We start from the raw sequence: 70,570 nt of genomic DNA on the forward strand, positions 1-70,570 counted from the left end.
CCGGCCTGCAGTGTAATTATACACAGAACCAAGAATAAAGAAATGCAGATGTGAGCCCTGCTCTGAGTGAGCCCACCACCCAACGAACCTGACATTCGTCTGAACATTCTCAAAATAAACACATTTTGGTGAGAAACAACCACAAGAGGCAGATGCCACGCACCGTGCGGATGGTGGGTGAAGAGGTATTTCAGAACCGTTGTGTTCTTTAAACATTACAGCTCATTTCAATGAATACCAGTTATTCAAAATTATAGCACATGATTGAAGTCCACAGTGTACTTAATTAATACATGTGAAGGAGATCTGAAACCATCCCAAACATCATCTTGTTTTCCTAGGACGTTCTCTGGCAATGGGACATGTTATTTCCCAGACACTGGTCCTGGTACAGTTTGCATGTCTCCCCACCCTGATTCAGTTTATGAAGTTACCAGGTCAGATATGACTCAGCAATCCCACCTCTGGGGATGCACCCAAGAGACGTGAAAGCAGTGAGTCAAACAGATATTCGCACACCCACGTTCATGGCAACAGCACTTGCAACGGCCCAGAGGTGGAAGCAGCTCAAGCGTTCACGAACGGAGGAGCAGAGGAGCGGAGGGCACATCCGCGCGGGGAATATCACTCAGCCTTAACGCGGAGGAAGTGCTGACACCTGCTACCACGAGGATGAATCTTGAGGACAGTCTGCCGAGTGACAGAAGCCAGAGGCAAAGGGGGAGACCCTGTAGGCTCCCACCTCTAGGAGTCCCTGGAGTCGTCAAATGCAGACGCAGAAGAGAAGGGTGGGTGCCAGGGGTTGGGGGGCGGGAGGAATGGGTGCAGAGGTTCCCTCTGGGGAGATGAGAAAGTTGCGGAGCCCAACAGCCATGGTGGCTGCACAATGCTGTCAACGCCCTTAATGACCCAGAAGCGCACACTTACAAGTGGTTAAGAGGATCAATCTTATGTTCTATGTATTTGAAAACCATACAGATATCGGTGGGGAGACGTTACCAGGTCAGGAGAAAGGTCTGTGTTGTGCTCTCCTGATTTCTTCCCACTTCTTTTCTGTCACAAGAATAACAGCAGCAGCTCAGGCAGGAGCTTATCTGGATACCGTCATTCCTCCCGTCTGTCCGTCACCCCACCAGCCCCCTCAGTGTGGGGAAGCTGCAGTCGCCTGCTAACCGGCCCCCTGGCCACCCCCACTCTACACCCCAATGCCACATTGACCCCAAAGCACCCAAATTCCTCCATCCCCAAACCTCCACAGCTCGTTGCTGCCTAAGTGAAATCTCAAGTCCCAGGCCTGACAGTCAAGGCCGCTAGACTGCACACTCACAACCCACCCACCGCCCTGGGGTGGCAGCGGTGCGCTCCGGCTCCAGGTCCTGGCTCCATCTGACCTCTACCACACGGTGTCCTCTCTAAAGAGAAGGACTGAGGAGACGTGAAATGACACATGAACATGAAGAGCAATGAATGCCAGCAATGAGGACCTCCCATCCCCGGACACGCCCTGCACTTGTGCTCATGTGGTGTGCTCTACCGCGGATTCCGAGCCACACCCCATCCTTCCCACCACCTTTCTCGGGACGTCGGCCTTCACCTCACTCCTGACGCTTTGTCCTTGGAAGCCTTCAGCCCGCTGGCCTGGGATTGGGGGGCCTCTGCTCTCATTTCACACCGCAGGGTCACAAGGTCCCCTGAAGGCAGAGCCACCCCATCTGCCCGGTGACCTGAAGCCCGGGGCTCACAGTGCCAGGGACAACTGCTGGGTAAGCAGGCATCCCAGAAGGTACCCAATGTGGTCAGTTCCTCTCAGACTGGACACTTCAAGCCTGAGTACCTTTGATGCCAGCTGTTTTACAAATAGGGAATCTTACACAATGGAAGGTGGATGGTTTTTTGCACCGTGGGGCCCAAGGCTGGGAGGTGGCACCCAGAGGTCATGGCTCAGACTTCCATGCCATCTGGAAGCCAGAAAGAGCAAGGACACCACACAGCAAGGAGATCTGGCAAGAGTACCTCAGTGCTACTAGCTCCTTGAGAATGGGGCCTCGAGAACCAGATCCTACAGATTAAGGAGGCGAGGTCAAACTTGAGGCCACACAGCATGGCATGACCACGCATCTCCCAGCAACTACAGGGTCACCACCAAAATGGCAAATCCACCTAAACCAGATGTTTAGAAAGAGCCTTCCTGGAGCAGCCAACATGACACCTTTGCCAAGTTGGGACCACCAAACGTGAGGATCTCAGTTCAGTCACGTACCCGAGGGGGAAGGTCACCAGGGCTGAACCCAGGCTACCAGGCCTATGACAACAATCTTACGCCAGCCCCACCTTGCTGATGTCAGGGAACAGTCTCGAGATAGACTCCTACTCAAAGCATCCCTGTTACAGCACATCCTTACATCTGTGATTTATGACTTTGCGGGAACATCTGCAGCTAGTGTCCTGCCTCTGTGACTGGGACCTGAAGTATGGTCTCTGGTAGAAAACCCCTCTAACTGCTTTCCCTTCTCAGAAATACCACACGGTCGGAGAGCTTCTGCTCGCCAACGATCTGTCTGCTATGCTTTTAAAAATACAGGTGAGGCCTGATTGCAAGCGCCCTGTAGGGCGTCCTCTTGCAGTCTCAGGAATGTCTTCTTTGCTGAAGAGGACCACGGATATTCCCTGCCTTCACCTGAGAGACGTCTCTGAGGTCCACCTCTCAGAGCCCTGTACCGAGCACCTGCACCTCTAGCAGAATAACCACAAAAGCGGGAGGCAGAAGCAGATGTAACATTTACTCCATCCTCTCCTCCACTTTTCATATTAAATATCTGAAATATATTAATTTAAAAAAACAATATTAACACAGTACTCAAGGGATATAGGCAGTGGAGTAAATAGTAAGTCCAGATTGCAAAATTGTCAAGTGATTTTAAAAACCGGAGTGTGGGGATGGCTGATTCCTGGTGCGTCCAGCTGCCTCATCAACGGGAGCAATGTGGGACGGACACAAAGCCATAAAAAAATATACGTGGCAACCCATCGCCCCATCCCTGGGAGGAAGGCGGCAGTGTGGCAAGCCCTTGGTCCAGGTTTGAAGCAACAATACCACCCCAGTTTGTCGTGCTGTCTGGGTCCGTCCCCTGACGCCTTCAGTCTCTAAGCAGGTGTTCAGGCTTGGGGTAACCGAAGAGGACAAAGTCTGCCTCATAGAGTTTGTAAAGCTGCTGCCTCCAGGCCAGGGGGATGGTGGCAAACCAGTCCTCCTCCCAGCTGCTGGCAGTTCTGTTCCGGTAACTCGGGGGGAAGTGTAGGACCTTGTCTACCTTGAGGAGCCGCAGGAGCTGGGCGGCGTCCTGGTCCAGCGTCTCCAGCTTCCCCACAAAGTCGTAGTCGATCTGGCAGGGGTGGCAGAGGCGGTGCACCTGCCTCCAGTGCTCGTTGAAGGGCGCCAGCTTCTCGGTGCGCGGGTCCAGCAGGTACTGGATGAAGTTGGCGAAGGACACCTTAAGGCCAGCACTAAAGGCCTCGCTGACGGACGCAGGCAGGCCGGTGCGGTTGGCGTACATCTTGAGCATGGGCACCGCGAACTTCCGATAGAACTCCTCGTTTTCCAGCTGGAACTTGCTGCGGAAGGCCGAGATGAGGCGGACGAAGGGGTCCCGCACGAACAGGAACTTGGTGTACTTCTTCAGCTTGATTTTCATCAGGTGGCGGGAGAATTTGCCGTAGCGGCGCCAAAACTTGTTGAAAGTCAGGTGGGTGCTGGAGTTGTGCACATACTCCCGGGGGATGTCCAGGGGGTCGCGGTAGGGGGTGCCCCGGTCCAGGAGGCTCTCGCTCAGCACGATCATCACGCGCTTCCAGTTGGTGCAGGCCACCTTGGGCACGTAGCAGTAGATGACCCCGTGGCGGTCGTCCACGATGAGGTGGTTGAGCTCGTAGTTGGGAATGTCGTCGAAGGAGCGCTCCTTGGTGGGGAACACGAAGCTGGCGTTGGCGCACAGCCCCCTGAGCACACTCCTCCTCTCGGCCTGCTGCCCTCCTGGGTCCGGGCCCTGCTGGGTGTCACGGGCAGACCAGTCATAGCCCCTCACGCTCTCCTCCGCGTTGCTCAGCCCAGGCCTGCTGGATGCCGGCACAGAGGGCTGCTCCGGCCTTTTACCAGAAAGGGGGCTCTGCTTCAGGCCGCCGCCAAGCAGCTTTTGCAAGAACGCATCCACGTCCGACGTGAATTCCTTCTCTGCCCCGTGCCCGGGGGTGGGCAGCGGCTCCAGGGGGTGCGGCCTGGGGAAGGACGTCTGCAGGTAGAAGTGCGCGGTGCCCACGTTGTCCCAGTACACGATGATCAAGAGGACCATGAAGACAGACCCCAAGACCAGCCACAGGCGGAAGAGCCGGGTTTTGGTCATTCTGTCCGCGACAGGGCAGAGGCCCTTTCACCTGGATGCTCTCACGTCAGCTTCATGGAGACAGGACACTGCTCTCGGGACCCTGGAAAGGTAACACAGAGCCACGTTAAAGACCACCGTCCAGCTAGGGCGTCCTCTTGTGGTCTCAAGATTCCAACGGAAGGTGCTTGCACAGAGGTCTCGGACTCGCTTGGTGCTCAGCGTCCCCACCCTGCCCCTCACACCATCCTCCTCAATGACTTCGGCCTTGTGAGGCTGCCTGCTGAGCTTCAGCCCCTCCGTGCAATATGACTAATGCTGCTTCTAACACTGCTCGAGGGGCCCAGGAGGATGGGTGTGGCCGGCAAGGTCACTGGAGATCCTTTGTCACTGAAGTGAACTGAGGGGACAGACCCTCATGTGTAAGAGGTGCTGAGGAAGAAGGAGAGGTTGTCAGCAAAACAAAAACACAAGGTTAAAGTTGAATGCATGCTACAACTTACAAACATGCTAAAGACACCCCAGCCCTGAGAAAAATCTTTCACTGTGCACATTTAATGCAGATAAACATGTCAGTGACAGGCTGCTGTGTGTCACTGATGTGTGCTGGGCACTGTGCACCCTCGATATGGAAAGGGCAGAGCACGTGTGAGATCAGAGGGGAGAGAGGGAGGGTCCACTGGGCAGCTAAAAGTGGGTCCATGAGAGAGCTTTCCAGGCCTTAAAAGCACTGTCAGTGCCTGTGCAGAGGAGCCAGACAGTGGCAGAGCCATGGCTGAAGATGAGGAAAGGCTGCTTAATCTTCAGAACCAAAGGGCGCTAGGAGGGCAAAGGGAGGGCAGGCATGTGTGAATGTCAGCAGGTGCTGGAACCACACCTGGCGAGGTCGACCAGCCGGCCTGCTGGCTCAGAGGCAGGTGGCCACCCTTGTATGTGGGGAGATGTATGCCAGACAAGGGATTTGTGGCTCACTTATAACTTCCACTGAGGGCTGTCCTTGACCACAGTCAAGGTCAATACCAGAAATGCCAGAGGACCCCATCCTTGGGCCAGTCCTGTTTGACAGATATGCTGAGCACCAACTCTGTCCCGAGTACTTCACAGGGAAGATGAGGCAGTGTCTGATCAGGTGCTGGGACAGAGAATGCTGTTACAGTTGCAGGAAACCCAGGGCCGGGACACTAGCCTGCAGATGAGAGGACATGTAGTCATCACCTCCAGGGCCTCCTCCGGCTCTGCTTCTGGTTCCAACCCCGAGGGGGGAGCTCCATTATAGATCCGCCGACTCACTGCTAAACACCAGGCATAGGAAGGCTCAGAACGGACAGGCCAGGGACCTGGCTATTTGAGGAGCAACAGGAGGACAAGCTTGTGGGTTACTAACTGCCTGCTGCACGTCCCAGAGGGCACTGCCTCCAACCCTGAAGAGCCAACAAGCACAGGAAAGAATTTCCAAGAAGAGCCTCCGAAGAGCCCAGGCAAAGGGCAGGCAAGAGTGGCTGCGGTAAAGGGCTGAGCCCATCCAGAGAGGCCTAACCTAACTGCAGCTCCTGGGAGGGGGCTCTGGGCCCCTGGAAGGCCTGCCCAGATGCGATGGTCTCTGTTTACTGGGGACCTAAGGCCACACCACAGCATCTAACAATGTGATTGGGGGCTGGAGGAGCTCTGGGTTCCATGGTGGCAGCCCAATCTCCAGAGGGGCTGAAGATCGAGGTTAGCCATGTGGGGAGTTGACCCACTTGATGGCAAAGCCCCAGTAGAGACTGTGGACACAGAGACTTGGGGGGCGTACTCCACACACGCTGTCACATATCGATGCCAGGTGGAGCCGGCACTGTCCAGACCTCCACTGGGAGGGGACAACCCTTCCCTGCATCTCTTCCCCTGGCCTGTAATCTGAATCCTTTCCTGCGAGAAACCACAATAGTGAGTACAACACCTTCCAGTGAGCTCCATGGGTCCTTGCCATGAATTATCCAACTTGAGGGTAGTCTTGGGACCCCATCCCTATTTACCACTGGTATGAGGACTGAGAGGGGTCTTGGGAACCTCACAGTGATCGAACAACAGAAACATCTTTTTGGAAACCCTTGCTCTACTTAAGCCAAACACCAGTGGAAAAACCTCCCCTACCCTCACAGTTCTGCAGGGCCAGGCAGGAAGCCCATCTCCTCCACCTGGCACCAACAGGCAGAAGATGATGGTGCAAAGCAGGGGGGTCACACTGGGATTCCCCTTCCTTTACAACAGAAGGGCCCAGGGGGAAGCTGGGCCTCCCCTTCCACACCAGGCCATAATCACTGGGATGCACAGAGGTGCTAGCATGTAGGGTTAGGTGGCACTCTGCTTCCTGTCCCACCCCAGAATGGAAAACATTTGTCAAACATTAATCAAAAGAGGTCACCCATTGAGAGCCACCTGCCAGGGTCTGGTCCCTGCCAGATCCCCAAGCGTGTAACTACACTTACCTACCCTTTTGCTAGGCTCTCTCCCCCAGAGGGCAGTCCTCCAAGCCACCAGCACAGCTGGCCCACCCTGCTGGAATCTAGATTCAGAAAGATGAAAAAATAAGCTGGAAAGATGGGTTGAAAATCAGAGCTGGACACTGAAATTAGGATGAACATCAGGCTGTCCCCCTAGCTCAAAAAGAATCAACTATACAAGACAGGGACCTCAGAGGTGGGCACAAAGCAAAAAAAGATGAGGAAGACAAAAGAGTGAATGTAGTGCTAATTTGTGTGAACACACATGCCTGTGGGTGTAGACCCAAAACAGCTGGCCCCTGTGCCCAGTGCCATCCTGTGACAGCAGCCCTAAGGAACAATGCTGGCCATCCTCGTGGGTCCCGGAAGATGTGAATCCCTTCCAGTGAGATTACTCACCTTCACCTCTCTGTTTTGAGGTCTGTATCTTGGACATGGACTGTCTAACAACCCCTTTCAGGAGGTAGAGGGCAAAAGACAAATGATCACACCCATGTTCAGTGAGTGTGACAAAACTCAGACACAAGTCCAGCCTAAAGAGAAAATGGATGCACTACTATAAAGTGGCCCAAACCCAGAATGTCCACTTTTAAGACATACCGGGAGCTATCAGTGCAGGCATCAGAGTAGACACAGCCAGAGCATGTCTTGGGGGTGCTCCAGGGAGAGCCCCTCCATCGCACACACGGACTTCTCCCTGGCTGAACCTCTCTGCATTTGTCTGCCTTGTATGCATTCGACTACATACCTGGGACCTGATGCATTTTCACTAAATGAACCTAAGACTTCATGAGGCTGAAATTTGGAAGCAATCTCCACCCACATGTAGCTTTTGTCTATGCTCGGTTCCTTTGGATTTATTTAAGATTTATTTATTTGGGGGATGGGGAGAGCACGAGTGAGTGCATGAGCACAAGCAGAGGGAGAGGGAGAAGCAGATTCTCCACTGAGCAGGGAGCCCAGTGTGGGGCCCTGAGCTGAAGGCAGACACTTTACATACTGAGCCACACAGGCACCTCCCTTTTGTTTTTTTTTAAATTCTTTCTTTTTTTTTTTTTAAGGATTTTATTTATTTATTCATGAGAGACACACACACACACACACACAGAGGGGGGGGGGAGGGGCAGAGACACAGGCAGAGTGAGAAGCAGGCTCCATGCAGGGAGCCCGACGTGGGACTCGATCCTGGGTCTCCAGAATCCTGCCCTGAACTGAAGTCAGCGCTAAACTGCTGAGCCACCTGGGCTGTCCTCCCTTTTGTTTCTTTAATGGAGAAAGTGATACATGCTCATGATATGAAGGCCGGCATACGAAGGATAGTATGTATGAGCTTTTATGTGAAAGGTGCTGAAATATTCTGGTTGCCGTCACCGTCATTGGGCAGCCCTTCCTGAGTCCCCAGTGCTCTTAACGCACCCCTACAGAGAAGGCCACATGGCTGGGGGAGAGAGAAACCTGGTTGACCCCACCCTGCCACAGGCCAGGGCAGCATGCAGTGTTGTGTACATGTCACATGTGAAGGGAGTCACTGCGTCACAAAGCCATGCAAACCTTCAAGGTCAGAGGTGCCTGTCTCTGCCAGAGGGTCAGCAGGTTCCCTTGGAGGGCATCATGGGTGCGTGTGCAATAAAACAATAGCTCTAATGCCCTCTTAATAGTTACAATCACACAAAGTCACAGCCTGTTTGTAAAATTAGATCACAAACACCGTGAAGATGCTGCAGAGTCACCAAATCCTGTCCATGGGCGCAGGTGCCAGCCACACACCAGGGACTGTGCTGAGTATTTAGAATGCTAAGAACCACGTAAGTGAATTTTCGGTTATGATGAATAATCCATAAATACAATGCGTAACATATAAACAAATACCTCTGCTTATTTTCCAGCCAAGAAGTAGTACATGCACGTTGACAAATGCCAGGGCCCATGACATTTTTTGAAAACTGACTCTCTTTACTAATAATTTATTTATTTATTTATTTGTTTATTTATTTAAAAGACTTTTTAAAATTTATTTATTCATGAGAGACACACACACAGAGAGAGAGAGAGAGAGAGAGATATGCATAGACACAGGCAGAGGGAGAAGCAGGCTCCATGCAGGGAGCCCGATGTGGGACTTGATCCCGGGTTTCCAGGATCACACTCTGGGCTTCAGGCGGTGCTAAACCGCTGCGCCACCGGGGCTGCCCTCTTTACTAATAATTTAATATGACTTCAGTTTAATTGCAAGGAAAAGACATGGTCAATTATTTTTAAGAGCATATAATACATCAGATAATGTCTTTTTAATAGGAGCTGCCCTTTAAAGACCTCTCACCGTGTGCCAGACGCCGGGAGGAGCGTGCTACCCACATATCTTCCTTCAGGCCCTCTGCACACGACCTCAGGGCAGGGAGCAAAACCCTCCTACAGCTGAGGAGCCTATGGCCCAGAGGTGTCCCATCAACATCTGGATTCAAGCCTCACTCTGGAAGTCATGCTCCCATGGCGCTGCTACTGTTAAATGTCCTTGTTCTTCTGAACTGCTCTGTGAAATGTAAGTGATGCACAAGCAACGACATCTACTTAAAATAGTGTGATGCGCTTGGATGCATGTATGCACCCGCAACACCATCACCACGATCAGAGAGTGAACATCTCCACCAACCCCCTGAGCTCATTTGTGCCCCTTTGAACCCTTCTCCCCAGCTCATCCCTCCCCTCCAGCCACTCCTCTGTTTTCTGTCACTTTAAATTAGTTTGCATTTTCTAGAGTGTCCTAGAAACAGAATCCCACAGGACAAGCTTTGAGACTCATCCACATGGTTATATTATCAACAGTTCCTTCTTTTCTGGACCTGCGTGGTACTCCACGGTAGAGAGCATTTGTATATACTAGTCCTGGTAGGACACATGTGCCTGACACAGCCCCTCCCCACCATGTTTCCCCATCTCCCCCCAGGGACTGAAGTCACACTACAAGTTTCTTCTTGTTCTAAATTCAATCTGGTGAACAGAAGGGGCTCAGAAGGATTGTGCTTCCTTAAAAATTCAGGTGCTGACAGGTGTGTGTTTGTCACACATGGGGGTGTGTTTCCTGGCTTCTCTGACCCAACAGATGCAGAGGTGCTGGTCCTGGAGGCAGAGGTCACAGCTGAGTGAGCTGTGGTCAGCCTGGTAGCCCTCAATGCTCCACAGGTGTCTGCACCCCAACAGAGGTGGAACAGATGCATCTGATGTTTCTTTGTTAACTGTTCTGAATGTGGTTCTCTGAGTTCAAAGAAAGCTTATTTTAACCAAAGACGTTTAAAGTCGGGCTCCCTGCTCAGCAGGGAGTCTGCTTCTCCCTCTTCCTCTACCACTCCCTCTGCTTGTGCTCTCTCTCTCTCATTTCTTCCTTATTTGGTGTATAGCGCCTAACACTATAATCTTTTAGTCTTTATTATACTTAATGCTTGACGTTTTGTTCTTAGTCCATAAATAACCTACTTAAGTATGACTGGACACTCCGGCTGAAGTCCCATACTTCTCATTGTCTGGCCCTGAGCCAGCAGCAGGTCACATGGGCATTCTCCCCAGGGTGCTTTCCTCATCCACACAATGAATCTATGGCTTACATTGTAAACAGCGAGTCAACTCACTTATTCATAATGAGATTTATAGCTTACGTCATGCAGACTGGACCACTCTGTGGACCTGTGGGTCGTGGCAGGGAGAGTTCTTGTGTTAGGGGCTGGTCATCAGTAGGCATGGACTGCACTCAGGTAAAGAGGGTACCCCACCATCACCCAGCCCCAGGACAGCAGCCACAAACATCCCCAGAAGGTAGGTGGCTGGGTAATTCTGACATATTCCTTCCCGGCGTTTTTTTGTTTGTTTGTTTTAATTTTCTTTTTTTAACAGAGTCTTTTTTTTTTTAATTTATTTATGATAGGCACACAGTGAGAGAGAGAGAGAGGCAGAGACATAGGCAGAGGGAGAATAAGGCTCCATGCACTGGGAGCCCGACGTGGGATTCGATCCCGGGTCTCCAGGATCGCTCCCTGGGCCAAAGGCAGGTGCTAAACCGCTGCGCCACCCAGGGATCCCCTTCCAGGCGTTTTGTATGTAAATTTGTTTTTCTTTTTTCTTTTTTTTTTTTTAATTTGTTTTTCTTTACACTGAGCTTCGATTGGTTTTTACAATGAGAAAAGAACCATTTTTCCTTTTAGAAAAGATCCTGGTCCTGTACACAGTAATAAAAAAATAAGGCATTAACAACAAAAGAAAAAATCGACCAACTGGACTCGATGCAAATTAGAAACTTTTGTGCATCAAAAAGCACTATCCACAGGGAAGAGTCCCACAGAACGGGAGACAATGTTTGCAAATCATGTAGTCTAATGACGGCTTATTATCCAGAATGAATGCAGAACTCATAAAACTCAAAAAGAAAAAAAAACATCAAATAACCCAATTCAAGAAAAGGCAAATAACTTTAACAGACATTTCCCTGAAAACATGTAGACAGCCCATGAGCATGTGGAAAGATGCTCAACGTCACTTGTCATCAGGGAAATGCAAATCAAGATCACAGTGAGGTACCACCTCACACCCATTTGGATGGCTCCAATGAAAAACAAAACAAACAAAACAAAACAAAACAGAGGCGCCAGACTGGCTCAGTGGGTGGAACATGCAACTCCTGATCTCGGGATTATGAGTTTGAGACTCAAACTGGGTGTAGAGCTTACTTTAAAAAAAATAAAATCTGGGATGTCTAGGTGGCTTAGCAGTTGAGCATCTGCCTTTGGCTCAGGGTGTGATTCTGGGGTTGAGGATCAAGTCCCGCATCGGGCTCCCTGCTTCTCCTTCTGCCTGTGTCCCTGCCTCTCTCATGAATAAATAAAAGCTTTAAAACAACAACAACAAAATAACAAAATCTTAAACAAAACCAGAAAACAAGTGTTAGCCAGGATATGGAGAGACTGGAACTGTCTTGTCCTTTTTTTTTTTTTTTAAGATTTTATTTATTTTTTCATGAGAGACAGAGAGAGAAAGAGGCAGAGACACAGGCAGAGGGAGAAGGAGACTCCATGCAGGGAGCCTGACGTGGGACTCAATCCTGGGTCTCCAGGATCACACCCTGAGCTGAAAGTGGCGCTAAACCGCTGAGCCAACGGGGCTACCCTGTTTTGTCCTATTAATGGGAATGCAAACTGGTGCAGCCACTGCAGAAAACAGTGTGGAGGCTCCTCAAAATATTAAAAATATAAATACCATCTAAAATTATATGATTCAACAATCCCATTTCTGGGTCTATAGTCAAAAGACTGAAAGCAGGGTCTCAAAGAGGTGTTTGTACAGCCATGTTCACAGCAGCATGATTCATAAGAGTCAACAGGTAGAAGTCACCCAAGTGTGCAATGGAAGGTAAACAGATAACAAAGTGTGGCAGATGTGCACAATGGAGTATCGCTCAGCCTCAACAAGGAAGGAAATCCTGGTACCTGGTATGATGTGGAGGAAACTACAGGACATGATGCTGAGTGAAATTAGGCAGTCACAAAAGACAAATGCTGCATGATTCTGCTCATACGAGGTCCCTAGAAGAGTTAGATTCCCAGAGACAGACTGGAGGATTCCAGGGGCTGGGGAGGGAGATGGGGGAGGTCAGTGTTTAATGGGGACAGAGGATCAGTGTGGAAAGATGAAATGAATTCTAGAGACGGGAGGTGGTGATGGTTGTACACAGCGTGAATGTGTTCCACACAACATGAACTGTACACTTAAAAAGGGTTAAGATGATAAATTCTACATTCTTTTTTTTTTTTTTAATTCTACATTCTGTGTGTTTTACCACAATGGGAAAATTGGAAAAGACTGAATAAGAGCTAGAGCTTGGAGGAATTTATAAGAGGTACTGTTGAATAAATAAAGCAAAATGCAGGACAGGGTATAAAAATAAATATCTGAATAAAAGTAAATGAAATTTACAAAGACAAGGCAGGCCTTTAGTGGGGGAGTGAGCCATAAGTAACAAAGGTTATAAGCTAGAGCCACAGCTTAACCCCAAACCCTGCACAGAAGCCCAACAGGCTGACTTTACCTGCAATTCGTTTATCAAACAAATGTTAAAAATGTACAATGAGGGGATGGGTGTGTGAAAACAAGACAAGTCTTTCCTGGGACGGCCCAAATTCCATGCATCTGGTTCTTCACAGGTAAGACTGGTTCTGGTGGCCTTGTCTTGCCCTGGAGTCCTGCCCCAGAACCAGCCTGGCTTTGGGGGCAACCCCTTCCAGGCCTTTGCAAACCAAGATGATGAGCTCCTCAACACGAAGCTGACACCGCTTACCAATGAGGCTGAGGCCATGGGTCATGTTTACTATCCAGGAACAAGGGCAGTTCTGTGTGTTGTCACCTCTAATCTCAAACAAGCCACAGAAACAGCAGTTGTGGAGACAAGGCGGGTTGAGTGTATTAAAGGGTGTGCAGGGGACGCCTGGGTGGCTCAGCAGTTGGGCATCTGCCTTCGGCTCAGGGCATCGTGATCCCGGGGTCCTGGGATCGAGTTCCATATCAGGCTCCCCGCAGAGAGCCTGCTTCTCCCTCTGCCTGTGTCTCTGCCTCTCTCTGTGTGTTTCTCATTAATAAATAAATAAAATCTTTTAAAAAATAAAACATAAAGGGTGTGTGGGAGCAGTGCCTGAAAGGAAGGGACTCTGCTGCTTCAGACATGCATGATCATCAGTTCACAGCTCTTCCGGGGTGCAAAGAGCAAAGACAAGAGGACCACGTGGCATCGCCAACAGGTTTTACTTTTTTAAAGGGAGTGGGACATGTGTGTTTCTGGGCCAGGCACAGAAGCCGTAGAGCCAGGAGCTTGGGGGACACTCAGCGGCCTTCTGGGAGGAGGGTGGCACAGTTGTGGGGGAGCCAGGTGAAGACTCAAGAGCCCTCTGGATGCAGAAGAAAGTCAGGGAACACCACTGACCTTCAAGTAATATTCGTTCAAAAAATAACAGCATTATTTCCAAACATGAATCTCCCATGATGTCAAAAAGCAGTTACCAAAAAGCCTTATAGCAGAAGAAATGATTTACAGTGGCCTTGCTGCAAGGCAGTCTCAGACTTCTGTCTCCAGCAAGAGAATGGACAGCAAAGTCTCACCCAAAAGCTTTGCCCCCAGGGGGCTGGTTTTCTGCAGCTGCTTTGTCAAAGACCTTGTGAACACTCCTGATACAATTAGGCTTCAGGTTAGGTTTAACCCAAAAACAAGGGGGCTGTGCGGAAAGAGGTGTTTCTTAGCTCAGGGTGGGGCTGCTAAACATTCCTCTTCACCCATCCATCAAGGCAGGAGCCCCACCCCGGCTGCCCATGTAAGGCTGCTGGTCTGAGGGGGTCTTCACACCCATAGTGGGCAAAAATGGGGGAAGACAGGGCAGTCCGGGGCAGACAGCCGAGGGCTGAGCTCCCTCACATTCAAGTGTATATCAACCTTACCTGGGAGAGCATACCACGTGGCCAGACCCATGTGAGGACCTGTGTAAGGGCCCTTTCCACACTTCCATAACAGAACTGATGACCATGGTACAAAAGGTCAAGAGGTACGTGCTGATTGATTTTGCGTCCCTTCACCGAGCAGTGGGCGGCCCAGAGAGCTAGTCACACAGGATTCAGGGTGTTTCTGCATGAGATGGACGTTTCATGTAGTAGACTAGTCAGGCAGATGGCCTTCCCCAGAATGGGTGTGCTTCACCCAATCTGCTGAAGGCATGAATAGAACAAAAAAGGTGAAAGAGGAGAGAATTTCCTCTCTGCCTGTTTTTGAGCTGGGATTGGAAGTCTCTTGCCCTCAGGCTTGGACTGGGACTAGAATTTAACACCACCAGCCCCAGTGGGTCTGAACTTCTCAGCCTCCAGGATTGTAAGCCAATTCCTTAAAATAAAATAAATCTCTTTACAGACCCTACAGATTCTGTTTTCTGGAGAACCCTAATACGTATATTTGCTGTGTCACTTGTCCTGGGATGTATGTGTTTACTACACATTAGGGAAAGAAGTGATTGAACCAGTGAGAAATGAACAGAAAGTGTTAAGAAATGGAGGGTGCCTAGGTGGCTCAGTCCAAAGAGCTGAGCATCTGACTTGGTTTTGGATCCGGTCGTGATCTCAGTCAGGGTAATGGGATTGGCCCCACATCAGGCTCCGTACTCAGCGTGGAGTCTGCTGGAGATTCTCACCCTCTTCTTCCCCCTCCCTCCACTCATATGTATGTGCATGCTCTTTCTAAAAATAAATCAATAAATCCTAAAAAAGAAAGTGTCAAGAAATGGATATAAAGTCATTGCCATGGTGAAAAGAAATATCAAATGCAGAGAGTTTCTGCCACTATCCAACATGAATGTTCCAGAGGGAGGGGTTGAGATTAATTTTTCCCCCTATAGATATCCAGCTGTTCCAGCACCATTTGTTTAAAAGACCCTTCTTTCCTGATTAAAACACTTTGGCACCTCTGTTTTTCCTTTTCTTTTTTAATCGGGTTTATTGAGGTCTGGTTTACATACAGTAAAACTCAGTCTCTTTAACTGTAGAGTCCGATGAGTTGGCAAACATACACCACTATTAAGATACACTGCAATTAAGATCCAGAACATTTCCATCACTCTCAAAAGTGCCCTTCTCCTTCCCCAACACCCAGCTCCAGGCACCTACTAAACTGTCTTCTGTCCTTGGTTCTGCCTCTCCTATAAAGTCACCTATATGAAACCATGTAGGATGCAGGCTTTTCACTTCATAAGATGCCTCTGAGATTTGTTCCAGGTTGTTGCTTGTGCCGTTGTATGTTCCTTTTTTGTGGCTGAGCAGTATTCCATTGTATGGACATACCACTGTTTATCCATTTACCAACTGATGGGCTTTTAGGTTAGTTCCCTTTTTTGACCATTATGAATAAAGCTGATATCAACTCTTTTTGTATACAGACCAGATTCTCTTTTTATGCTAAGACTTTTTAAAAGTCAGAAAAGTTGCTATTTAAAAATATCAAGCATATTTTTCAGTTCCTAGATGGTTCTATAAGAATCATAAAAGTAGATATACTACAAAAATGCTCAGGGACTCTATTTAAAGACCAATCAAACTGATCATCAAAATATGATATACAAAGCTCAGATTACTGATGATTTTTCAATTATTCAATTTTAAGGCTCAAATGATTAGAGCAAGTTTGCAGGATACAAAGTTAATACAAGTTAACTACTTTCCCGTATATCAGCAATGAACAAGTGGAATTTGAAATTAAAGGCACAATTCCATTTATATTAGAACTCCCCAAAATAAAATATCTAGGTATAAATCTAACAAAGTATATATAATATGTATGGAGAGATATTCTGTGGGTGGGGAAAGACTCAATGTTTGTCAAGATATCAGTTCTCCCCAACTTAATCTATAGATTCAACGTGATCCCAATCAAATCCCAGGAAGTTATTTTGTTATTATCAATAGTTTCTAAACCATATATGTGAAGGAACAGACCTAGATTAGCCAACATAATCCTAAAGAAGAACCAAGTTGGAGGACTGACTCCCCAACTTCAAGAGTTATCATAAAGCCACAGTGATCAAGATAATGTGGTATTGGCAAAAGAACAGAGAAAAAGATCAATGGAAAAGAACAGAGAGCCCAGAAATAGACCCCCATAAATATAGTTAGCTCATCTGTAGCAAAGGAGCAAAGGCAACCCAATGGGGCAAAGATAGCCTGCATCAATCATGAGTGCGGGAACAGCCAGACATCCACATGCAAAGATAAACACATGTGAAAGAATCTTGACACAGACTTTTCTGCCTTCACAAAAATTAACTCAAAGTGGATCACAGACCTAAACGTACACTGCAAAACCACAAACTCCTTAGAGGATCACAGGAGAGAACCTACATGACCTTGGGTGTGGTCATCTAAAACCTTTTAGATACAGCACCAAAGACCAGATCCATGAATGAAGTAATTGTCCACACAAAGATGTGTACAGGAATGCTCACCACAGCTTTATTCAAAACAGTTACAAACTGAAAACAACCCAGAGGTCCTTCAACAAGTGAATGAACACACAAACTGTGGTGTGCTTGTTTGGTGGAAATCTACCCAGCAATAGGAGAGAACCAGCCACTGATTCATGAATCAGTACATGCAACAACATGGATTAACCTCCTGGATATTACACTGAACAAAAGAACCCAGACACGGAAAAGTACATTCCACATGATTCCACTCATAGGAATTTTTCAAAAGGCAAAAACAGTGACAGGAATCACAGGATACAAAGGGACAGTAGAAAACTGGGTGATGGAAATGTTACATTGTATTGACGGCAGTGGTAGTTACACAGGTGGACACATTTGTCCACATTTATTGAAGCACACACTTAAAATGTGTACGTTTTACTGTATGTAAATTATGCCTCGATACATCTGATTTCAAGAAAAAAAATGTCAGCAGCCTGATTAAGTCAACCTCCAGAAGTTAAACCTTTCCAACAGAACATCATGAACTAGCTCTCACCAGTTTCCGTAATACAGGATGAAAACACCAGCCATGAAGTCCTGCAGACATTCTGGGGCCCAATCCAGTTTCTGTCAAGCCCCCTGGGACATCACCTCAAGTCTGGAGTTTCAGCTCTTCGCCCACAAGACAAGACCTACCAAGGTCTTTCTGCTAACCAGAGCAGAGAACATGAACATGATAACATATAAACTATTTTGTAAAATATTAAGCCTCTCTCTTCGAACTAGGCCACTGCCTTATTTATTTTCCTATCTTTATCGGGCCCTCAAATATTTGTATTCTATAAATATGACATTATTTTGTTATTATTCATACTTCTACAAATAGTTGATTATCAGCAAAGAAGTCTCTATGCTTTCAACTGATTGTATCATAATTATAACAATGGCTAATATGTTTTCAAAAGTAATATGGTAAGGTCTTAGGTACATTACTTTATTTGAGCCTCATCCTAACCGTGATAAAACTGGGGCAAAATGTTCAGGCAACTTGCGCAAGTCTGCAGAGCTAGCACCTGTCCAAAGCTGGCATTTGAACCCAGGCAACTGATTTAGGAGCCCACCTTCCCAACCACTCCCTCCTACCAGCCTCTACAGTAAATATTCCATGCAGAATTGGTTGGGTTTTAGTAGATGCTCCATTATTTTTTACTTTATTTCTGGGAGAATTTGCTTCTTGTCCAAATAACCAATTTTTAAGCATTAAATCAAGTGACATGAACTTCATTAAGAAGTCCAAGAATATTTCCAGTTTTATTTATTTATGCAACTGGCAAAAAGACCAAAAACTACCCACTTTTTTAAAATTATTTTTTATTTTTTATTTATTCATGAGAGACACAGAGCTAGAGAGAGGCAGAGACACAGGCAGAGGGAGAAGCAGGCTCCATGCAGGGAGCCCAATGTGGGACTCAATCCCGGGTCTTCAGGATCACACCCCCGCCTGCAGGCGGCACTAAACTGCTGGGCCACCAGGGCTGCCCAAACTACCCACTTCTTTTCCAGCTTTGCAAGACGATATAAAGCAAATAATTCAGTGTAGCTCCCATCACTGTAGTCAACAGAAATTTGTAAAGCTTCTGTGAGTGGTCTCAATATTTACTCTCTGCTCTGTGTCATCCAGCCCTACAATTGCCTCTTTGGTGCTAGATTAAAATCCCCATGGTAAAACAGATTTTCACTTGATGCCATCAGCCCTGGGGTTTATTTGTTTATACAATTAGTTCCTTTGTATTCAGTTAACCCTGAGAACTACATCTGACAAAAAATCCACATAAAAATAAGTAATAAAGGGCAGCCCCAATGGCCCAGTGGTTTGGCGCCGCCTTCAGCCCGGGGTATGATACTGGAGACCTGGGATCGAGTCTCACATCGGGCTCCCTGCACGGAGCCTGCTTCTCCCTCTGCCTGTGTCTCGGCCTCCCTCTCTCTCTCTCTCTCTCTCTCTCTCTCTCTCTCTGTGTGTGTGTGTGTGTGTGTGTGTGTTTGTGTGTGTGTGTCATGACTAAATAAATAAAACCTTAAAAAAAAAGTAATTAATGGTCACATTGATGAAACAGAAGGTTGATGTGCATCCCAAAAGACCTGAATGAAAATCAAGCCCAAAGTTGGCCTTTGAAGTAAAGTAAGTTCCCTTAGGAGCTGGGTGCAGGGCATGGAGGGCAATCCACTCATACTGGTCCCCAAACCCCACTGATACCTCCCTGTAGACACGTTAAGGCATGCATACCAGTCCCATATTCCCAAACTTCAACCTCTTAGAAGAAAGGTACTGTATCTGTTGTACCTTCTACATTCCTCACAAGACTCAAGTATTGGCTGCATGGTATTTGACTCTGGAGTCCAAATGACCACTCATTTCTCAGAGTTAAATTATTTCAAATAAATTATTTCAAGGGAAAATAATGATGATAAATTTCACCACAATTAGTTTAAGAGCTTGCCTGGAGCTTTATCTCTGAAATATACCCAGACTCTAACCCTTTAATCACTGGAGCCTGATGGCTTCCCACTTCCAGTCCTTACACCGGCCAGTGACAAGCCCTACCTGATGGAATCCCACACTCATCTCTTCCTCTGCCCTCCCTGTCACCCGCACTGGCCCCAGTCCAGCCACAATGGCCTCCTTGCTGTTCATCAGCTTCTGCTGCCTGGCCCGCATCCACTGTCCTCTGCTTAGGCAGGCATGCCAGGGGAATCTGGCGGCTCAACCCTACACTTGCTTCCGATCTCTGCTCAAAGCTCACCTCATGGGCGAGGCCTCCCCTGGTCACTCCTCACGCTGTACGACCCATCATCCAGACCTGCTTTTTCTCTGTGGCATGTGTCATACCTCCACCATTTCATGTTCTCTGGCTTATTTGCTGTCTGTCTGCACTAAAATAGACACTTGAGAAGGCAGGTGGCCTCAAGGCTTAGAACAGTGCTTGGTATACAGCAGGTACTCAATAAAGAACTGTTCTGCTCACAAAAAAAAAAAAACAGATACAACTGACCCTGTTTTATGATTTCCGAAACTGGGTGACAGGGAATCAACATTTCACAATAGCGCTCTTTCTACTTCTGAATGTGCTTTAAAATCCCTTCATAGTAAGTTAAAGGAAAAGTAAAATAGCTAAAGAAAGCCCTCCACTCCGACATGTGACCACAGCCAGGAGACAGGATACAGAGAACAAAGACAATAATGAAGAGGAAATTAGGAACAAGTAAACTCTCCATGATGAGGAACAGGGCGGGTACACCAAACACAGGCGAGATTAGAGCCTCCTCATCCAGTGAAGCCGGAAGCCTGGTGCGGCTGTCTTAATTTTTATCAACGTTAGGCACACACGTTTGTGTGTTAAAGGATGAAATAGTGTTGGGGAATTTACCACAATGCACAGCAGCCCCCTGTCCCTTCCCCGTTACCTATCTCCACCCTGCTGGCTGAATCCGGGGTGTTCCCTCCCCCCTCTGAAGAACAGGCTCCGTATGGGCCTCCCCCTCGGGCAGATGGTAGTGCAGTGTCCACCCCCCCCACCCTCCCCACAGGCCCTTCACACACCCACATCCCACTCCTCCCACACTGTCTCCAGACAGGCACCTCATCATTTCAATTAGAGCAATATTCCATGTTTACATAAATTATTATCATTGTGCAAAGGCTGTTCACAGCTGAGCCTTGCAGTACACCGTAATTATTTCTCTTTTCCTGCACAACGGTTTATTTTCCCTGGAACTAATAACAGTCTGTGCTCTCATTTGCTTTGTGTTCCATGGACTCATCACGAGTCCAGCCCCAGCTCTGCCAGCTGTCCACATCTCTTTCCCAGCTGTTCCAGCACATCAGCTGCCCTGCCCATTTCACTTCCCCCAAAACTCTCCCAGGGGCCTTCTGCCCCGCTCAGGTGTGCATGCTGGCCTCCCTACCTTCTCCCAGGTAAACCCCACCTCCTCAGGCTCGGTCCTTCTGGACTCACCACCTCATTCAGGGAGAGCACGGCTGGGCTGTCACTCGCTGCCTTACAGTACATGAGATGTGAACTTCTGGAGCATGCCTGAAAATCTCTTCATTCTACTCTCCTTTGCCTGAGTACAGAGTTCGAGGCGGAAAATATTTTCCTTTGGAATTCCGAAAGCCATGCTCTCTTGCCTTCCACCTTCCAGTGCTGCTGTGGACAGGTCCCCAAAGCGTTCTGCTCTGTTCCATGGTGTCCTGCTGGTGGCCTGTTTTTATTCTTTTTCTAGAAGCTAGCACAATCTTCCTTGTCCCCGAGTTCTGAAATTTCACAACAATGTGCCTGGGAGTGGGTGTGCACATCTCTCTCCATCCGCACTCTTACTACCCAAATTCTGAAACTGACAGCCTCACATGCATTTCCAAATAAATCCCTTGTTTCCCCCAACTCTCACTCGTTACTGTGGAAACTCGGCATCCCTCACTGCGCACACCTGCTCCCCACACTACAGGGACCCACTTGGGGAGCCAGAGAGATGGGGGTGGTGGTGAAGGATACCTGCCTCTGCACCCAGAGCGACGGCCACCTGGGGGGCCCTTCCACACACAGTTCTAGTTCTAGAAAATTCTCTCGCATCATTTTGTGGACGGCCTTGTCCTCTTTTTTTCTCTTCTTTCTTACTGAAACGGGTTATTCAGCTGTCAGACTCCTGATCCTATCCTTTCTTCTCTCGCTTCCCATCTCTGCTTTTAGGCTTATCTTCCCCAGCTCCTCAACTGTCTTTCACCCACCAACCGAGCTTTTTATTTCTGCCATTGTGTTTTTTATAACCAAGAATTCTTTTTTGGTTGGGTGTTCGCCTCACTTTTTTTTTTTTTTAATAGAGCAGTGGTCGGCTTGTCCACTCCTCCTCCTGCACACCCTTCCATGGCCGGCAAGTGGGTGCTGGGGTCTTTACCTTCCAAACCATTTTCACATGTCCTTGTTTACTGCCCCTACTTAAGAGGTAGGACACCAAAAGAACTTGGGAGCTTTTGAGCCCTGGGGAGAGATTATAATTATGAGCTTCATCAGTGAGGGATCCACCTGGGCCTCCTTCCTGGGGACCCCCTTATGTCACTATTTCTCGGTCCTTTCTCTTGAGCTACTTATACTCCACAAAGAGTCTGCCACTCCTGCCTGGAGAGAAAAGTGCCAACTGGTGGAGTTCTGGGAGCCACGGACTCCACTCACTGCATCCCCTTGTGTTGGGCGTAGCAGCCACCCCTCTCGCCTACCCAACTATGTCTGGCATTTCCCTCTCCTCTCCGAAATATTTGTCAAGTTCTCTAGACAGTTACAGAAACCGCCACCTTGGTTAACTGCAGGAAGGACGGAGTTGCTGTGTCAGCTATCATGAGGCCCATCTACTGGCGAATGACTGGAGAACAAGCAGCCCTGGCCACAGCCACAAGACACACTAAGTAGGTGTGAAACCAACTGCTATCTCCTAAAGAGAAAGAGAAAATTTAAAAATCAAAAATAAGATGTAAGTTGTGGTTTTTTAAAAATGATAAACTAGGTGCATCTGTTTCAGCAGTATCATGAAACAGCCTCTCCTCCACAAGGGCTTTTGAGCCTCCAGACCTTTCTAGAAGAGAATCACCCCCCAGCAGTGATGATATGCAGTCATGGCTGTATACTGCAGGCTTGGTGTCGGCCATCCGACACACTTCTCTTCCACCACCTATCCCTTCCTGGCTCATCCTCCCCAGGCTTCTGCCCCAGACACTCTGTCTGCGAGAGGGTGTCTCATCCAAGGTGGCCCACGAACAACAGGAATTCTGCAAACCTAAAACCCAAATGCCCCTCCACGCCCGCTCCAGCACTTCTCATCACAGACACCAGCTCTGTCCTCGAAGCACCCAAAGTGAGAACCCCCAGTTCTGGTAGTGTTTCTCCTTTCCCCTTCACCACACCCCGCGGAGCACCATCACCCTGCGGGTTCTCCTGCTTGCTCCAATCTGGTGACCCGCTCCACTCTCTCGGCCTCGGTCCTGGAGCCATTCCCCATACAGCTGTACCCAGCTCAGTCTGCAGCTCCCCACACCCTGAACCCGCCCTCCCCGTTATCACCTGTCTACTTTCGTGAAACACAGCCCTATCACATCCTGCCGAAAACCTTGACCAGCCCTCACAGGAGAGCAGGATAACGGCCCAAACTCTAGAATAGCATTCGAGACCCTTCAGTAAGAAATCTCTTTCCAGCCTCAGCTTTGACCCCAATCCTCAAACCTTCTCTCCCAGTGAACACAGGGGCTTGCTGCCACCGCGCTCCCAAACACCCCACTTGCTTCCAGGTCCCTACACACTGCTGCCTCCACCTGCGATGTTCTCTCCAACCTTTACTTGGCCTTCAAGGACCGCCCCCCCCCCCGCCCCATCCAATACGTGGTCTCCACCCTGCGAAAACTCCACACCACGAAATAAACTGAACTCTTCCCCGTTTCTTCACAGTCTGCAAATAATGACCTGGATGCACCGTCACACCGTATGATAACCAGCCTAACCCTACCAGCAGCTGCTAGCCCAGTCTGGCATCTTGCAAATAAACGATCAGAGGCTGCGTGTCGGCTGAACTGGTGAAGCGCGCACACAGTAACAGCGAGCGGTGCTGCAGGCCTGCAAAATAAACCCAAAGTCCTGCAAACTAATTTGCAAGAGAACGGAGCGCCACGCACTCCCCGCAGACGCGGGCCGAGCGCGGGGCAGCGCGAGCACTGCGCTGGGCGTGTGGGCCGCGGCGGGCGCGCGCGCAGCCTGCAGCTCGGGTGCATCGAATCAGCCCCCGCCCGCCCGCCGGCCCCGACGCCCGCGCCCCGCCCGCGCCCGCGCCAGGTGCTCACCGCGGAGGGCCGCGCCCGCGCCCGCGCCCCGGCGGGACCCCCACAGGGGCGGCCGCACGCCCCCGTCCGCCGCGAGCCTCCGCGTCCCTCCGAGCCCGGGCGGAGGGTAAATAATTCAATAAATCGCGGACACACTGTGGCTCGTTGTGCTCGCGCCAGCGGCTCGCCAGGGGTGCCCGACGGCCAGGAGCCCGAGCGGGAGCTGGAGGTCCCCAGCGCGCGGCCAGGGCACCGCCTCCCCTCTCCGCAGCGCAGGGCGGGAGGCCTGGGGTCCCCCGGGGCGGGGCCGCGCGCAGGCCGGCGGGAGGTGCCCGAAGCCCCGGGGGGTGCTCGGGGGTCTCCCCCCGCCCACCCCGAGCACTGCGGCGTGGGGCCCGCTCCCCGCACCGCCGAGGTGGCGTCCACGCTCCCGCAGAGCCCCGCAAGGGGACGCCGAGCGCGCCTGCCGGGCGCCCCACCCGCCGCCGCCGCCCTCCAGCCGGGCGCTCGCGGGCTCAGAGAGGGTGCGAGCCGGGCCAAGGTCACACAGCGGCCCGCGCGGGGCTCGGCCGCGGCTCAGCGGACCCGCCTGAGGCTGCAGGAGGAGCCGGGGCCCGCCCGCCCGCCCGCGCCCCCGCCCTCGCCCTCGCCCCCCGCCCCGCGGGCTCAGCTCAGCTCAGCTCACCTCGCCGCCCGCCGCCGCCTCGCCGCCCGCCGACCCTCCCGAGGCCGCCCCTCCTCCGCCGGCCCCGCCCCCGCCGACCGGAGCCCCGCCTCCCGCCCCACGTCTCGCGAGATGTCGCGGCTCGCGGAGGGGCCACGGAGGCCGAGGGGCGCCCTCCCTCAATGCGCCTGCGCCGCCCGCTCCCCGCCCGCCCTCCCCAACCAGTGCCATGTGGCGCCGTATTTACGACCAGCAATAGGCCCCGCCCCCTGACGCCGGGAGCCCGCCCCCTTCCCCAGCAGCCAATCCGGTCCTGCGGGCTGCGGCGTTGGCTCCGCCCCCAGCGGGTCCGCGCTTGGCGAGCGCGGAGTGGTGGCGGCGTGTGGCCCTGCGGGGGGTGGGGGTGGGGGTGGGTCCGGTCCCTCTAACCTGCATTTACCGAGCGCCTGCTGTTTACCCCGCTCGTTCGCGACCCCCACAGACCGCTGGCAGAGGCGACGCTCCCGGGCCGGGGACTGGGCGGGTGACCGAACCTCCCCGAGGTTGTCCCGGGTCCGTCCAGGGGGTGGTGCCTTCAGCCCTTTGGGGTAAAATACGCGTCGGATCAGACTCGCCCCCTTCGCGGTGTTTCGTGCGCAGGCACCGCTGTGCAGCCATCTCCACCGGCCACCCCCAGCAGGCTCGCGTCCGTGATGGCTTGTGCGGTTCCTCGCGGCGACCGGACCGCCTCCGAGGGGAGGCTCTGTCCTCACTCCTGGCCCAGCGGCCAGTCACCACGGGGTCCCACCTGCTGGGTCCCGGGACACAGCAAGGCCAGGCTTCTCCTAACGGGAGGGACAGCTCACAAACACGTCCACCGACCGCTTCTCTGCGTTAACCGTGGTCAGCCTCTCCCTGCTTAGAAACAAAACCGTACCCTTTACCCTCTCTAGCTATCACCTCCTCAGCTAACACCTCAAAGCAGTGGGTGCTCTCTCCAATATCCCTAGGTCCCCTTCACTCCACTCCCCGGGAAGAGGGCCGCTCCAGCAGGCAGGCAGTGCTGCACAGGACGGGATGGCCCAGGGCAGGTGCACACAGGGTGGGGTGGCCCAGGGCAGGTGCACACAGGGTGGGGTGGCCCAGGGCAGGTGCACACAGGGTGGGGTGGCCCAGGGCAGGTGCACACAGGGTGGGGTGGCCCAGGGTAGGTGCACACAGGGTGGGGTGGCCCAGGGCAGGTGCACACAGGGTGGGGTGGCCCAGGGCAGGTGCACACAGGGTGGGTGGCACAGGGCAGCATGGCAAGGGGCAGGATGGTATAGGGCAGGATGGCACAGGGAAGGTACACACAGGGAGATGGGAAGGTAGTGGTTCCATTCTCATTCTTAAGTTGGTGGTAGGTGATGGATAAGTCATTTTACTAACAAGATCCAAAACTTAAAGATATTTATTTCACCTGTTTTGTTTTGTATGCATAATAGCTTGCTCAGGCTGTCATAACAAAGCACCACGGGCCAGGAGGCTTAAACCACAGAAAATGGATCCCTCTCAGTTCTGGAGGCTGGAAGTCGGAGGGGCTCCTTCCTTCTGAGGCTGCAAGGGGGAGTCTGCCCAGGGCTTTGCTCTTGGGCTTGTTGGCCATCATCTCTGTGTCTCTCGTTTTGCTTCTCTATGTTTCTGTGTCCATTTCCTCTTTTGTAAGGGCACAGTTACACTGGATGAGGGCCCACTCTAATGACCTCATCTTAACTTGATTTCCCTCTTCAAGATCCTATCTTCATATAAGGTCACATTTGAGGTTCTGGTGGTTAGTGCTCCAACATGCCCTTTTTTGGTGAGGACACAGTTTAGCCCATAACAGCATTTATGAAAAATCACATAATAAACTTTTGTTTCCTTTTAAATATTTATTAGAATGCTTAAAATCAAATTTTAAAACCTGACCATGGGCAGCCCGGGTGGTTTAACCACCTGGCGATTTAGCGCCGCCTTTGGCCCAGCGTGTGGTCTTGGGGTCCTGGGATGGGGTCCCATGTCGGGCTCACTGCATGGAGCCTGCTTCTCCCTCTGCCTGTGTCTCTGCCTCTGTGTGTGTGTGTCTCTCTCATTAATAAATAGGTAAAATCAAATAAATAAATAAATAAATAAATAAATAAATAAATAAATAAATAAATAAAACCTGACCGTGCCCAGCACTAATGAAGATGCAGAGCAGCTGGAACTCTCCTACATTGCTGATAGGAATGCAAAATGGCTCAGGCCCTTGGAAGACAGTTTGGCAGTTTTGTAAAAAGTGAAATGGAAATCTACCATACAAGCCAGCAAACCCACTCCTAGGTGTTTATCTAAGAGAGATGAAGACTTCCATTGCACAAAAATGTATGCATGAGTGTTTTTAGTGGCTTCTTCATAATTGTCAAAAGCCAGAAACAACCCCAAATTCCTTTGGCAAATGAACAGATAAACTGTGGGACATCCCTACACTGGGATGCTAACTCAGTGGTAGAAAACCACTTAGAAAACCATCAATACACCCAACAACACAGATGAGCCTTAGGTACTCCACGCATGCAGCCAATCTCAAAACAGCGCATACCCTGTGATTCTGTTTAGATGATGTTCTGGACGTGGCGAAACTACGGCGATGGGTGCTTTCTGGGGCTGGGGTTTAGGGGAGGGTTGACTACCCAAGGGCAGGGGAAGGTTTGGGGCTGACCGCACTATTTAGATTTTGATTGTGGTGCTGGTGGTCACATGGTTATGTTTGTCCAAACTCCTAAAACTTCACATTCAAAAGGATACACATTGTCACAGTAAGTTATATATATTCATTTAAAAAATCACTTTAAATTATCTCTAGCCAGGATTTTCCTGATTATGAAGAAATGGTGCACGATGAAGATGAAGTCATTTACCCAGGGGCCCTGTATTCAGAGGTGCTCAATTAATGTTTCCTCTAAGGCAGCAATTTCCCAACTATGCCCTGAAACAGTGGCCTGCAGAGGGGGTAATGGGCACCCTCTCGATAAGATAAAAGTGTCCCCTGGTCAAATAAGAGTGGGCCCAGGAAATAACCGTTCAAATGATTAATAACAGCCAGACTTCTCAGACAGTTTGCCAGGATAAAGCATGCTGTGGATTTTAAGGAATTTCCCAGGAGTTGCCCCATATCTGGGAGGGTTGATAAAGGTTTGTTTGGATTAAATGGAGATTCACATTCCCAGGAGCCACCATCTCACCCTGGCAAAGCCTCACTGGGACTTTAAACAAAGCTCCCAGGCCTTTTGGTGAGGGCCAGGACTCAGGCTCGGGAAGCAGGGCAAGGGTCTCAGCTGGCAGGACCTGGAGCTGGGCTGGAACTAGCCCTTCCCTGGGAGGGGGAAGGGGGTGTGCAACAGCAGAATGCAACCAGGTCCCCTTTAGAAGCAGTGAGTTGTGCCCAAACCAGATGGGGGTGGCGGCTGCCGGCCACTGTGAACGTGCTGCATGCCGCCCAAGTGTTCCCTTTAAAATGGTTGGTTTTTGTCTTATGTCAGTTTCACCTCGATTGAAAAAAAAAAAAACAAAAACCAAGCCCAAACCCAATTCTTAACCTTAGCTCTGCACCAGCATCCTTACCCCCTCTGACATAGCTACGTATTCTCTCCTCGTCCTACCCCACATGGGGTAGCAGAGTCTCAGAGAAGTGAAGCAACTACCCAGAGACACACAGTGGCGCAAGTGGCAGAGTCAGGCCCAGAAGCAGAGTCTGGGGCTGGGGAGCCGGAGCTGCACAGGCCAGCTGGAGGGCACCTGCTGGGAGGGGTCTGTGAGCAGGCCAGCTCCGCCCTGGAGCTTTCATCTCCCCCTCCTCCAGGCCCTGGGCGCCTTCAAGCTGGTGGACCCCAGCTGTCTGTCTGTCTCCACAGCAACTTGGTTGTGTGGCCCACCTTCAGGGGCCCCTGGCCCCCTGGTGCAAAGGCTGCAGCCTCCCCAGGCTGACACAGCCTGGCTCAGTCTCCGTGCTTTGGTCTGAGTTATCTTGGTGTCCTATGCCGCCTGCAACTATTTCTGGTTTCATAACCAGCATTGCCACAGGGAAGAGAAGAGGCTGTGGCTTGGGCAGGAAATGTCATCTGCGAGTGATAGAGGCCGCGGGGAGATTCTGAGTGCTCGCTGGGCTCTGGATTGGTGAGAGCATCCATGAGGAAAAAATGAGAAAACAAAGCAGAGGTGTGAGGATCGCAAAGTCCACCTATATCTTTGCAGGAGACAGGAAAAATCCCAGGGTGCAGATGCCCGAGCCCCCCTGATGCATCCTGCACGCGTGCGCCCTCTGCACCACCTCGATCTCACTGCAGTTTTGGTGTCCCATGTCTTACTGGGTGGTGTGGGCCAATCCAGAGGTGGCAAGCCCCCCCTCACCCCGCCAGGGGTGCTGGGGCGATTTCCCAGCACCTGTGCCACCTTGGCGGGCCTTCTAGCCTCTCTGGGCCCCCATGTCCTTACATGGATGATGCTGGAAATAATAACCCTCACCTCCTAAAAAAAAAAATAAATAAAATAACCCTCACCTCCTGCGCTGGTTATGCACGAGAGAGGCGATGTGTGTGGAGTGCTGACCCCTGACAGCATTTGTGCAGGGAGACCAGCCAGGAGGCACTGCAGGGTCCCCCTGCATGGGGTGGGTGTAAGAGAGGGGGTGGGAGAGGAGGACTGGGGCATGGAATGAGGAGGGCAGGCTTAGGACTGGCTGGTGGAGGGAGGGGGCAGAGGGGCCAAGGGTGTGCCTCTAAGAGAGGTCAGAAACACTAGAGAATAGTCTAGGGCCCAAACCTTGTGCCCTTGGTTCTGTGCATGCCGAGCAAGAAATGCACAGCTGTCGAGGAGACACAAGGATGCTTTCATCTTAAACTCAGGGAAAAGGGGTGCTGGCTGGAGATGGGAGCATCTGAAGTGATGTCAGTGACGGCCAGCACCCCAGAGGTCTGCCAAGCCCGATGCACCTCACCCCAAACCCAGTCCTGGCAAGCCCTCTCAGCCGCCTGCTGCTTCACCCTCCTGGTTGCTGGAATGGCCAGTAGGGGCAGATGCCACAGAGGCTACATTTCATTCAAGGGACAGCAGGAGCCCCCAAAGGGAAGGAAAGGGGGCCCCTGGAGGGCCAAGGTGAGGGCACCCTGGCTCTGGTTCACGGAGCCTGAGTTGCACTGCAAGAGTGAAACCAAGCCCTCCAATTCCACCTGGTAAAGGCTACCCTGGAGTATGGACAGGAAGCCTGGGGACCCTGGCAGGGGGAGAAGCCACTGGCTGAGTCGTAACCAAGCCCTCATGTTCCACACACAGGCTGATCTATGCAAAACCAGAAAGAACAAGCCAGCTAGGGGAATGAGCCTCCAGCCTCCTCGTTCTCAGGAGGGAGCCAGAGAGATGTTAGCCGTCCTGCCACCTGGTGGCTTCTGTCACCAGTGTGACAAGGGTCTTGTCCCTGCTTGCATGCCTGCAGGCTCACTCCTCTGGGCCACTCAGACTTTGTGTCCTCTACTGCAGGGAAACCGACCACCATTCCCCAGCAGGGTCTTCCCTGTGCATCTCTCTCCAGGCCAGATTCTTGAATCTGCTCCCCTACCTCCCTTTCCTCTTGCGGCAAAGCCTCGAAACAACACAGAGCTGAGCACAGGATGTTTCCGGCAGGGTCCCCTCGTTTGCAGGTTCAGCCTCCGCCGTCCTGTAGAGGATGCCAGGACCCCGGGTGCGGTCACTGGACAGTGTCTACCCTGCAGGCAGGCAGGCGGGGGCAATTCAGAAGTCTTCACGTGTCCTCCGTCAAAGCTCCAGTGCTCGATAGGACCTGCTGGTTCTCTGGAATGCCCACACCTCCGCCCGGACTATCTTAGTCCGTTCCTGCTGCTACAAGGTGGCACAGGCGGGAGGCTTATCAACAACACACATTTACTGCTCATGGTCCTACAGGCTGGAAGTCCAAGACCAAGGGGTCGCATGGCCACATTCTCTTCCTGGTTCGTGGCCAGCACCTTCACGTCATGTCCTCACATGATGGAGGGATCTGGGGAGCTCCCTGGAGCCTTTTCTATGAAGGCACTGGTCCCATTCATGAGAGCTCCTCCCTCATGACCCAGGCACAGTGACCCATGACCCATGACCCAGAGGCCCCACCTCCTCATACCATCATCACTGGGGGGTCAGGATTTCAAAGTATCAATTTTAGGGTGACACAGACATTGAGGCCATAGCACCTCCTGATGTAGCTCAGGGCTTCTGCTGTTTACTGCATTATGTTATCAGAGCCAACACCACAAGTCTGCCCCAGGGCCTTTGCTCTTGCTCTGCTCCCCACCTAGGCTGTGCTTCCTCTAGGAGGCCTTCCTTGACCAGCCTCTCTAAAGTAGCCCACCAAGCACTGTGGCCCTGCAGCTTGATTTCATCAGAGTGTTTACCACTCATTCTCTGCTCCCACCTCCTCTACAGTGTGGACTCTGAGACGGCCAGCATGTGTCTGCCCAGTGGCGACTGCATCCTTGGCACTTATGCCTATTGGGGCTTCACTTGGCTCCCTCCTTGGGCCTCCGGATTCCTTTTCCTCCCTAACCGACCTGGTGCCCTTGCACCACCTGGATCTTGGGCTGCAGGCAGAGGAGAAAGCTGATGCTCTGAGCATCACAGCAAACCTTCCAGGAAGGGTGCCTTCCACAAAGTCAGGGGCGGCACAGAGCTGCCTCCCCTCTTGGGAGGCGCCCCGTGGAACAGACCAGAAACTGGGGGAGAATCTGTCTGTAGAACAAAAAGAATCCATTTCCAGGGCTGAGGCTTGCTCCTTCCTCCCAGCTCCACCCTCCCTCTGATCAGTGGCTTGGGCCTCACAAACGGAGCACGGGTTTCTGTCTTTGTGTCGGGAATTCTTGGAGAAATAATTCACCACCACCACATTTGCATACGTTATATAATTGTCATATAGACATAAGAGCTTATCATACATGCTGTTCTGAACCTCTATTGGTATATTTCAGAGAGCTGCCCTCACCAGCATATAGAACTATTGTTATTTTTTAAAAATAATTCCTTTTTTTCCCCACATGAAGTTACAGGAAGACAATAAAGATCCAAATGCATAGAAAATACATGCAATGAAAAGGAGTCTCCTGCCCACCTGCCCCTGAGCCCCTCACAGTGACCCGTTCCCAGGATTTCCTTCCGTGGCTGTTCCACGTGGCATATACCGGTGAGGGTAGACACACAGGTGTGCATATGTGACATGGATGGCAACCACAGGATCTCACCAGGTTCTCAGACGGTAAAGGACTCTCTAACATGCTCATTCCTTGTCCACAAGCCTTCAGCCCACCTTCACCGAGCCGCTGTGAGCCACCCTTGTGTTTCTTGCTTGTGAACATGCTGTGACTCTCTATTGCCCAGCATATCCTGCCTGGCTTCCAAGGGTCACAAGGGAAGAGGCCACACACCCTGGGTTCAAATCCCAGCTCAGCTACCTGGGCATGAATACCCAACGTAGTGCTCCACATCCCCAGACCATAAGCTGACGACAGCCCCTAGGGGCTTGCAGTGAGGTTAGGGGCTGGATAAAGCTTTACCCTCTCGTTTCTTTGACATCTTGTTTGTTTCAATGCCTGCATTCCCTTGCCTCGATTGGAGCCCAGCACGGGCCCAGGAAAGCACCTGGATGGCTGCTGTGCATGTGTACACATATGCACATCTCCCAGTGTGCTATGCTGGCTGCAGAGGGACCAACCTCCCACCACACACAGCTGTCCCAGGTCAGGGCCTTGGCCCTGCACCTCCTGCTCTCAGCGCAGTACCTGCCCACACCTGTTCCCTCCCTCCCTTGTCCCTCCATCCCACAGCCATCCATGGGCACCTGCTTGGGCCAGGGAGGACACAGAGATGTAAGGCAGGGCTGGTCTGTTGTGCCAAAGGTACAGTGGTGGGGACAGTCATCATGTGGTGGGTGAGTGCAGTGCCAGGGGAGGCTCTGAGGTACCTGGCCCAGCAGGGAAGAAGAGGAGGCATCCTGGGAAAGGACTAGAAGGTGGCAGAGAGGGTGGGGAACGCTTCCAAGCAGAGGGAACAGTGTGAGCAACAGCAGGGTGGGAGGCGGGAGACTGGTTCATGGGGGTGTGCACACGTTTGTGCATGAGTATGTATGTAAAGGATTTTTTTGTCCCAGATGCCTCTGGCCCCCGCCTCACCTTGGCCTTAAGCTGCAGCCTGCAGACAGATCCAATGTGGCCGAAACGTAGTTTGCTCTGAGTTTTGCATCAGTTTCCATTCTCTGCCCAGGGACTCCTCTACTGCTGGGGATGGGGAGAGAATGCTTGGGCCACTTGCAAACACAGCCTAAGGCAGGCCCAGTGCCCCCAGGATCCCCTTCCCTGGTGCTTGGGGGTCGATTCCAGGCTGGTAAGCAAACTTCACCTCCCGCTGCCCACAGAGGCACCATGGTGATACCCATGGGCATGGTGGCTTTCTCCCTTCCCAGTCTCACATGGTCTGGCCTCCCTGCTCCCCTGGCATCACCTCCCAAAGAAGCCACCTGCATCCTGGTCTTGTGACAGCCTCTGCAATTGTGGGGACCTACACTGAGACACTTCTTAATGGGTTATATTGTGGGAAAACTGGGAAGAGCATGTACCCAATCATTAAGGAGGATTTACCTCCAAAAAGGCACAAGGTGGGGAAGGACGTTCTTAATGCTCCCTTTATATAATTTTCTGCCTTTCTAAAGTGGTGAGATCACAGTGTGACCTTTCTGTCACAGGTGCAAGTTCTACAGTCACATGAGCTCAATGCACCCAAATACAACCCCTGGGGATACTCAGACGCTTGTGTTATTTTTCTCAGTCATTTTGGGTTCAAACTGGGCCAAATTTAAGATCCTCCGCCCCACCCCACCTCCATCACCTGGGTTGACCCTGAGCTCAGGGGCTTCCCCAGCTGTCAACCGCTGGCCCAGAGGGGCTGTGAACCTCTCCACCCTGGCTCTTCCTGGTCCTGTGTCCCCCTACCACCCCAGGACAACAAATTTTACATGTCCATGTGGCTGAGCCATGGCACTCAGATGTGCGTCAAACATTATTCTGGATGTTCCCATGTGGGTGTTTGGGGGTGAGATTAACATGTGAATCAGCAGAGGGCCCTCCACAACGTGGGTGGGCCTCATCTCACCATCTGAAGGCTGGACTAGAACAAAAGCCTGAGCTTCACCGAGGAAAAGGGATTTCTGCGGCACTTCCCTGGGCCTCTGGCCTGCTGGCCCACCCTGAAGATTGCCAAGCCTTCGCAATTATGAGCCAGATCCCTAGACCAAGTATCTTCACACATACACATACCCCAGTAGTTCTGTTTTGCTGGAGAACTCTAGTACACCCCCCCCCTATGAGATTGGGATACCACCCCTACTCCCCCGATGTAAGTGCCTCCTCAGCCATCTCTCAGATGCCTGGGCCAGTCCATAGCCTCCCCATCTACAGCTCTCTTTGTGGCCCACCTTTCCACCCAGCTCAAGGCAGGGTGCAGAAAGACCAGGAATTCCTTCTGTATGCTCACACCAGCCTAAGAAGAACTTGGGGGCCCTATTTGACCCCACGTCCCACCATGCTGTCATTTCTAATCTGTTGATGTCATTCCACAAAATTACCAGGGACTTCTCTGGCCACAACTTGCCAACTGCCTGGGCTTCCCCTCCCTGATCAGCTAAGACAAGGTGAGCCTCGGATACACATTTATTCCTCTCAAGTTCTCATCTGCGGGTAGGGTGTAACAATGCTGAGAGGCATCTCTGCTCCTTCCAGCTTCCCACTCCATCCTCCTGAGGGCACGGCCTTTGTCCTCAAGGCCTCTGTCCTCAAGACCTCAAAACGGTGGCTAGAGCTCCAGCCATCACATCCAAATTCCAGGCAGTATGATTGAGGAAGTGAAGAAGGAAAGAGGCATGAGGAAAATGCGTATTATCCTTTGTGGTGAAGATTCCTGGAAGCAGCTGCTTGTATCCCATCTGTCACTTGGTTACATGGCAATATGCAGCCACAAAGGAGGCTGGGAAATACAGTCCTTATTTTGTGAGCTGTTTGACTAGCTAAAAATGAGGGGTTCTATTATCCTGGAACAAAGTGAGCAGATATAGGGGGCAACCAGTAACTCTTGCCCTACCCGGGATCTGGGGCCAGGGCAGGAAAGCAGAAGTCATCCTTGCCCCCCAGGCTCAGCATTTCCCCCAGGGAAGGGGAAGTGAGCATCAGAGGGTGCCCCTGGCAGGTCTGCACCAAGCCCCCAAAGATAAGTGGGACTGACTTCCCCACCTCCACACACTCTTCCAGAAGGCCCAGCAGCTCCTCCTTGACCGCAGGTCCTACGATGAGAGGGCAGGGCATCCAGCTGTGCAGTTTGCACACTTATAGGGTGTCTGCCATGTGCCAGGCATACACAGGTCCAAGCCAACCTGCTGACTGCTCAGGCCGTGAGACAACAACACGCCTCCACCTTCCAGCCCTAATGTGCTAACAAGCTGTTTCCTAAAACCCATAGATTCCACTGGATGCTGCATCGGAGGTAGCTCTGGTCCCCATGGCCTCCAAATGGGGATGCCTCTGAGAGCCCGAGATGTAGGCAGTGGTTTGAAAGCCACAGCAAGCGCTGAAAGCACAGCTGGAGAAGGCGATGATTCAGCCCTCCACGGGTGGTGCTCAGAGTTTCCCGGACTTTCCTGTCTTGACAAAAAGTTAGGGCCTCAATTTCTGGGTTCCCAGTTAACACGGCTGGCTTCATGCTCCTTGACGATTCTGCTTCAATGTCCTCCATGCCGCGGTGTGTGGGGACGGACGTTACAACACAGTGACAGGATGGATGGGTCACGAGAATGGGGAGTGTTCTCATGCTTCCCCAATGCAGGCTTCCCCCAGAGCCTATGTGAACATGGGGACAGGGTGGTGTCACTCTACTGGCCAAGGCCCATGGGGCGTGACGGTGAATTTGAAACATCAACATGGCCAGGCCATGATACCCAGGCGTTTCATCAAACATCAGCAGTCAGTGGTGCTGTGAAGGTGTTCTTCAGATGAGATTAACATTTAAATCAGTAAGGAGAGGTGCCTTGGTGGCTCAATGGTTGAGCATCTGCCTTTGGCCCAGGTTGTGATCCCAGGGTCCTGGGATCAAGTCCTGCATCGGGCTCCCTGCTTCTCCCTCTGCCTGTGTCTCTGCCTCTCTCTGTGTCTCTCATGAACAAATAAATAAAATCTTTAAAAAATAAATACATCAGTAAGGAGATGTCGGGTTCAGCAGAGGACCTGCCACAGTGTGGGTGGGCCTCACACAATCAGGTGAAGAGTGAAACCGTTCTCCCAGAGCAGAAACTGTGGGATGGAGTGATCCTGGGAAGATCACTCACAACTGGGAATGACCCAAACGAGGCCTGAGGCTCCTCCTGAGATGTCCTTCAGAAGGGCTCTGATGTTCCATCAACGGCCTTCCCTCTGACATGGTTGGTGAGGCAGCCGCCAGCACAGAGAGCAGTGGGAAGCTGGCTGGCTGCCCCCTGAAGTGTCCTTGCCAGGGCTCCGTCTCTTGAACCCAACTCCAGGGCAGAGAGAGCCCTGTGCCTGGGGCTGGCCTCTCCGGCCTTCCCTCGCATGCCTGGCCTTCTGGCTGACATCCTCACTGTGGCCTTCTCGGCCGCTTGGCGCTGCCCCGGGGCTTGCGGGGCGTGCTGGGAGGCAGTGGGCTGTGGTGTCGGCCTCCACTATCCGTAGACCCTGCAGGATTGGGGAGACTCTAGTCTGTGGTCAAGGCCAGTAAAGCCAGGGTCCCGACGGCTGGGTCCCTAGGTGGGTGTCCTGGTCCTGGCCTCAGCTGCCAGCCAGACTTGACTCAGGACCCACGTGGGCATTCCTCCCTTTCTTAGCCCCACCTGTGCTGGGGTCCCCTGTGGGACCGCACCTCCCCAGCCTGGGGCCCCGCTCCCCTGCACTCTGCTCACACAGGCCTGTCCCCGGGACCCCCTCAGTCACTTTTTCCACCTTAGTTGACACACGCAGTTGGAGTGGGGGAGTCATTGGGAGGATTTCCCATCCCTCACACTGTTTAAACTGGCCTGGGGCAGCTCCGGTGGCTCAGCGGTTTAGCACCTGCCTTCAGCCCAGGGTGTGATCCTGGAGACCCAGGATCAAGTCCCACATCGGGCTCCCTGCATGGAGTCTGCTTCTCCCTCTGCCTGTGTTTCTGCCTCTCTCTCTCTCTCTGTGTGTCTCTCATGAATAAATAAATAAAATCTCTAAAAAAATAAAAAAATAAATAAACTGGCCTGTACCACTGGCCCCAGGGCATGGACAACAAACACTTTTGAGACCCTTTCCCCAAGAACCCTTGAAAAGAGGGGCATGGTAATGAGGAGTTCCTGACCTATTCTGAAACAGTAACAGGAGGGAATAGGGTAAAGGTACAGTAAGACAGATCCAGGTTAGATCAAAAAAAGGACTTCCCTCCCTGGTGGGCTTTAGACCTACTGCTGATTTATACTCCTCCTTCCAGATGCCGGGTTGTGTGCTGGTGTGGAGGTGAGGAGGAGGGCAGGAAGTGCTGCCAGAGGGAGTCTCCCATCCCCAGAAAGGATTCAGGCAGCACATGCCTCCCAGGCTGGGGTGAGGATTACACTGAGGAACGCAGATGCTAACACGGCTTAAACTGTCTCCGGGATTCAGCATTAGTGTCATCAAGACACAGGAGCAGAAGAGGAATAGGATGCGTCCTTTGTATTTTAAGGTTAACACTCAGGCCTGACAATGTTATGGCCAAACTGGCACTTTCATGGTGCCTCGGGCAAATGTGCATAATTAGCACAACTTCTCTGGGAGGTTGTTTTAACTCTGGATTATACGAAGCAACCAGTGTTGTTTCTGAATGAAAGCCGCGGGCTGGCGCGGTGGGTTTGCCCGTGTGCTAGACCTGTGCCATCCCGTTAAGTGGCCAGCGGGCGAGCGTGGCTACTGAGCATGTGGCAGGGGCACGTGGGGAGCGGTAGGGCCGGTTGGGGGGTGGCGGGCAGACAGGGACGCGTGAGCTGTGGGATTGCTCAGGCACTGACCTCGGATGTCCCGGGGCAGGAGTGGGGCCCTGCTTGGGCCCGGGCTGCTCTGCCACGTGGCGCTGGGGAAGGTGAAGCTGACCTCGGGCATCTGGAGCATCTTCTCCTCTACATGGTGAATGGGAGAGGAGAGGACGTTATTTTAGCGACCCCCCACCCCCCACCCCTGTGAGGCCTTAAAGGAAACACTGAACAACTGGTGCAGCGCACTTAGGACCTATAGGTGCCCAGCGGGCTCTTTGGTGAGGCTACCTCGTTTGTACCCCCCACAGCCCTGTCCTTTCTGGAACATCCTATCCCCCCCTCTCCCGTGGCTTTGGTCCCTTTCCCTCCCCCAGTAACGCTCTCCTCTCCCTCTCCTTCCCTCTCCTTCCCCTGTTTGCTGCCAGCAGCCACAGCAATGGGGAGGGTTTCCTGGTTCACCGAGCAGAGTTTAATCAGAAGAGGAAGCAGCGAGGGAGCAGGTGTCTCGCCCAGATCTCACTGGATGCCCAGGTGCAGAGGCCGCCCGACAGCCTGAGCTCCGACCCCCAGCCCTGTGGTCAGCCCTGTCCACTCTGTTCTCTTCCCAACACCTGCCTGCCCCGGGCACCTATGTGCCCTGTGTCCCCACGAGAGGGGGGCAGGCTGAGCCCGCTGCTGCTGGGAGAATCAGGGAAGGAACCGGGGGTCCAGGGGTCTGGCTGCTTCCTCTCTCTCTCCTGTCCCAGGAGAGGTGACAGCCTGAGCCCGCAGGAGCAGCACAGAGACTCAGGACTGTCTTGGGTGGGGATGCAACATGGAGCAGCCCTGATGGGAATTGGGGCAGTGGTCTCCCAGAAAATTAAACGGAGAATTGCTTTGTGACCTACAGATCCACTCTCAGGTGTTACCCCAAAGACCCGGAAACAGACGTGTAAGCAGACAGCCACACGCCGATATTCATGGAGACTGAGAGGTGGAAAACACCAACGGACCTGACACAACGTGTGTCATGCGGCTGAAGGAATAGTCCTCGGCCACTGGCCGTTCCAGGGCACCCGTGCTGCTGCTGCCACAGCCCAGAGGGGGATGCCCCGTGCAAGAAGCCAGACCCACAGCCACATGTAATGGGAGTCTGTTTGCAGGAAGGAGCTGGAACAGGCCGACCGTGTGGACCAGACGCACATCAGTGTTGCCAGGGCCTAGCCAGGCGTGGAGGGGGAGGAATGGGGCTCTGGGTCTTCTTTTGGGGTGATGAAAGGTTCTGGAACCACCCAGTTGTGTGGACCCACCACACTGTAAACATAGTAAATGCCACCGCGTTGCACACGTTATAACGCGGAGTTCTGTGTATGAGTTTTACTGCAGTTTGAAAAGAACGTGGGTCGGACTTGAACAAGGCTCCTGACCAGCACAGGGAGACGCACTCGAGCTGGTCGGGAGACGCGACGAGAGAAGGAGGCCAGAGACCCAGCGAGCCCAGTGGTCAATGTGACCGAGCCCTTGGCCTCGGTGTGGGGAGGCAGCCGTCCATCTGTCTGGCCATCCATCTGTTGTCTGTTGAGCATCTGTCATATTTACCAGGCACACAGAGCCTAACGTCCCTGCGCTCAGGGAGCCCACAGAAGAGGGTCAACAGGAGCTCGCATCCAGCAGCAGCCATGGGGCGGGGTGGAGAGAGGATGGGGCACTGTGGGCACTGTGGGCGCTGACACAGTGCAGTCAGCGAGGACAAATGTCCAGAGCGGCCACATCAGGAGCTGAAGGCGGGGATGGGGGGAGCCATCTGTGTCCAGCCCCTCCTCTCACAGGAGAAACTGGACTTCTACATTTTGTGCACGACGTGACTTTCCCATGATTTTAAACTGCGGTGCCAGTTGACCAGTCTCCTCCAAGCTCAGGGCCAGGCTTGGCCTGTCATCACTGCTTTAGGGATGAACAACCCTAGCAGTTCTGAATGTCGATTAAGTAATGCCTGATCGGGGGGCTGCAAGAGCTCCTCATCTAGAGGAATCAGATCACCTTTTAGGACAGTTTCAGGACAGGTTTCATGCTCCCCGAACTAGCTGGCAGAGAGCATGGGGAAGACAGACCCTGTGCTCGGCCCAGGACAGGGATGAGAGCAAAGTGCAGGAGCACCTGTGTGGGCTCAGGCCTGGGCCGCCATGGACGGGCACAGGAGTGGCTGGGGTGAGCTCTGCTCCTTGCCCATCATTCTGTCAAATGGGCACATACACGGTAGGGTTTCTGCAAGTGATAAATGAGGAGATACATTTACATCTCCTGGCATCCATGCCCTGTCCACTCGGTGATGGCCATTCTTCCCCCATTCACAGGCCTCCAGGACTGTGGCTCAAAGCTGCACACCCAGACGTGATTCACGGCAGGCATGAATCCAGGGCCAGTGACACCACTGCCCTGAACAGAGAACATGCAGTCACATTAAAACTGTGGGGGTCTCAGGAATCCCTGGGTGGCTCAGTGGTTTAGCACCTGCTTCCACCCCAGGGTGTGATCCTGGAGACCCGGGATCAAGTCTCACATTGGGCTCCCTGCATGGAGCCTGCCTCTTCCTCTGCCTGTCTCTGCCTTTCTCCCTCCCTCCCTCCCTCTCTCTCTCTCTCTCTCTCTCTCTCTCTCTCTCTGTATCTCTTATGAATAAATAAAATCTTAAAAAAAAAACAACTGTGAGGGTCTCTTGACCCAAGGACCCTGCCCCAGGGGAGCTGCAGCCTGTGCAGACACCATCAGTGGTGACCCACAGCTCCCTGCACAGGCCAGAGATACAGAACACCCGGGTAACCCTGGATTCCTGCAGGGCCTCCTTGGACACCAGCCAAGGACACGCGTGTTCCTCCCCCAGGCAGAGACATTCAGGCCCAGTGGCGGGACCCCGGGAGCACCAGCCCTGGCTGCACCATCGACACGCGGTGTGGGCCTGGAGACATCACTTCCACTCAGTTTACCTGTTTGGACCAGTGGCTGAGCATGCAGGAGGACCACTGATGCTAACGGGCTCTAACTCTTCCATCACAGAAACACGCAGCTGTAGAGGGGGGAGCCTCTGTGCCCCGTGGGGCTCTGCAGACATAGTCGAGAGAAGGGGTGCCCACAAAGCAGGGCTCAGCACCTCCCCCAAGCTGGGGGCTCAGGATCTGCCCCCTTCTCACCAACTGAGGGGGCCAATACAGTCCACTCTGGTTTCTTTGGAAAAGGCTGGTTTCTTTTGTACACAGACATGGGGAAACGTGCTGAACTTGTCTAGCTGTGATGCGCAACAAATACTCTGTCATCACAGAGAGAAAGCTCTTGAAAGATTCATGGGTGAAGTGGCACGCTCTGGGATTTTCTTGAAACCTCTCCAGGAAAGCAAATAACAAACGAGCAGATGGAAACGTGTTGCGGGAGCGCAGAAACAGAATCAGCAGAGGACAGCCTGCTGCTGGCGCTGGGATGGCTCCACCAGAGGTTATTGTACTCTTGTCTGTACTTCTGGGTACATTAGCAATTTCATAATAAAACAGTGGGAAAAGCAAACTCCTTTTCAAGTCACCCATAGAGCGCGCCTGGGTGGCTCAGCGGTTGAGCGTCTGCCTTCGGCTCAGGGCATGAGCCCAGGGTCCTGGGATCGAGTCCCACATCTGGCTCCCTGCATGGAGCCTCCCTCTGCCTATGTCTCTGCCTCTCTCTGTGTGTCTCTCTTATGAGTAAATAAAATCTAAAAAAAAAAAGAAGATCACCCATAGAGACAGGTTCCAAGGAGCTTTTCTCCAGGGGACAGGTGATCACAGGATCCCAGAGACTTTGGCTACATGGTTGACAACTAGGCCTCTCTGGAGATGCCCAGTGCCCCCCGCTCCCAGGCAGGGGCCGTCACCGGCCCCTCCCAGCGAGGACCTGGGGCACTGGCGTCCAGCATGCCTGGCTGCCCGACAGGAGGAGAGTGGTGGGCACACGCCCAACCTTGCACTTTGGAGTTCCCATGCCGGACGCTGCTGTGCTCTCTGGGGCAGCATTACTATTTTATGAGCACGTAAACAAGAAGATAAGTAAATAAAAGCTTTTAAAGCGTCAAATCCCATATGGCTAAAGAACGCTTTAAGTGGTGGTGGGTTGTTTTTTTTTTTTTTTAGTGTTTTTTTAAGGTTTTGAAGTGCTATTCTTGCAGGCCTGCGTTGCTGCCAGCAGTTCCAGGAGCTGAACTGAGAAATCACAGGTAAATCTGAATTCTGTCCCCAAGATCAGAGATTCCTGAGAAGGTTGAGAGTGTGGCTATGAACCAGGTTGTGCCAAGGTGCACACCCACCAGTGAGACACGGTGTGGCCGTGCACACTGCTGCCATGGTCTTCGAAATCTACAGCAAGGGCCGTAACATGCCCGCAAAGAATAAAGATAATGAAACAAGACGTGAGGGAAAGCATGTAAGTGTGGTTGAGAGTTAGGCATCAGGTCTGTCACTCTCAGCCGTGTGACCTTGGGGAAGGCCCTGAACTCCTGTGCCTCAGTTTCCTTCTCTGGACCATGGGGACAGAGCCACCATGAGGACAGATAGGCTGACACCCACCCAGTGCCTCGCACACAGTAAGCACTGTGCAATAGTGAGCTCTGATGACGTGGCCAGCGGGATAGGCCCTTCTGTGGTGAGGACTGGCCTGCTTGTCAGGTTTCTCCAGCCCATATAGGACTAATACTTTTGCAAAAATAACAATAATGAATCACTAGAAAGACTAATTGGAAAAATTTTAAAAGACAGAAGGCAGGCCATTTACCACAAGTGGTGGTACCGCCAAACTGCCACACGCCTTTCTAAAAGCTTGGCCTTCTGGGCAGCCCAGGTGCTGCCAGCGTGATCCTGGTTTAGCGCCACCTTCAGCCCAGGGCGTGATCCTGGAGACCCGGGATCGGGTCCCACATCAGGTTCCCTGCATGGAGCCTGCTTCTCCCTCTGCCTGTGTCTCTGTGTCTCTCATGAATAAATAAATAAAATCTTTAAAAAAAATAAAAATAAAAGCTTGGCCTTCTGTTTCAGGCCAGGGACAGTTTGTGGGCACCCCTGGAGGAGCACTGACACCTCCACTCTACTACGTCTACTACTGTGATATGCCAGCAACACACTGTCCCTACAACAGGCACTGGTGTTCACGCTGCTGCTCACCCAGGACAAGGCCACCTCATGGCCACTGCTTCTGGATGGTGGATCCTATGGGTGGTTTTCTTCCATTTATAATTTTATCTATATTCCAAAGTTCTCACCATGAGCATGTCCTGTACTGTAACAACCACAGGAGCTAGAATTCAAACCTAGACCAAGACAGACTGCACACAGGCAGCCTGCCGTGTTTTTTTTTAAATTAATTAATTAATTAATTTATTTATTTATGATAGTCATACAGAGAGAGAGAGAGAGGCAGAGACACAGGCAGAGGGAGAAGCAGGCTCCATGCACCGGGAGCCTGATGCGGGATTCGATCCCGGGTCTCCAGGATCGCGCCCTGGGCCAAAGGCAGGCGCCAAACCGCTGCGCCACCCAGGGATCCCAGCCTGCCGTGTTTTTAACCACCATTTCAAACTGTTGGGGTGTCAGGGTGTCAGGAAGGCCAGAAGCAAAACTGAGTGCCCCTGGGAATGTTTGTTCTCATGAAGCCAGTGGCCTTGGTCCACTCCCTGTACCGAAAACCTGAAACTAACACCAAGGAGCAGACAGCTGGTAACAGCCCAAACTGTCACACTTTCCAAAGATCTACCCTTGGCAGGAGGCAGGAGGGGCAGAGTCTTTTTTTTTTTTTTTTTTAAGATTTTATTTATTTATTCTTGAGAGACAGAGAGAGAGAGGCAGAGACACAGGCAGAGGGAGAAGCAGGCTCCATGCAGGGATCCCGATGTGGGATTTGATCCCGGAACTCCAGGATCACACCCTGGGCCAAAGGCAGGTGCTAAACCACTGAGCTACCTGGGCTGCTCAGAGTCTTAAGACACAGATGAAACCCCAGTATGCTGTTTTGTTTTTTTTAACCCTGTACCTGTGTGGGAACTGAGGCTGGGTTTTATCTTGGAGGCCACGGGGACGGGAGGGAAGAAGCTTTTTCCAGATGACTTGGTGAGCTGCAGGACTGCTGGGGACGGCTGGCTCTCAGCCCCATGCTCTGCTGCCTGCAGGGACAAGCACAGGGCAGGGAAGGAGTGACATGTCAAGGTCATGTTGAGCTGAAGCCATGCATGGATTAAATACCTACTGTGTGGCAGACTGCTGCAGGCCATGAAGGACCTCAGCGGACAGAAGCAGAATTACTGTTCATGCTCTCATCCAACCCCCAGAGAGGAATGAATGAGTGAGTGAATGAATGAATGAATGAGTGAATGAATGATCCTCTACTGGCTACTGGTTGTCTCTCCTCCCCATTTTTAACTCTCAGTAGCCCCAAAATGGAGGTTTAAATGGTTAACATTTAAATAGATCAACTATTAAAAAAATTAAAAAATAAAATAAAATAAATAGATCGACTATTGAGTAAAGCAGATGTCCCACTGCTGGGTGGATGGGCCTTGTCCAATCAGTTGAAGGCCTGGATAGAACAAAAGGGCTGACTCTCCTGAGAGTAAGGGAGCCCCCTCCTACCTGATTGCCTTGAGTGGAACTTTGTTTTTTTCCTGCCTTTGGACTTGAACTTGTCTCTAGCTTGCCAACCCCGGTTCTGGAATTTGTCAGCCTCCATAAATTATGTGAGCCAAGTGCTTATAATAAACCTTCTTCTCTGTGTATGTATGTGCATGTGTGCATGTATGTTGTGTGTGTGCCTATGAGTGTGCATGTGTATGTCTATGTGTGAGACCTGTGTGCATGTGAATGTATGTTTGAGTGTGTGAGCATCTGTGTCATGCACACACACACACATCCTTCTGGTTCCATTTGTCTGCAGAGCCCTGACTGGTATCCTCACCTTCTGACCCCTGCTACAGTCCTACTGTTAATCCTACTGAGTGATTACCAGAGCGGTTTCAGTGTGAATCAGCAAATGTCTACTGTGTGGCTGGCAGGGGTAGAATGACATCTGTCTGGTCCCTGGCCACCAGCCAGCTTGCCCAGAGAGAAAATTGCTCACTTCCTCCAGTTTATATAACCAAGTATAGGACAGAAAGAAACCTCATCAAGGGAACACCACTTCCACACAGACTGGAACCCATGCCAAACCCACCCTCTCCCCCATGTGAGTATAACTTCACACCACCATGATCATTATGGCCAGCAAGGGATCAGTGTGGCCAGGGAGCAATCAGTGTGGTGCTCTGCTGTATGCTGGATTTTGCTTAAATGTTGTTGAGAGTTCAGAGGTCAACATTGTCCAATGTCCCAAGAAGTTAACTAGACATGAAGAACACTGCCCATAGAGGAATGCTGAATTGGTCGGAAATGAAAGACGACCTCTTGGCCATGGAACAGGGAGCAGACAACCATAAGTGGCTGCGCAATGGGACTGCGCGTGGAGCTCAGCCCTGGCAGTGGGAGGCCGTGAGTGCCAGGCTGGTGCCAGGCTCTGGTCGGAGAGGGGTACCTTGTGGTGGGCAGTGCTTCACGACTCACATGGTTACTATTTAGTGACATGCACTAGAACCAAGTGATGTATCTTTTCAGGACTAAAATTCAAATATCATATAGACACTTGAGAATTTATGAAAGAATGTTAAGGGAGGAAACAGATCAAGAGCTGGTGCCTGCACTGTGACCTGCCTACAGAAACCATGCACACATGCAGCTTCCTATTAGGAAGGGGTGGTAGGGCTGGGTGTCCTCCCTCCGACTACTTTGCACCTGGGGCCCTCCTGCGTCCACTGTAACTATGGGAGCCAGTCCCGACCCCCCCCCACCGTCCCAGCTGGACCCCAGGACTGGGCGAGGTGGCCAAACAGTGTCCACCCACCGTCTGCACGCTCCAGGTGAGGGAGGGTGACCGCTTCCTCCTGGCCTTCCTCTCCGTAGAACAGTCCTTGCCCGGGCTGGCGAGGGGCCACCTCCTGTCTGCTGGGCTTGGGTCTGGGGTGACACTGGCCTTCGGGTCCCTGGAGTCCAGGGCCACCTCCTCCAGAAGGCGGATGGAGGAGCGGCCACCGCCACCCTCGCGGTCCTGTGCTTTGGAGCGCCGGGTGGCTGCGATGAGGGCAATGCTCTTGGTGCTCACGGCCATCTCCTTCAGGGCCTGAGCGCTCAGGGCCAGGCCACCAGCCTCCGCTGGCACCTGCGAGGCACCCAGGTCCCGGCCAGTGGGGGAGCACAGCTTGGAGACCAAATTCTTCACACTTAGGGAGCTCGACTGCTACAGGGAACCAGCAGCAGGAATGGTCAGACAGCACTGGGCCACTCTGGTTGGCCAGGCCCAGGCTGGGCCCCTGAAGCTGACTCATGGCTAGTGACTCAAGGCAAGTGGTTTATTCTTAGCAGCGGGGGGGTGGGTGCAGGGTGGGGGTAGGGGAGGGCCAAGGAAGGTGCCTGAAGAAGCCCACCCCTGGATCTGGGACACCCAGGAGGCACTCCCACGGGAAGAGGGCCCAGGGCCTTTACGCACCACCTGGGGTCACAGATAGGGCCTCCCCCAGGGGACCTGAGCTTTCCAGAGCTCCCGCTAGGGCAGAGGGCTCCCTGTGGGGCAAGGGTTGTCCTCAGTACAGATCCAGACTGAGCGCACTCACTCCTTATCACTAGTCATCAGGCAGCTTTCTAAAGGCAGTTCACAGGAAAGGCCCGGAATTACTGACACAGAGGTGTGAATATTCACATCCTCCCCCTACCCCCAAGCCCCTCCACCTGTTGTGCCCCCTCCCCCCCACAGCTCCCCCCACAGCTCTGCAGTGGCAGGGAGGCCTCACCAGAGCCTGAGCCCAGGCCCTGGTTAGGGCTGCACACCAACCTCGTGAGATGGAGGGGTTAGCAGGATGCGGAGGGACGGCGGAGGCAGAAGGGAATCTTGCTTTCCCAGCGTTTTTGATGGTGTGCCTTGTGACGACCTGTAGCCACTGTTGTGGGTGACACACAGAGGCAGCTGCTGAGCCAGCAGCAAGGGCCCCTCGGCCCTTTGTCCAGCTGAGGAAAGCAGAGCCTGAATCCCGGGGTGCCACAGCCTGCATCAGGCCAGGGCAAGTGGCGTCTATATGCTGCCATGGTCAGAGGTCACACTGGGCACAGGAGCTGAGTCCCTACCAAACCTGAGGGGGCTGCAGGAACCCCGAGGTTGTAGTCAGCTGGACAGAGAGGGCATCTGGCATCTGACATGGGGTCAATCTTGTAGAGAACAGAGGCCCTAACCAGTGGGTACTGTGCAACTCTGGGGGGGGCGGGGTTCGTGCCAGAACTGGGCTGCAGGGACATCTGGGTGGCTCAGCTGTTGAGCGTCTGCCTTCAGCTCAGGGCGTGATCCTGGAGTCCTGGGATCAAGTCCCACATTGGGCTCCTTGCATGGAGCCTACTTCTCCCTCTGCCTGTGCCTGTGTTTCTGCCTTTCTCTCTCTCTCGATCTCTCTCTCTCTCTCGAATAATTTTTTTTAATGTTACAAAAAAAAAAAAAAAAAGAACTGGGCTGCAGCATGTCCAACTGGTGTTAGATCAGCGGTGGTAGAAACAGAACAGGACAAAACGTCTAAGCTGAGGCCCGAAGGATGATGATGGCAGAGTTATGCTGAGTGCTGGCAGAAAAACTTGCCAGGGACAGCCCGGGCAAAGGCCCTAGGGCAGGGAGCAGCTTGGCACAGCAAGGAGAGGAGGTTGGAGCAGACACAGAGTTTGCCCAGGACCCGTGTGGAAGGAAGACTTGGGCCGTTAGAAGGGGAAGGGACCACTGACAACCTTCCAGCCAGAACTTCCCCTATCCTATGGGTCTAGTCTGTAAGAATGGGGTTTTCTAGCAGCCTCCCATCAAGACAGGTCATCAATGACTATAAGAACAAAATGTCATGCATCAGACCCAGGCTTCCTGATGAGTGTCCCCATGTCCCTGACCTCTGCTCTCCCATCTTCGAGATCGGAGTGGTAATATGCTGAGCTGCTGGGAAGACCACAAGCGAGCTCAATGACACGGGGTGTTCAAGCACTGTGCGGATCAGGGAGGCCTCAGGGATTCTATCTGCAGAGCGCAGGGCTCCCTAACACCGTGGCCAGGAGCCCAAACTAGAGACAAATGCTTGGCCTGTGTTTCCTCATGGTGAACCTCCAGCAAGCTCCTGAGCTCCTCCAATCCTATTTCCACCTGTGGAATGAGACCACCTGTGCCCTCCCTTCCTCTTTGAGGTGTGGTTATATGGAGGTACGATCTGTGGAGCAGTGGCAACCTCTTTGACCCGAAGGGGAGACACTAATTGCATGCCAAGGACACAGGCATCATCAAGTCATTTAAATAGTAGCTCCAAGTCCACTCATCCTTCAAATTCTCATCAGACAATACACCCTGTTTAGATCAAGTCATTCACATCGAAAATTCTCTTACTTGCAGCCAAAAGCATTCTGAATCGGGACCAAAAGCAACAGGAAAGTTGGAAGGGGGATCCCTGGGTGGCGCAGCGGTTTGGCGCCTGCCTTTGGCCTAGGGCGCGATCCTGGGGACCCTAGATCGAGTCCCACGTTGGGATCCCGGTGCATGGAGCCTGCTTCTCCCTCTGCCTGTGTCTCTGCCTCTCTCTCTCTCTCTGTGACTATCATAAATAAATAAAAATTAAAAAAAAAAAAAGGAAAGTTGGAAGGGGTATGGGAACAGAGGCCCAGCTCTGGCCCGGAAGTCCTGCTCACACGCGAGGACCGGCTCCCATCCCCCACCCGCTCACATTAGGCTGTCATCATCACGGCAGCTCTGTGTCATGTCCCCACTGTGTCAGGCATGCACAGCCCTGCAGGGAGGTATCATTGAACCCATCTAGACACAGGGTGCCTGAGGCTCAGGCCAGCCAGCCACTTGACCAGGATCCTGGGGCACGGATGACCAGCATCCCCGGGACTCAAGCACTGGTCAGCCTGACATAAAGCCTGGCTGCCAACTACCTGTGGGCAGGGTCCCAGGGACTCTTCCCTACTAGGGCCCCTGTGCCGGCCTTAGCTGTTGCCAAGGGAACCAGCTTGCATGCCTTAGCTGAGGCAGCAGGTGGCAGCAGCACACCCTGTCTGCCGGGTGACACAGCTCCTCTTGTGCCGTGCGGAACATGGACCAGTGTCCAGCACATGGCCTGCAGGTAGCTTGGCCTGCTATGTGGCTACCGTTCCAGCTGCTGCAGCAATAGCTCTGCAACAGGCAGGGAGAGCCCCCTCCTCTCTACACTGAGACCTGAAGGTGGGGGCTCACTTTGCAAGCAACCTACAATCAGCACTGTGTCAGAGTGGGGTCAACACTCATCTTCTCTAATCATGGGCCAAGTGCAAGTTCAGATAGGTGTGAGCCAAGAGCAGGAAGGCAGCATGGGCCCAGGAGCAGGTGGACGAGGCATCTAGTCTCGACTGGGGGGATGGGGCACTTTGTTTTCATATGCACATGCACATGTTACACACATGAAACACATGACACACACAAATACGAAACACGCAACCATGCACACACAAAGAAACATACACACAAACCACACATGTGCATATGCATACACGTGTATACACAAACAACATATGCACATGTGTGCATGCACCGAAGATGGACCCTGGTATTCTCATTCCCCCAAAGGGCATGGATCAAGCCTGGGCATTGCAGCCAAATGCAGCATCCAGGCCCTCACTGCACCCTGATTTAGACAAACCAGCTGCCAAGGTATTGGGAGTAACCCTGGAGAACTGTGACCCTAGGGAGGATAAGAGGATGTTGAAGATGTGTTGCTGATTTTGCTAGGATGCTAACTGACTGCATTGTGGTCACAAAGGGAGGAGTCCCAGCTGCAGAACCTGCATACTGACATACTGGGGGTAAATGTCACAATGTTTGTGACCCAGGTGACCACAGTGACTTGACCTGAACTGTGCCCTCCCCAAGCTCTGACACCCTGGTGACTGTATCCAGAGAGGGGTCTTCGGGAGGTCAGTGTGTGGGGCCCTGAGGACACAGGACCGTGTCCCCCAAGAGAGGAGGTGCACGGTCTCTACCACACGAGCCTGGATGCGGCCGTGTGCTCCTCGCCAGAGCGACACCCCGCCACACCTCCATTTTGGACGCCCAGCTCCACAACTGTGAGAAGTAAGTGGCCACGGTGAGCCCCCTGGTCCTGGACATTCCATCAGGTCAGGCAGCTCGAGTGGCTCAGACAAGGACACAAACTGGCCAAATGCTAACGTGAAAACCAGGGGGCAAGTCAGTGAGTGCTGTGTTTACTGGTCTGTTCTGGTGTTGGAAGAAAAGTCAACAGAAGAGAGGGGAAAAGCATTGAGGGTGGGACACAGCGGCGGAGCATGAACAAAATACACGTAAAGTGAAAATGGCCTTTCTGGCAGCCCACTCCTGGCCTCATAACCACCCTGCAGAGCTAGCACCTCCTGGGATATGTTTATTCATCTTAAGCAACGTTAGATGGACTTCCCGAGGGGAGGCTCTGCAGCCAGGATCCCCAGGGCCGGCCTCTGGTCCCTACTGCTGCACTCCGCCAGCTGAGGGCACGGCAATGCCCAGTCGGAAGAGGGGACAGTGCAGGTACCTGTCTGTCTCCAGCAGCATGGGTGGCAGCTCGAACTGGGCGCCCCATGGGAGGTCCTTCCTGTTGTCCAGCTGGTCTCGGCTGGCCTCCTCTGGCGGCGGGGGGGATGTGTTCAGAACAGAGCCATCCTGGGGCCAGAAAGAGGAGTTGAGGGAGGCGACATGGACTGTGGACACAGGCATCATGCACAGATCTGCGAGGGGCCACAGAAGTCTGCCTGGCCACTATCGCTGGAAAGAAACCACCCAGCAGGGAGGCTCACCTCTGACTGGGCCTCCCCAGCACAGAGTCAGAAAGGATGCCGTGTGCACAGGCAAGCACCAGGGAGTGTCAGGGAATAGCCTTGACCCTTGAGTGAAAGTGGTGCACAGGCAGATTGCTTGTTGTCAGAGTACCTTCGAAAGCCCGCACGCCCTCGAGAAGCCACACAGAGTCACCACGTGACCCAGCAATCCCACTTCCAGGCTTATAGCCAAAGAACTAAGGGCAGGGACTCAAACAGATCTTTCTACGTCCACGTTCATGGCACCGGTACACACAACAGTCGAGAGGTGGATATACCCCAAGTCCATGGTGGCACCAACACAAGGCCCGTCCACATAGCGGAGTACCTCTTGGCCTTTTTTTTTTTTTTTAAAGATTTATTTATTCATGAGAGACAGAGAGAGAGGGAGAGAGAGAGGCAGAGACACAGGCAGAGGGAGAAGCAGGCTCCACACAGGGTGCCCGATGCAGGACTCAATTCCAGATCCCTGGATCTGGCCCTGAGCCGAAGGCAGACGCCCAACCACTGAACCACCCAGGCATCCCTCTCTCGGCCTTAAATAGTAAAGACGTCTTGACACCGGCCACCACAGGGACAGACCAGAAGGGTGTCATACTCAGTGAAATAAGCCAGTCATGGAAGGACAAGGGCTCTCAGGTCCCTGGGGTCATCAAACCCGTGGAGACACCAAGAAGATTGTGGTGCCAGGGGCTGGGGAGGGGTCACTTAATGGGGACGGTTCTGGTTTAGTGTAATACCTTTTATAAAGAAGTAAACCTGAGGGTGTCTTGGGGAGACTGACACAGTCCACAGGAAACACGGGAAGAGCAGGAGTCCAGATGGGGACACAGCGCCTGCTGGCAGCAGCAGACGTGGGGAGCCCTCGGATGGGGACCTCTAACCAGGGGTGGGACATGGCTTTATGTGCTCTTAGATCCCTGGACCCCTCCCCATGCCACATTTCTGGCTACTGCCCCTCACCCACTCTGCCTGAAGCCTGGAGGGCTCCCCTTTACTCTCCTGAGAAGGTGGAGCAGAGGGGCGGGGGGCCGTAGCTGCAGGCAGGGGTACAGCCAGTGATGACAGCTTTTGTCTGAAGAGTGGATGCGGAGCCCTGCCCCAGCCCTCTTCCCTCAGGAGTCCCCAGAATTGGCACCAGATGCCACCCACCATGCAGGAGACTGCCAGCATGCCCTGAAGGAGAGCTAACACACCAGATCCAGCCAAGGCTCCCCAGAATGCCGTTCCTGGGGTCCGTGAAGCACCACGGTCCACCTCATGCTCAGCTCAGGAGCGCCTCCGCTAGCAAACCTTCAGGGCCTCCCCAAACCTCCTGGAAGCCCGGCCACTAGCTTGGCCGCCCAGTGCTGCTGGCTCCGGCGCCTGGCTCAGGGCTGGATGGGGGATCCCTGAGGGTCCCCTTGCGGTGCCACAGTCCACGGGACTCACCCGCAGGGAGCTGGACATGACGGTGTGCAGCAGCAGCAGGCGGTTCAGTGAGCCCGCGCCCAGCTCCCGTAAGTACAGGCAGCGCCGCCTGGCCAGGGACTCCGGCACTGTGATGCCACCCCCTGCGAAGCCGGGAAAGCAGGCGTGAGTGACAGCCCTACTTGTGGAGAAGATGGTGTCTTCTTTTTTATGGAAGTTTGAAGGCAAATAGTCCAAACTGATGAAGGAGGATTTTCTAGACAGTGGGGTTTCCATATGGGGTCTTTCAGTTACCCTCACTGCCCCCTGGATGGTCTGTGCCATACATGTCATGTGTGTGCATGTGCCTGGATCCCTCACACTAACCAGCACACCTTGCACACTGTGCTTGGCTACTCCTCGCTTACCTGTACACCTGGAGAGGGTTTCATAACCGGGCACAGGAGCCCGGAGACAGGGGAGGGCTGAAGGCTGACTGCTGTCCCCCCCCGCCCCCAGGCCACTGGGGACTGGGACTGTCCCCGATCATGAGCAGTGCCTCGTCCCTCTGGGGCTGGGATGGGGCGGCCTCACCCTGAATCAGCTGCCACTGATCCTGGATGAGCTGCTCACAGAGCAGCCGGTGCTGGTGGTAGCGCTGGATCACAAAGTCCTTCTGGCACATGAGGTTCCTCCGGCACAGATTGTTGGCCTGCAGCTCCGTGTTCTCCACCTCCAGCTCATGGGCCCGGCACAGCAGCCGTAGCACCTCCCGCTGGTCCTCACTGATGACCTGCGTGGGCAGCAGCTTCTCCAGCTGTGAGGCCTTCTTCTTGGCATTGGCCAGGCGCTGCTCCAGCCCGGCCTGGCAGAGAGACCAGGGGTTCAGGACAGGTGCATGGGGCCTGTGGTCCCATGCGTGCTCATCCTTGTTGGCTCAGCTTTGCAGCTTGTACCCATGAAAACACGACATGATCTATGGGCTCAGGGGACATGTGGCCATCACCCTGCACTAACCATGTCCTTTATTTTCTCTGTTCTATTCTCTCACACCTGGGACCTCACCTACCCTGAAGGGACTGACCCTCCCAAGTCTAGCTAGTTCCTGAGGATCCTGAACCACTCACCCAGGGGCACACTTCTCAGATGTACACCAGCCAACCTAGTGCCTGTACCCAAACTTCCTCCCTCCATGGGGCTCTCATGCTCTGGGCCACTGTCTCCCTGCCCCAATCTCCCAGGGACCAGACAACTGAGACAACCTCAACCCCAGAGCCCACCGGAATTACTCAGACTAGCCAGTCCCCAGTCTGCTCATCCTAAACCTGCTCACCTTTCTTGCACAAACCATAAGCAGGCTCTTCCCTACAGTGCCCCCCCCTGCCTCCTGACCAGCCCTGGTGCTTCCCCATGTGGCCCCACATGGCATCCCATGCCCTCTTCTCCTGGAACTATATGACCATCTTTCCAACGGTGGTCATCTCCTGGTCTCCTGGCCCTCCTGTGCTTCATATTTTCTATGAACATGTTGCATCTTAGAACACACCCCAGGACTCATACCTCCCTGCTGTCTCCACTGTGGGAAACCAAGGCTGCAGCCAAGGCTGCTGGGTGTGCCCACCCCCAGGACCATGGTCCCAGACACAGTCAGGATGACAACCACTGGTGAGGCCCAGGAGGACGTGCTCCAGCCTTTCACTCTTCCTCTGAGGTTGGGAGTGGGCAACTTTGGGAAGAGTTGGCTCAGCCCCCTGGCATGGCCCTCCTCCCCTCCGCCTGAGGTCCTCCCCACATTTGTGGGGAGGGTCCCAGCACACTGACAGCTTAAGTCACACAGAAGGTCTTTTTCATCTTTATATCCCCAGGCCTGGCATGGAGCTGGACACTTAAAACATCGATTTGTTCTTGATTCACTGGTTAACTCACTAATGGATGGACTCATTTTCATGCTACACTGTATCTCAATACCAATATTTGACTCTTGAAGTCATGCTCTCTGCTCATGCACATTATTGGTTTAAACAAAAGGCATCATTCTTATTTTTAATATTAGAGGACTTTCGAAGGGAGATCCCATAATCTCCAGGGGAGATGCAGCAACAGGAGGAGCTTCTCAGCTAGGCTCTGTGGCTCTTCACTGAAGTAAGTGTCCCCTGCTGTCAGTACCTGGACCTTAGCAGATGCTTCCTCCATAAGCCGGAACACACCCCTGAGCACTGAGCACTGAGCAGGCTAATGTTAATGTGCTGATCCAGTGGCTGCTCCAGGGCACTTCCCAGCTTTGCAGCCATGCCAGCTCTGCCCTTTCTCTGAAGCAGTATCGCAAAAGAATGAGCTACCACATTAACAGCTCATGGAAATAGCCAGCTCTTCTCAGATACAGGAGTGTTAGAGGCTTCTTTCCCCAGGGAGGAACCGGGCTTCCTCTGGCCCTTGCCCAGGTCAGGAAGACCTGAGCCGGGGAAGACGGAGTGAGATGCCCCCAGAAAACATGGACCAGGTCAAAGCGCTTGCCCATGAGACCCTCTAAGCTGGAGGCTTTGCCTTTAAGCTGCCTGTGCAGATGGGCGGGCAGGGGCTATCCCGTCTGCACGGCCACTGCTCCTTGGTCCCCCAGGGGCTGGTCCTCTTGCGAGCTGACCCTTGCCACCCCCTGCTGCCATCACTAGCATGAAGGGCATGGACTCTGCAGTCAGCCCAGGTCACATCCCCAGGGGATGTGGAACCATTTATCTCTACTTCCTGAGCCTGGCTCCCAACTACAGGCCGGTTGGTTGTGGTAGGCCTGACCCGGGGCACTGTGTTCACACTGCTGATGTGACCACACATGTGCAGACTCTCCTCCCTACCTTGAGGGCTGCAGTTTTCCGTTGCTCAGCCAAAAGCATGTTGACCTCCTCTCTGGCCAGAGCCACCTCGTGTGGCTCCACAGACTCGCCCTCATCCCCAACTGCATCAGCCTCTGCTGCCTCCTCGTCCCTCTCTGATGTCCTGTCCCTGTGTGCATGCTGGTGGGTCTTCTCACGCTCCCAGCTGCAGCCACAACAGAGGGGTCAGGGGTCAGGGTGCAAGCCACGCCAGGGCTGGTCTACCCACAGGCCTGGGCGTGACAACTGCCACCTGATGGCTGTAAAAACTGGGCACAAACAAAAATTGGAAGGAAATAAAGAGGCAGTGAACATTACACAGGATTGCTGAATGATTAAGCACGGGACTCTGCTGCCTCCAGCCCACCACCCCCAAACCCGGCTCTGCCCAGGGGGCCTCAGGCCACCTATACACAAACGTGCCCCCACTGAGCCTGCTTTCCTCAGCCGTGGGACCTAATGGCAACAGTACACCTGGGGCTTTGAAGGTTAGCTGTGATGACCCCACTCGGGGCAAAACCTCAAAGAGGATGACAGGTCACCAGGCTGGGTGTGAACTGCCACGGACACTGTGGGGTGGGGGGACGCAGCAACAGGTGGACAGAGAGCCTTTCCTGGTATAAGAATTCCTCCAGTGCAGATCTCACACTGTGTGTATAATTAAGAAAATAGGGATCCCTGGGTGGTACAGCGGTTTGGCGCCTGCCTTTGGCCCAGGGCGCGATCCTGGAGACCCGGGATCGAATCCCACGTCGGGCTCCCGGTGCATGGAGCCTGCTTCTCCCTCTGCCTGTGTCTCTGCCTCTCTCTCTCTCTGTGTGTGACTATCATAAATAAATAAAAATTAAAAAAAAATAAGGAAAAGAAACAGGAAGAAGCAGGAAGAGGAGAATGTGGGGAGGACAAGATAAGAAATGGGCTGGGGCCCCAACACTCCATGTTAGTTACTGTAAGCAGGGGAGCCAGGTGTGCTAATTTGTCCGGGGCAGGACCAGGCACACCCGCTGTCCCAGCATAAATAGCACCCCCTCACCCTCTTAAACACATCCCACTCCAGATGACAAATTGCATGGCCAGTCCCTCCATGTGTGGTCAGTCTATTCACAGTAGGTGCAAATAGCAAGTATATGTGGATGGGTAGATGAGTCCTGGCCTAGTGGGTGTACAACCTTAGATAAACCCACATCCCCTCTGAGCCTCAACATCCTCTTATGTAAAATGGGGTTAATCCTAACCTGCCAGGGCTGACTCTGGACTCTAGCTTGAGACAAGGAAATCAAAAGGAACTGCAAGCCTTTCCCCATCCGGCCCAGCTTAGCAACAGGGACAGGAGAGCAGGAAGGGATTGGGCCATGAATCCTGCCTGGGAAGAGAAGGTGCCCTTCACTAAAGTCCCCTTGGGGGACCTGCAGGAGGTAGAGGCTGCACAATAGCAAAAAAGGGCTTTCCCAGTGGCCCCTTGTGTCCTGGCTTGCCTCCCTGCCCTGTGCAGATGCATGGCATCTGGGCCCTGGGTGAATGGGCACACTCACTCTGCAATGGTGAGCAGGTGGCGGGACGTGTCAACATGAAGCTCGATGTTGGTGTTCTCCAGCTCCACCAGGCTGCGCCGCATCTCCAACTGCTCCTTGAAGGCTCCGATGAGCTGTGCCCGGATCTTGTTCATCTGCAGGCGGCTATCCTCCTCTCCATCACTGGGGGGGATCATGACTGGGGGCAGGAAAAGAGTTAGTTGCACCAGGAGCAATGCTCCCTAAGCCAAGGTGGAACTCAATGCTTGTAGTGGTCTGGACCAAGAACTCTATACACATGTTTGGATGGATGAGTGGATGGACAGATGATAGATAGGTGGATGGATGGATGGGTGGGTGGATGGATGGATAATGGGTGAATAATGGATGAATGGATGGGCAGATGATGGATGGATGGATGAATGGGTAGGTGAATGATGGATAGATGGAGAGATAAATGTATGGATAGGTGGGTGGATGGGTAGATGATGGATGGGTGGGTGAATGATGGATGGATGGAGAGATAAATGTATGGATAGGTGGGTGGATGGGTAGTTGATGGGTGGATGAGTAGGTAAATGATGGATGGATGGATGGATGGATGGATGGATGGATGGGTGAATGATGGATACATGAATGAATGGGTGGATGAATAATGGATGGATGGATGGATGGATGGATGAGTAGATGATGGATGGGTGGATGGATGGATAGGTGAATAATGGGTGAATAGATGGTTAGATGATGGATGGATGAATGGGTGGGTAAATCATGGATGGATGAATGATGGATGGATGGATGGGTGAATGGTGGATGGATGAATAGGTCAATGAAAAATGGATGGATGAGTAGATGATGGATGGGTGGGTGAATGATGGATGGATGGAGAGATAAATGTACGGATAGGTGGGTGGATGGGTAGTTGATGGGTGGATGAGTAGGTAAATGATGGATGGATGGATGGATGGATGGATGGATGGATGGGTGAATGATGGATACATGAATGAATGGGTGGATGAATAATGGATGGATAGATGGATGGATGGATGGATGAGTAGATGATGGATGGGTGGATGGATGGATAGGTGAATAATGGGTGAATAGATGGTTAGATGATAGATGGATGAATGGGTGGGTAAATCATGGATGGATGGAGAGATGGAGAGATGGATGTGTGGATGGGGGGGTGGGTGGGTAGATGATGGATGGATAGATGGATAAGAGCGGAAAGGATGGATGGATGGATGGCTAGATAATCCAATGGATGGTTTAGAGGGCCTCTTTACCTGGTTTGGGGTCAGATTACCTGGATTTGCATCTCAGGAATCCAAGGAGGGGTGTGTCTGAACTCAGACTTCACTCACTTCCTCAGGGAAACCCTCTCAGATTCTCAATCTGGGTCCACCTGCCACTTGTTCTGATAACATCCTGCCTTCTTCTTCACAGTCCTCTGCACATTGGTAATTGATAAACATTTTGTGATCCATGTTTGGCCCCTGACTTTCCTACTAGAATGTAAGCTTCACAGAGCAAACTAGTTTTGTCTTTTTGTTTCCCATGTAAGCTCCTACCTAATAGTTGTCCATGGTTAATTGATGGTATTCCCTGACTGCCCCATGGTAGCTCCACTCTGACCACACACAGTCTGTTCCCCTGACCTGGAGGGCAGTGGTCAAGGGGCACTTTTTCCTTAAATGCGAAGCAATCTGAGATGGGAAAAATGAACCATGCATCTGAATACCTGACCATTGTAGTCATTAAAACAAGATATGGGGGAGTAGTTGGTACCCTGGAGATGCTCATAATGCTCTTGGCAGAGACATGCACACCAATATCCCACTACTACCCCAGGCATGCCACAGCAGGACCCAAGGGAATCCCATCATGCCCTCAGGGCTCACCATGAGACCACCAATCCCTCATGACACTGCCCGCCTTCCCAGTACAGACCACCTAGGGCCATTCCCAATAATTAAGAGGCCATCAGGGTAAAGGTCCTTACAGTATGCCTCCCTGTTCAGCACTGACTCCAAAGAAGTCCAAGTGTCCTGGTCACCACCTAACTTTGCAAATTCTCTACGACAACCCCATCTTTCACCCCCACTCACCCGCCAGCCTTCTGCTGACCACCTGGGAAGCAGTCTGGCATCAAAAACAGCCCCTTTTCTTTGCAGACTTCCTTCACCCTTTTGTTCTCACAGAACCCTGAGCCAAATCACCTAAAACAAATAGGCACCCATGTGCCCAAGGAGACCGAGTAACTAGAAAGCCCCAAAGTGCCCATCAAAGGGGATGAGATTTGCAGACTCTAGTGGAATATTCTGCAGCTGTTGGAGAGACTAGAGAATGGGGCAGACCCATTGCACAGGCCACCAGGACACACCACTGGGTGAGAAAAACAAGGTACAGAGCAATAGCCATAGACTAATGTCATTTTATGTCAAACCTTAAAGTCAACCCCCTGCCCCATGGACATATATCACATAAACCATGCATCCCTATCTGGACACATCCGTGTCTACCACGCTGCACAGAACACAATCCAGACAGGTTCATGTCAAATGACAGCAGTGACCTCAGGGAGCTAGTGAAGGAAGGATAAACTACGGGCAGCCCAGGTGGCCCAGCGGTTTAGCACCGTCTTCAGCTCAGAGTGTGATCCTGGGGTCCTGGGATCGGGTCCCGCATCAGGCTTCTTGCATGGAGCCTGCTTCTCCCTCTGCCTGTGTCTCTGCCTCTCTCTCTCTCTCTCTCTCTCTCTCTCTTTGTGTGTCTCTCATGAATAAATAAAAAAAATCTTTTTAAAAAATAATAAACCTACAGCCAGTGCAAGGAAGGAGACAACAAAAGGCCGGAGGAAGACTCAACAGAGCCTCTCAGCAGTGCCTCCGGGATGCCATGGCCACTGTCCCTTCTCTGTGGAAGATGCTCACACTTGGCTCTGGAGTTTCTCCTCACCACTGCTCTCTTAGTTTTCTTGGTGACTCCCAAATCCTCCCAGGTGATCCAGACACCAACCTGAGGACCTGAGCTCCGTGACCTCCTGTTCCTGGGGTACCACCTCTATGGAGTCCCCGGACCAGTCACTGGTGTGGCTACGGTGTCAGGGACCTGCCAGCTATCACCCGCATCCCTTCATACAACATGCCCTCAATTTCCAACTTTTAATGAAAGTCTGAAAACCCCTTTTCCCAGCATTTAGTACAACTGCCCTTGTATAGGAGCTTAGAGGACAGAGCCATTGGCAAAGCCAACAGTCAGAAAATCCACAGGACAAAGGATTGTGTCTTCAGCAAGAATCAAAAGGAAAACCACAAAAGGGAAGAGGGGGTGCTCATGGAAGAGAAGAGGCCACATTCAAGGTGTGGCCGGATGACACCGACGGGCTTGTTGGAAGCTTGCACCCCCACCAACCATCTGATGACACCACAGACATGGACACATTTTCTAGCCATGGAAAAGGCATGTAGTTTTGTGTTGGTGGAGTCTCTGTTTCATAGGGAGTACGTACTCTCGTATCTCTGAGTACAGTGGTATGATGTCTGGAATTCACCTCCAGATGATGGGATGGGGGCAGCGTGGGGAGGACACAGCGAGTGAGCCTGGTGGTGGCTCTGGCTGGGGTATGCCATTCTTGACTTCTTCAGCAAGTGTTGGAAATTCCCATAATAAAAAATGTGAGCAACATGCCTACGTGGGGTCTGGCTACACAGATGGGCCTGCCCAGCCTCCGTAACCAGAGTCAGGGGGCACATCAGTTTGTTCATCCAGACCTCCATCCCCACCCCATGATGGGCACACTATGGTCCCCCAGCTTCCTGGGCACAGGAGAACATGGGCCCCCCGGTGGATCTGGAGGAGTGAGAGTGCTAGGGCACAGAACACGCACGCTCTAAGTTTGAACAGATGCTGCCAAGCTGGCCTCCCAAAGACACAGGGTAATTCACACTCCCAGTAAGAGTGTTCACATTGCCATCTACATACTGTATTTTATATCATCTGTTTACTATTACCTGACATTTTAACTTCAGCCAATCTGATCAGTGAAAATTATTTCAATATGTGTCTGTTTCCTGATGCAATTAAGAATCATTCTCTATGGGCACCTGGGTGGCTCAGTGGTTGAGCATCTGCCTTTGGCTTAGGGAGTGATCCTGGGGTTCTGGGATGGAGTCCCACATCGGGCTCCCTACATGGAGCCTGCTTCTCCCTCTGCCTGCGTCTCTGCCTCTCTCTCTGTGTCTCTCATGAATAAATAAATAAAATCTTAAAAAAAAAGAATCTTTCCCTGTTTATTGGCCACTAAGAATTCTTTGAATCATCTATTTATTCCCCCAGGTTTGGCTCATTTGTTCTTTCTTATCGATTTTCAAAAATCCTGCATTTGTTATGGCAAAGCTTATCTTAATCAGGCATAAGAACATGTATGGATGCAGGTATGTATGTACATATATATACATGTGTGTGTGCCTGACTTTCTTACTGGTGCTTTTAAAGATATCTTTTTAACTTACTGATTAATTTTATAATTTTTGGAGAAGTTATGATATGCTCACCCCTAAGGAAGGTCTACCCTAAGACTGGTCTGGGGAGAAAGGGGGAATGGAGAGAAACTGTGTGATGGACATGGGATCTGTTTGGGGAGAAGGTGGAAATGCTTTAGAACCAGATGGAGATGGTGGCTGCAGAACACTGTGGACTAGACAAATACCACTGAACCATGTACGCACTTGAAGACGGTAAATGTTAAGTTGTGTGAGCTTTGCCACAGCAAATAAACACAGATTTAGATGCTGACATTAGGGGAAGCAGAGAACTCTCTGTACTATTCTGCAACTTTTTTTTTTGTAAATCTAAAATTATTCCAGAGTGGAAGATTATGTTTTTAAAGAAAAACTGATCTGGGGAGAAGGAAAAAACAAGAATGTGGGAGGGTGAGAAGGAGAGGAAAGGTAGAGGAGGAGCTGGGGAGAAGGCAGGGAAGCCAGCCCTTCCTTGCCACCAGGGGCCCGGAGACGGCAGGCAGCACATGGCGGGCTGGCACCGAAGGCCACGCCACATGCCCTGGGTGGGGTGGCACAGCCACAGGGGTCCCAGGAGCTTGGCTCTACTTTGTGCTTCCCAGACACCAGGTTTACCTCTCTTCTCCCCCTCCTGCTTCTCAATTTTGGACTTGAGGTGCTCGATCTCCCTGCGCAGGTCAGAGATGACGTCCGTGTACTGTGCAATGCGGTAGGACACGTTCAGCAGATTGCGCTTCACCTGGTGGATGGGACACGCGGCCAAGGTCAGAGCTTGTGGGAACCGTCCTGCTGCGTGACATATTCACACCACAAGGACGCCAGCACATTTCGTTGGGAAAATTCAGATTGACACACCTCAGCCTTGAAAAGAGAGGAACCTTGCCACCTGCCACCGCAGGGATGCACCCTGAGGACGAGAGGATGAGTGACACAAGCCAGACACAGAAGGATGGACATGGGGACCCCACCCACATGAGATCCCAGCGTCATCAGACTCCCAGATAGAAAGTAGACGGTGGGGCCAGGGTATCAGTGTGTCACGGGGATGGTACATTCCAGAACCAGATGAGGGGATGGCAGCTCAGCAGCGGGAATGTGCTCGGTGCCCTTGAACTGTTCACTGAAATTCGTTAAGATGGTAAATTTTCCATCATGCATTTTTTGCCAGTGAAGAAATTTCAAATGATCCATCAAGAGTCTTTTTAAAAACCCTCCCCATGGATAACCACTGCGTAACTTTGATGTGTGCCCTCTGGATCTTCCTCTGTGTGGTTTTGCTCACGTATATACACCTACAGAGACATAGAGGGGGAGTTTCTTGCTACAGGTTTAGCTTTGGTTTTCTATGTAAATTATATCAGACCAGGGCTATTATTTTCTTTTTTAACGTTTTTTTTTTTTTTTTTAAGTAGGCTCCATGCTGAACGTGGGGCTTGAACTCACAACCCTGAGATTGAGAGTCAACATGCTCTACCTACTGAGTCAGTTGGGCACTCCCCAGAACTTTTCTTCTTTAACTTGCTTTTTTCATCCGGTGATGTGTCTGGGAGGCCGTCTGTCTGCCCCATTCTCTCCAACAGCTGCAAAGCGGTCCATGGGAGGGATGCACCAGTTTGATGGCCCTGTCCCCTTTGACGGTTACTTTGGGGCTTTCCTAGTGACACAGCCTCCTGGAGCACATGAGCCCAAGCTTATCTTTGTTGAATTAGGAGGGTGGAAGTCCTGGTCATGAGGCACAAACACCTTGTTTGACAGTCCTGAGCCTGCACACCCAGGCTATCCCTCACTCGGGGCCCGGTGTCCTCGACTGACCCCCTGAACTCTGTCTTCTCCACCGCTCTTCCTTGCAGCACCCTGTGGCTGTCACGGAGAGAGCACTCACAACAATTGGAAGTGACACACTTATCTGTGGGAGGTCATATTTGCCATCTGCCTCACCCCATAGCTAAGCTCAAAGTTTGGCTGAAAGCAGAGGCTATCCTGGCACCTCACTCAGAGCCGCACAGTGGGAAGGGCTCATCCCTTGTTTGTGGGCAATGAGAACCACAGCCAGTGACACCTCCCCTCGCTGACCACTAGGCCTGTGTGCCCTGGGCAGCATACATGTGTGGTGTCCCTGCACCTGCATACAGCCCTCGGAGATGAATCCTCTACACTGAACGCTGCAGTGTGGCCAAGCGGCACAGCAGCTCATGCAATGAGCTGCAGCCAGGCTCTCTGGGTGGCAACACCAACTCTGCTTGGGCCGAGAAGGTTGGAGAAGTTGCCCTATCTCTCTCCATGCTTCAGCTGCCCAGGCTGCAAAATGGAAAGATAATAGGCCCCTCTTCCTGGGGAGAGGGTGGCGATAAATTCAATCAAAACATCAAGGGCTCATAGTGTGCCTGACAGCTAAGTCCACATCATAAACACCCCGAACCCCAAGACTGCGGCCTCATGAGGATAAAGGGTCTTTGCAGATGTAATTAAGGATCTTGAGATAAGGTCCTCCTGGACTTGGGGGCCTGAAACTCAATGCCAGTGTCCATCTCAGAGACGAGAAGTGGGACAGATATGTCAGGTGCCCAGGAACTCAGCATGCTGGGAGCCCTGCGGTGGATGGGAGCCTCCCCTAGAGGTTCTGCAGGGAGCACTGAGTTAGAATTCAGTGAGTGGGGAAGCAGATGAGTGAGCACATGGGGGCCTCACCCTTGTCTTGATGTTCTTTGCCCTGTAGGCATACAGCAGAGTGGTCCGAGACTCCTCAAAGTACGTGCTGGCTGGACTGATGTGTGCGATCATCACGGTCCGGCTATTCCCTCCCAGGGCATCCTGTGCAGCGGAAGGTCCAAGCTGGGGGTAAGGGTAATATCTCCCTCCCATCCCAGCCCTCTGAGGTTCCTGCTTCAAGCCCTGAGCATGGCAGGTGATACCAGGACCAAGAGTTTGGTACTCGGGGAGGGGACACTCAGACAAAGTGACATCTGTTCCAGGCCCACCCCCTCGGACTTCTGCTCTGATGAGAACAGATTATATTGAGAAGCCAGATCTACAGGGACATTTACTTATTGTTTTGACCATTTGTTCACCTTCACCCATGCTACAGAATAGAGGGGGCAGTGTCCATCCCAGAATAGGGGGGGAATATCTCACTGTCAGAGCGTCCAAGATGGGACAGACAGCCTCAGTAAGGTAGTGAGCTCCCTGTGGCTGGGAATATGTAAGCCCAGGCTGGCCCGCGCCCACACTCAGAGGGATGGAGCTGTCAAACAGTGACCAGTCACGGTTTCTACAATGCTTTCCTGCCTTCAGGGGTTCCCAGCGGGGGTGCAGTGTTCAGCCCCAGGTCTGGGCCTCCCTCCTGGCAGGGAAGCCCCCAGCGATGCGGGCCCATGGCTGTACCTTCAGCAGGCGTGTGAGCTTGCTGTCTCGGAAGTTCACGTACTGCGCCCGGCTGCCGCCCTTCTCGCTGAGCGCATTGATGCAGTTGCCCAGTGCCAGCAGGGAGCGGTTGATGTGGGCACCCTCCTTCATCCTCTTGCCGCGGTTCTGGGTCTGGGTGGGAGAGGACGAGGTCTGGGCCCGAGTGGCTCAGACAGCATGCACTGCACTGCCTGGGGCCCGGAGGTGACAGGATTCTGTGTGGGGCACTACGTGGCCACAAGAGGGAACACAGCAGAGCTCCATGCAGATGGCAATGGTGTGCTCCTCATTAAAGGAGATGAGACCCGGATTAGAGGGACATCCATGCACAATAACCCCACTTGTACGAGGCGCAGACGGGCGTGTGGGTTTCCCCATGCCAGAACTTTCCTCACCTTTGGCACAGGGGCTCCCTGTTCTCACTCTCTGTGGCCCTGTTTCCTCCATCACTGGGCCTCCCTAGCAACTGCCCTGCTCTCTGCCGTGATCCCCATCTTCCTGTCCACTCCCCGCTGGATCCCAGGCTCTGCGATGGCCAAGTGTCTCCGGAGGCCAGAACCCTGGCACTGCCCGGCTCACAGAAGGGGCTGCTCGAAGGAAGATGTGTGAGGGAGCCAAACTGCCCTCGTGGTGAATACTTCCAAGTGCAAGCACGGTGGGCACTCTTACTTTCTTCCCATGATCCCTATATTCCATATTTTCTGCACTGTGTTTCTAGTACATGTGAAATCAGGAAAAAAAATTATTTTTCTCTTTAAGGGCATGGATTTTGGAGTCAACCTGGAGCATGGTTTGAGAATCTCTAACAGATCTCCTAGTCTGTCCCGTCTTCCTCTTTTGCCAAAAGGTGCAATCTTCTGACCTCATGGGGTTATGGTGAGGAATTAGTGCATAATGTACAACAGGCTAGGGCAGGCTTGGGCCCACAGAAGCAAGCGATAAATGCCAGCTACTACTTTCATTAAGTGGGAGCTGGGGGCAGCCCAGGTGGCTCAGCGGTTTAGCACTGCCTTCAGCCCAGGGGATTGAGTCTCACATCAGGCTCCCTGCATGGAGCCTGCTTCTCTCTCTGCCTGTGTCTCTGTCTCTGTCTCTCTGTGTGTGTGTGTGTGTGTGTGTGTGTGTGTGTGTGTGTCATGAAAAAACAAATAAAATCTTTAAAAAAAAAAAAAAAAGTGGGAGCTAGTGCAGGGCAGCACCGGAGCTGCTGGCGTGGTCAGAGCCAGGGCAGCTGCTCACATCATGCGTCCGTGTCACAAAGTTAGGGGGCTTTCTCAGAGACCTCATGCCCTGTAGCACAGTCTTTTCTAAGTGATTTTCTATGAAGAAATGACAGCTCGCGAGTGCCAAGCAGATGGTAAAACTAGCCCATGTAGGCCACTTGAATATACAGCTGAAACAAAACCAAGGCCCAGAGAGGGGCAATGGCTTACCCAAAGGCACATTGCAAGTCAGAGCAGAGTGAGAGCAAGGACTCAGACCCTGGACTCTGTCCCTGCAACCCTGGCCATCTTGTCCCGAGGACACAGCCAGGCCCAGCTAGACCAGGCCAGAGTCCCAGACCTCCATCAAACGGGGCTTCACCTGCGTGACTTGTCCGCACCCACATCTGTCTGTGTGCCAACTGTGTCCTTTATTATCTGAACCCTGATGCTTTGACAACTGACATCCCTGCGGACCCTGGAGCGACTGCCCCCTCCAGGATCAGGCAATTCCTGGAGATAAGGAACAACTCATCTGGAGTACCCCTTTCAAATGCAGACCACCAACCCAGAGCCCACACATCCACCATCCCACTCTGGGCCACTGTCCCCTCTCCTAAAACCCCACAGGGACCAGACAACCAGGGTAGCCCCAAGCCCCAGAGCCCACTGGAATTACTCAGACTAGCCAGTCCCCGGCCCGCTCACCTCTCCCCTGCCTTCCCCCAGAAACCATAAGCAGGCTCTCCCCCACAGCATCACCCCCTGCCTCCTGACCAGCCCTGGTGCTGCCCCATGCGGCCCCGTGTGGCATCCCGTGCCCCTTCCTCTTAGAACTGAGTAAAGACCATCTTTCCAATGGCAGTCAGCTCCTGGTCTCCTGGCCCTCCTGTGCCTCACATTTTCTACAAACACATTGCATTTTAAACCAGTCTGACTCTAGCAGCTGGCCAGGCCCTGCTCATTTTAGCAACTGGAGCACCAAGCCAGGCCCAGGGCAGGTCAGCGAATGGATAAAATGACTCAGTGATCAAAAACTGGAAGACAAATATCACAGCAGCAGAAGGCAGGGATTTGGGAAAATGCCCCCAGGTCCAAAGCCTGGACCCACCACCTAACACGGCCAAGTCACAGCACTGCCAGGTCCCAGCTCCACATTGCTGCCCACCTTACACTGTGCTGGCGGTTACGTGGATCATATCAGCTAAGGGCCATTTGTTGATAACATTACCATGTGGACACTGCCTCTGTCCAGCCCGGCCCTGGGCTGGGTCCTGCCCTCAAAGAAGGCTCAGGTGCCTGGGACAGCAGAAGATAAGCTGCCCTTTCCCAGTGACAGTTGCCACAAAGGACAGGTGAAACAAGAGCTCAGGGACAGGCAAGTGGGACCCTCAGAAGGAGTGTCGGGGCCATCAGCCAGGTCGGTCCACAGTAAATTGGGCGCCGTCCTCCCAACAGCTATGCTTGACACACATGTTCCCTCCACCTGACATGCCCTTCCCTGCATCCCACCAAACTCCTAATGCCCCTCTCAGGCTCAGCCCTAAGACCCCACCCCACCATCCAGCCCTCCTCTGGGCTCCCACAGCCTCCATGCAGACCCTGAATCTCAAAGCACAGGCCCACCTGTGCCATAATTATCCACTCACATAACTCTCTTTCCCCAGAGGCTCAGAGCTCCCTGGGTCTGGGTGATGTTCACCCAACAGGAGAGCCAGCCACGCAGGAACCATAAATTTGTAAACACTGGCTCAGTGAACTTGGCCACTCAACCCGCATTGAGACTCCCTTCACTCTATCACTGGTTAATGAGTGATGCCTCTCTGGGCCAAGTACAGCTCTAAGCACTGAAAACCTGTTGGACAAGGAGGGGCAGCACCCTGCTCACAGGCCACAGGTGAGTAACTGTGGGGAGGTGGGAGGGGTGGGAGGGACGTCAGAGAACCTGCGATGCCCGCTCTGAGCCTGCCAGGTCCACCATGAAGAGCTTCCCAACGCGCACTTCCTCCACCAAATCTGGGCCACGGCTCCGCTGGCGCACGGTGACCTGTAGCACGGCGTGGGAGCGAGAGGACGTCTTATTGGTGGCCGTGGGCTCCTGCGTGCGCTGCCGGTTGCCTTTGGTGAGCAGCTGCATGATCTGAAGACACAGGTGGGGTTGGGTGGGTGGTCGGGGCCCATGGGAGGCCACATGCTCCCTCCAGAACCACCCAATCCAAGAGAGGAGCGCTGGTTCCTTGAGCCCTCTTGGACAGCTCTTTGCCAACAGAACCTCATCCAGTGGAAGCAATTTCTGGTTTGCAGCACGGAGTGACCGATTAATCCTCCGTCAACCAGTCCAGCAGGAACAGACCATTGTGGATGCTTGTACCACCCTCCCCCTGCTCTGTGCATTGCAGACACCACCACTGGATTACCCTCCTCTTCCCCACAGAGCCAAGGGCAGTCCCAGAACTTTCCACCACAGAACCCCACAGTCATATGGGTTCGCTGGCTGGCAGGCAGGCTGAAACCTGTTTGTGCACAAGCTGCCATGGGAACCAAGCCAGCGAGCCGCAGTAGAGGGAGGACAAGCAGGAAGGCTCCCTGACCCAACCCCACAAGGGATGCTGCTAAGGGCATTGTGGTCTATCAGCGATGTCTGCTCCAAGCACAGCCTCTGTCACCCCATTAGCCAAGAAACAACGGGGGGCGGGGCTGCGGGTGCGGCTCTGCTGGTGAGCTCTGGCGAGGGTGGCTGCCGAGGCTGAGGCCTACTTCCCTCCGTGACCCTCACCTCCTGGGCGTTTGAGGTAGAGACCTCCATGATGCCTGCGATCTGGATGCTGCCCCTAGAATCTTCCCTCAGGTCCAGAAACCCAGAGGATGGGTTCAGGAGATCTCGGATCACTTCATTATAAATCTGGGAGGAGGGACAAAAGCGGGAAAGTAGCTTTGGTGCAAAAGCAGGGCAGGACTTAATGATCACAGGGGCCTTGCATCCCCAGAGCAGTCTCAGATGCCCAGAGGGCTAAGGCTTTTCCATGAGGCCGGTGGGCATCAGGGGCCACACACAGAGGGCTGTAGTGAATGGTTGCACCCATGTCATGGATAGGGCAGCTGAGGCAGCTAGGCGGGCTCACCTCGAGGTAGGACATGGACACGCTGCAGTCTGCACTGTCACGGATCTCCTCGATAGCCCGGAAGAGGTCGGCGAGGGTCTGCAGGTAGATCCCGGGCTCCGCGTCCATCCCCAACATGGTGTAGGTCTTCCCTGCACCTGCGGGGGGACACCCACCACGGCGGGCATTCCTGACTCACCTGGACATGCGCCCCTAAGAGATGGCTCACACCTCCTCTATGTTGGCCAAACGGTCCTGAACACTCAGACGTGCTCATCTTCCATTTTGGGAACACGGAAGCGTCTGATGGCTCCTCTGTGGGAGAAACCATGGGCGCAGGGGCACCGGGAACATCGTGTAGACGCAGGCTGAATAACGAGGGGAGCAGGAAAGACCACGGGGTGTGTGCCCCTCCCCCAGTTCTGAGACATGGGTGCTATTCCTACAATAACAGGAAGAGAGCTGTCGCCAAGGATGCCTCTCTCCCCTGTCCCTGCTCCCAAAACCCAGGATCAGATGGCTTTTCCTCTGCCAGTGCCTGGCACACAGTAGGTGTTCTGAATGAACATTCATCTTCTGAATGAATGACACCAACAGGCTGTGACTCTGGGCAAGGCGCATCTCAGGCCTTGGTTTCCCCATCTGCCCTGGCCCTCTGCGATCACAGTTTTCAGGAAACAAGAGGTGGCACAGCTTTGTGGACCTCCGTCAAGCCTTCTAGGAGCTATGGACAAGCCTGTGGGTCCTTGTGGGCAGTAAGATGCAGGTGCGGCTGGGTCCCCATGCACTCCTACCAGCTGTGTGACCTGGGGCAGCAGCCACTGTATGTCTCTGAGGCTCAGCTTTCTCGTCTGTGGGAAAAGGATGGCTCTACCTGGACTTTGGGGCTGCTACAAGGATGGAAGGAGCCAACAGGTACACGGAGACCAGTGCAGCACTGGCTGGGCCATGATCAGTGCTCCGTCTGTGCTGGTAGGGACAGCCCCGAGGCCACCAGCCCTGCCCCCTCCTGGGATGCTGCTAGGCAGTACCTGAGGGGCCATAAGCAAACACTGTTGCGTTGTATCCAGAAACAACACCTTCCACTAAGTGCTGGGTGGTAGCATGATACACGTCTTCCTGTGGATGGACAGAAGGACAGACAGTGGAACACGCAGCCCAGCCAGAGTCCAGGTGCCGGGCTGCTGGAGAGGACAAGCATGCGAGGTCTGCATGTAGCCAGGGACTCTCAGGAAGAGGCCCTTCCAGATACAGCATGGTCTCCAGTCCCCGGCCCACTGCTGCCCCGCCCCACAGGGTGAGACGGGGCCAGGCCCCTGAGCAGCCGCAGGGAGGCTGACACGAGAGTGCAGAGACAGCTCCCGGCATGAGGCCTTACACATGTCTGGTGCTAGGCACTCACGGGTCCTCTCCATGGCTTCTCAAGAACCTAGAGAAGTCAAACACAATGGCTGAGACTGGCAAGTCTGTGAAGAGCATTAGGACTCCTCCATAAGGGACAAAATCGAGGCCCGAGCATCTCAGGCCACGAGAATCCCGTGTAAGCAGTGCCTAGCAACAGGTGTAGTAGTGAGCTCCCTGCCCAAAGGGACACCTCCAGGAGTGTAGGCGTGGCTAGCTCCACAGAAATGACAGTCCCACCTCCTCTGTCCTTCCTGAGTGCCCATCTGGACCCTGCTTCTCCTGTCCCTGAATGGTCCCACCAGCCCTGGCTGGTCACACGGCGCAGAGCACCTGGAGATAGTATCTGAGCACCAGCACTGCCTTCCTCAGCTCTGGACTCATACCCTCAGAGACTGAGACCTGGCCCTGCGATTAGCTGTGACCTTGCACTAGAGGATGGGCTCCAGAAGCCTCAGGTCCCCCACCTGTAAAATGGGGACCATAAGGCAGTATGTTTTACAGGGTTGCTGAGAGGCTGGCAAGACCATCCAGGCCATGCCTGCAAGGACAGCCCGTGCTGCTGACCAGGGCCCTCCTACTTCCAGCCCCACGGAGGTCTTCCGTCCTCTTTACACTGTGGTCGAGTCCCGAGGGAGGGGGACAGTCCCCCGGGGTGGCCAGTGTGTCTGAGATAGGTCCTGCTCACTCGACTGCCAGGACGGGCAGGGCTGGGCTGAAGATGGCTGCGTCCTCCCTGCCACTCCTCCCTCCCAGACTCTAGTCTGACTCACTCCTGAGTCTGACCAGGAGAGCACAGCAGAAGGAACGCCACGCCAGCTGGGGGCCAAGCCCTGAGGTCTGGCGGCTTCCTCTT

General features: G+C 52.9%; 2 protein-coding genes across 8 annotated transcripts in view; both read right to left on the bottom strand.

The window, feature by feature from the left end:
* Positions 1–933: 933 nt before the first annotated feature.
* CHST12 (carbohydrate sulfotransferase 12) lies at positions 934–24,818 on the bottom strand. 7 transcript variants are annotated; one of them, XM_041749892.1, is made up of 2 exons: positions 24,796–24,818; positions 934–4,479 (listed from the first exon to the last, which is right to left on the bottom strand). In XM_041749892.1, exon 2 carries the CDS (start codon positions 4,395–4,397, stop codon positions 3,138–3,140), a length of 1,260 nt encoding a protein of 419 aa, XP_041605826.1. In that variant the 5' UTR covers positions 4,398–4,479; positions 24,796–24,818; the 3' UTR covers positions 934–3,137. The 7 variants fall into 7 exon arrangements, with proteins under 7 accessions (XP_041605826.1, XP_041605820.1, XP_041605823.1 ...); XM_041749886.1 differs by lacking the exon at positions 24,796–24,818 and adding an exon at positions 24,378–24,438; XM_041749889.1 differs by lacking the exon at positions 24,796–24,818 and adding an exon at positions 23,714–23,828.
* An 18,418-nt stretch (positions 24,819–43,236) lies between these two features.
* LOC121487073 (kinesin-like protein KIF19) overlaps positions 43,237–70,570 on the bottom strand; it is a 32,836-nt gene continuing 5,502 nt past the window's right edge. The window contains exons 4-18 of the mRNA XM_041748522.1: positions 69,345–69,432; positions 68,335–68,471; positions 67,989–68,114; positions 67,158–67,352; positions 63,990–64,142; positions 63,297–63,419; positions 61,224–61,347; positions 56,107–56,284; positions 54,557–54,740; positions 52,302–52,572; positions 51,750–51,871; positions 50,036–50,163; positions 46,294–46,399; positions 45,310–45,702; positions 43,237–43,543 (exon numbers count right to left, since the gene is read on the bottom strand). Of these exons, the coding sequence (XP_041604456.1) occupies positions 43,361–43,543; positions 45,310–45,702; positions 46,294–46,399; positions 50,036–50,163; positions 51,750–51,871; positions 52,302–52,572; positions 54,557–54,740; positions 56,107–56,284; positions 61,224–61,347; positions 63,297–63,419; positions 63,990–64,142; positions 67,158–67,352; positions 67,989–68,114; positions 68,335–68,471; positions 69,345–69,432 (2,511 nt within the window). The 3' untranslated portion in view covers positions 43,237–43,360. The remainder of the gene's footprint in view (positions 43,544–45,309; positions 45,703–46,293; positions 46,400–50,035; positions 50,164–51,749; positions 51,872–52,301; positions 52,573–54,556; positions 54,741–56,106; positions 56,285–61,223; positions 61,348–63,296; positions 63,420–63,989; positions 64,143–67,157; positions 67,353–67,988; positions 68,115–68,334; positions 68,472–69,344; positions 69,433–70,570) is intronic.

The sequence above is a fragment of the Vulpes lagopus genome, chromosome 3, assembly GCF_018345385.1.
Source record: "Vulpes lagopus strain Blue_001 chromosome 3, ASM1834538v1, whole genome shotgun sequence".
In the NCBI taxonomy this organism is placed as follows: domain Eukaryota; kingdom Metazoa; phylum Chordata; class Mammalia; order Carnivora; family Canidae; genus Vulpes; species Vulpes lagopus.

Excerpts from the sequence above, each read along its gene's own strand:
- CHST12 (XM_041749892.1), bottom strand. The coding sequence starts at position 4,397 with ATGACCAAAACCCGGCTCTTCCGCCTGTGGCTGGTCTTGGGGTCTGTC.